Genomic DNA, 72089 nt, shown 5'->3' on the forward strand with positions numbered 1-72089 from the left:
GTGGTATCCCACACTTTTCACACTTGATAAATAACTTTTTATTTGACAACCTATGGCTTCTGGGAGAGGTATAATCCTCAATGTAGGGTAATTCCAATTAAGTCCTATTATATTAGTATACATTCATATGATCATATAACTATATGCATATAAATATTTATATTCATGTATTAATATAAATATATATTCATAGTCAAACATCCTTAGTGTTAGCTATTCCTCCCCCAACAACTACATGCTCACAAATTCTAGGTTGGAGTGGACTTGGGGACCAGTATGAGTGACCATTTATTAAGCAATCCGATTCTCACCATCTGCCCCTAGTCCTTCCCCTGCCATGAATGGACAACGTTGCATCATGGTTCTCCCCGGCACAAACAGCACACTAAGTGTTCCCTATATTTAGCCAACATGAAGTCACTGCAACCCTACACCCGCACCATGCAGTCGCTGCTTTGTTTTGTGCCTCACATGACTGATGCCCCGACTGTTTTACACGGTGTAAATTTAAGAGGACCGAACATCTTGTTACTAGAAAAGCTGTCCTTGGTGAGTAACAGCTGAAATCCTAAGTCAAGAGTCCCCCGGAGAGGACCCTAAAGTGAATCTTTGACATCTTCCGTCACCAGGAAGACCTTGATTATTTTCTCCTTGGGTAAAGGGGGAGATGCCCTGAGCGGGCAGACTCGGAAGGGACTTACTACACATAGTCCCTGTTCAACCAGGAAAAGCAAGATATCTGTGGTTCCCAACTATGGATTCAACTCTGTTTTTCCAGCAACCTGCAGTGACAGGCAGGCCCAAAAAACAGAGGAGCCAGGCAGTTAGACAACCCAACTGGACAAAGGCCAGGGAGGGGGTGCTGCTCACAAGGCTTCAGAAGTTCCACAGCTGTCTTGTCGACTGAGTCTTGGTGTCTGCTTTATTTAATGTGAAGAGTGGTGTGTGTGTGTGTGTGTGTGTGTGTGTGTGTGTGTGTAGATAAGTATTGACAATAACAATAACAATTTGAAGTCTCTCCCCCCCCACCGGTGTTTTGAGACAGTGTCTCAACTATATAGCCCTGGTCTGGAACTCACTGTGTAAACCAGGCTAACTTCAAACCCACCTCTGCCTTCAGAGCACTGGGGTTGAAGGGGTGCCCCAACCATACCCCACTGCAATTTGCAGTCTTAAATCCCAACTTTGCTTTTCTCACTTGGATCACAGGAATGACTGGCTCCTACCAGAGGACCTCGTTTTGTCTTGCTTCACCAATAACTTCAAGGGTAGGGCCATCAAAAGAAGACAGCGCTATGAAAGGTAATTTCACCTGACAAAATTTCTGAAGCCTGCAATTTGATGCAAACTTTGGAGAGGCCTGGTGAAAACATTGTTGGTCCTTCCAGGGCTTTCCTACACCCTGTTCTGTCACTTAGAGATTGTCTTTGCTCTGCTCTTAATAATAATTTATGATACAGATACATTTTTAAGGGATATTGAATTTTATTTAGGAAGAAAACCAGAGGTTAGGGATATAGCTCAGTAAAGTGTTTCCCTGGCACGCACAGAACCCTTTCCTTAACCCTCTTGTAACTACAAAATTGGCTGGTGGTAAGTGCTTGGAATCTAAGTACTTTGGAGGAGGCAGGGCAGTCAGAAGTTCAAGGTCATGCATGGCTATTGCAAGCCTGAGAGCAGTGTTATAAAAAGCACAGCTTATCCTAAAGGGAATAAGAGAGTTTATACTGGAGCCACAGTTGAGTGCCCACGGCCAGGGAACACAGGTTTAGGATTTACCCCAAATTCCATGTTCTATCCTGGGAGCGGTATCATGAAGTTCTATAGTTTTACAGAACAAAGGAAGTTATAAATCAAAGCAAGTTTACAATACATTGGTGAGTACAATTGCAGAGAGGCAATCCCAGAAAGATGGGGTCCTAAGATGCTATCTGAGGACATTCTTAGCCTGCGAGTCTGCTAAGGTAGATTCCAAAGGTTTTTATCTTAGTCATAGAATGCTAGCTAGCCACACAGATGGAGAAGGAATGGCTGCTCAGAGGGCCAAAGCTAGCCCAGGATCAGGTCCTTAGCCTCTGGACCAGCAACATTCCAACCCTCCCACCTCCCTGTCCTTCTGTCAGTCAATCATTCACTATAAAAGCCTCTTCCCAGGAATTTCCATTGATACCATTTTGGGACTCTTATTTCAAAGATATTTTTCAAATGGCTGTTATACAGCAAAGAGTACATAAGAATGAATAAACGACCCAGAAAATCTTAAACCTGGTTTCATTACTTTTATATTAGTTGTGTATTAGTACATAAGAATGATCCATTCAGAAAAGCACAAACCTGATTTCATTAGTTTCATAAATACAGAATTTATAGTTTTAAATGTCCATGTACCCATTCATTCAATATTTATTGAGCGCTCAATGTAAATAATATTAGTGTACATTTCATTTGTTATCACTATATGTCATTAAATAATTCTTAGTTGTTCATTTTTATATTTTACTTTAATTTGCCAAGTTTTCATCATATGTATTTACAGGGTACAAGGTAAATTTAAATTTACAAATACAGTGTGGGATAATTAAGCAAACTAACATATCCATTACTTTAAATATTTTTGTGCAGAGAACACTTGAATATTCTCTAGAAATTATGAGTTAATCAGAGTTTTTGTTGTTTTATCAAAATATGTTTCCATCATCACTTTACTTCAGTTGCAATATAGATTTTCACTACATTTTTTTTTCTTTAGGCAACATTTAAAAGAAAATGAGGCTGAGTATGGTGACACACACCTATAATCCCAGCACTCAGGAGGCAGATGCAGGCAGAGCTCTGTGAAGTGGAGGCCAACCTGGCCTACATAGCAAGGTCTAGGCTAGCGAGGGTTACATTGTAAGACCCCATCTGGAGGAAGAAGGAGGAGGAGGAGGAGGAGAAGGAGGAGGAGGAGAAAAAAGAAGGAGAAAATGAAAGCAATCGGAAGATCTCACGTCTGTGGCAATCCAAGATGGCCTTGGCTTTAACGGTACCCATGCTTCAGTACCCATGTAGGCTACCACTTAAAGTGGCATGACCTATGACCTATGGACAATTACCACTTGATTCCTCCTGTAAAAGAAATAGGCAGGTGAAGTGGCCTCACACCTGAATTCGGTCCCTGGGACCCACATGGTAAAAGGTGAGAACCAACTCCTGTGAAAGTTGTCCCTCTGCCCTCCACACGTGTGTCCTGGCGTGCACGCCTCACACACACACACCTGAGGAAAGAAAGAGAGAGATGGGGAGGGAAGGGAGGGAGGGAGAAGGAGGGAGGAAGAAGGAAGGAGAGAGGGAGGGAAGAAAATGCACCTTTTAAATAAAAGAAGCTTGGAAAGGAAGGCTGGGTGAACGAATTTCAAAAGAAGAAGCGAGTAAGCCCAGACTGCCTCAATTCTTTCAAACTTGGGCAGTTATTATTAGTAACGAGTTAATTTCCACATAGCCCGCACTCTAATGAAAATGGCTATGCCGGCTGGTCTCCAGTCATCAACACCTCAGTGTGAACGGAGAGCTGGGGGGAGATTCTAAGAGGCAAGGAGGTGGGGAGAAGGCCAGAGCAGCAGGCATTTGGAGCAAGGCGTGGGCATCCCAGGGAGACGGGTCTCTAGAGGTCCAGTGCTGCTCAAGGACACCTCTCTCAGGGAGGGAGGAGAGTCCCACAGGTCCTAGTTCCGCTTGCTTCAAAAATCCCAGAAGCCAATTTCTTAATGGTTGTGACTCAGATTTTACTTGCCAGCCCTAGTAATTATCATGACGGGGGAGAGAAGTTGCTTCTTTCCAGATCCATACACGGCAGTCTTTGCGGTCACCCTGAAAACGGTGGGAGTAAAATTGGGAGCAAATGTGTTAGTTATCGTCTTAAAAAAATGAATCTACAGAAATGAATGTTTTATGATAGTTGAAATACGCCATATGAGGCCAGGAGATGGTGATGCACATCTTTAAACCCAGCACCTGGAAGACAGAGGCAGGCAAGTGGGTCTCTGTGAGTTCAAGGAGAGCCTGGGCTGCAAAGCGAGTTCTGGGACAGCCAGGGCTACACAGGGAAGCCCTGTCTTAAACACACACACACACACACATACACGTTATATATATAATGACAATTGTCAATAGTTTTTACTACTATATGTTAGGTCTCACAGGGAGTCCAGATACCCAGAAATGAACTCAATCTGGATTATGGGAAGATTTCTGAAAGATAAAAGCCAGCATTGCTCAGAAACTTGGGAAACTAGTTTCCATCTTCCAGAAGGAGGGCATTTCCCTCGCCTCGGGCTGAAGGGACGTGTGGCTACCTATGGGTGTATATCAAAGCCCACGCAGGCCTCCAGGCTCCCTCGGTCCCTACTCACCAGTGCTTCTTAGACATTTCAAAGTCCCTACCCTAGCACCCTGGCCCTTATCACATCCCCAGGCTCTCTTCTTCCTGATACCCATGGGTTCTCTTTCTAAAGGCTCTGTCTGCCAGTCCGCCTGTCCTTCATCTCCTCCCCCACCCCCACCCTGTGTATCCTTCCTTTACTCACAGATGGCTTTGGCCATACTCAGTCTGCTCTCTTTTCTCTCTGCTCTGGACCCTTCCAGAACCATCTGTATAATGGTAAAAGTAAAATGCTGCAGGTCCCCGAGTAGCTGCAGCAGGCAGTGGTCCCGAGACCACGGTGGGTCACAAGATGCAAGGTCCCAGGCAGGGAGCCAGGTGGTGGGTGGGTAAGAGACCAAGATATACAGGACTGGTCTCCGAGTAGCTACAGCGGGCAGTGGGTAGTGGGGTCCCGAGACCACGCTCAGAAGACAACTGGTTACAGGCAGGGAGCCACGCACTAAAGTGGGTATTTATTTAGTGGGTTATGGAGGGGAAAGAGAAAGGGAAGAACAGAGAGAGAGGGAGGGAGGGAGAGGGGGGAAAGGGAGAAGTGGGGAGAAGGGAGCAAGGCAGAATCTCCCTCAGAGAGAAGGAAGATCTGCCTGTCTCTGCTTCCTGGTGGGCCAGTGGGGCTTGTCTCTTAAAGGGACAGGACAGACCATTACAATCTGGTTGCTCTCTCATTCACAATAAAAACCTTCCCCCTAATAATGGAATGGTCATGTTGGCGGTTTCTTCACTGTGCCCCCTCAAATACACTACACATATCAAAATCATAATTTACTCTTTTTCATAAAGATGATGTAGTTCAAATCTATATGGAAATGATAGAGCACTCATTAAGTGGGGTACCCATTTGACAAAATTGTGAATCTCCACCTCTCTCCTTTATATAGAATTTCTTTTCTCCTGGCAGCCCTGAGGATGGAAGCTAGGTGAGTGACATGCCCAGCTGGAGTCACTGTGCCATCACAGGAGGGAACCGTAAGTAATGTGCAGAAGTGTTCAGTAATGTGCCCCCTGTCACCCTTGTATGTCAGATGTGAACAAGAGAGAGGAGGTTGCAGACCTCCCTGCCAGTACCCGAGTAAGCCTCGGATGATGAGGGAGAGAAACTTGAGAAAGTGGAGAGTCCCAGACCTGCCTACTCAGGAGCTCCCAGGGACTGTGGTTGGACAACAACTCCCAGCCCACCTCTGCAAAAGGTCATTACCTGCAGGGCAAAATTTGTTTCCAATGGATGCAAAAACCTGGCCTTCCTTCAGGTCTAGGTATTAATGGAATCCGAATGGAAACTGAGAGGAAAGCCAGATAAATAGAATTCTAATGGCCTTAGAGATCACCCATGTCGGGGCTCCCCAAATGTTCCCTACACAAAACTGAAAACATTGGAGCAGTCATCTTAGGGGTCTTCGCCTCTGTTTCAGAGTTTAGCAACACCTGGCACATCAAGGCCATCGGTTCACACAAAAGAGCATTTGGTTTGAGGAAAGCCTGCAGTAAGTATTTAAGTTTAAAAAGCAACTTCATTAAAAAAAAAAGTATTGAGGGGGGTAACAAGATGGCTGAGCAGATAAGGCCCTTGTGGCCAAGCCTGAAGGTAGGAGAGAACAGACTCCTGGAAGTTGTCTTCTGACCTCCAGTGCATGCTGTGCCATCCACAAATAAAAAAATAAACAAAACAAAAAAAACCCCACAAAACAATATTAAGGCCTGCAGGACATGGCAGTAACCTGCCTGCAACCCCAGCACTTGGGAGGTGGAGGCAGGAAGATCAGGAGTTCAAAGCCATCCTCAGCTATGTCTTGAGTTTGAACCCTGAAGCAATCAATAAAAAAAAATTACAAATGACACTTGTTCAGTATACAATGAGCTAAATTTAGGAAATCTTGATAGAATCTATTTTGTATGTGTTTCCTGTCAGGCCTGGAAGGAGCTGTTTTATTATGCCCGCCTTCCACACGGACACACCTCTAGTTGTGTGAGGCTCTCTGGGCCTCCACGTACCTGTCTCTCTCCCTTTCTCTTCTCTCCCCGTTTCCCTATTTAGTTCCCTCTGGAGCCTTCCTGTCGGTTATGCGTCCAAAGTCCTTTATTTGTCCTCCCACCGTCTCCAGGGCCTCTGCCCCTATCCCCTTTCACCTGGACCAAATCCTAATACGTCTTCTTACTTCCAATCCAAGTCTTTGCCTTCAATCCACCCTCACACTGCTGCCAAAAACCCCAGGCTGACCCTGCCATGCCCCAGCGCACAGGATAAAGTCCAAGACACTCACTCGACAAGGCTCTAAAGGCGTTTGGCAGCTAGTCTATGCCAAAGGTTCCAAACTCAATCACCGGCCGGGGCGGGATGCAGACGTCCTTAGTTCTCAAGCCCAGAGTCTTCATGCATCTACTGCCTCAGCACAGGCGATTTCAGCCTACACATGGGGCCTGCAGAACCAAGTCCCACCTCTCCAGCACACGCGTGTGAATAAACCACCTCAGGGTGTAACCGACCTGGCATAGAGGAAGAGGTTTTAGAGGTACTTACGTGCCTCAGTTCGACAATCAGCCAGTTGAAACAAAGGACCCCCAGAGACTGGAATTCCCCCAGAAGTCTCCTGATGGGAGAAGGAAAACCTGAGGCTTGAACTCACCAGGAGAGGACATTTCCACACAAAGGGATTTACAGCGTTTTAGAAAAGAAGATGGTGGGCCTACAGTGGGAAATCACCCCTTGACTAGGACTAGTTAGATACCTGTAACTGCACCATCTACTTAAACCTTAACCTCACTCCAGGATCCCAAGAATGACTTGAGAGAGCTCACTGGACCCCTTGTTCCACTTTCCAACATGGGCAAATAGAATAATCTCTTTTTTCCTATTAGCTTGGCTGTTTTAGCTGACTTGTGGAGGGTGGGTGACTAAACTTGTTGAGCACAGGCTGTGACCCCAAGGACACAGAATGTCATCAGTCAAATCAGACCTGCATCAGGATTTGTGTTCTTGGGCGCACGATGTAGAAGGTCATAGCTTGAGCCAGGGAATACAGAAAAAACGGCGGTGTTTATTAGGCACCAATAATACCACGTAGCCATGGCCTACGCTGTCTTCACTTTGCTTCTCTCTTGCAAGAAGCAGGTGATGTACTGAGTAGCTGATGACTCATCAGTTCAGCTCCTGTCTGAGCTGTCACCTCCAGTTTAACCTTCTGTAAGGAGCGATACATCCCCTTGCCAGGGACACGGGATGATTCCTGAGATCCCTCTGGCCCTGGCTATTTCTGGTTCAAAGGTGAGTGTCAGAACCTTTCAATCTTACATGCTAGACACCAGATTAATTGCAGATATGCAGAGATAAACCAGTGAGCAAGACAGCTGGGTCGGTTTCCTGTACTTTTAAATATGTACCTGGTCTCATGTGGTTCAGGCTGTCCTCAAACTCACTATGTAGCTGAGGATGACTTACATTTCTGAGTCTCAGCCTCCATCTCTCAAGTGTGGGGTTTGCACATGCTCACCACCTCACCTAGCTTATGAGTCAAACCCAGAACTTCAAGCGTGCTGGGCCAGCACTCCACCCGCTGAACTCCAGACACAGCCCTGTTCGGAGGTCTTTATGTGTGTCTCTTTGGTTTTTTTAAAGATTCATTTTCACTTATGTGCACATCTATTTGCTTACGTTAGTTTGTGTGCACCACGTGCATGCACGAGCTAGAGAGTTTCAGGGACTTTGATCTGCCTGATTGTGTGTGAACCCTGGTCCTCTGGAAGAGCAAATGAACATTATTAGACTCGAGGCTCCTCTCTACCCCAATTCGGAGTTTCTCATTGGCATCTCTCCTCCTACTTGAATTCTCCTCCATCAAACACTGCTTCAGGAGATGGAGGTGGCTTTGCTTTCCATGGTGTGTTCCACACCTGGCACCACAGGGCTTGGCACACGGATATCTTCTGTTCAGTAGCCAAATCGGTGAACAAAGGAAAAGGATTCTATCTAAATTTATTACGAATTTATCTGAGGAAGAGGTGTAGGGCTTTGAGGAAGGGAATGAAGAGCCTCTTAGAGAAGATAAACTGCTTTGAGGACCATGAGAAGTCACTGAAGAGTTTCAGCGAAGGAAAAGTACATTTTTGAAATAAGAAATTGTGCAAGGTGGCAGAGGGAGGAGGATCTCTGTGAGTTCGAGGTCAGCCTGGTCTACGAGAGCTAGTTCCAGGACAGGCTCCAAAGCCACAGAGAAACCTTGTCTCCGAAAAAAAAAACATAAAAATAAAAAAACCTGCTTCATTTTAGAATTCTTGTGCTTTGCAAGTCGAATCTCCCCATGCCCTGCATTTGGCTATTAGATACTCCAATCTTTATATATGACCTTCACAGAAGGAAATGGGGGGACCTCCAAAACAAACATAAAAACTGGCAAATACACTAAAAAATTGCCAATTATCTTCTTTTATTTGTTTGCCTTAGAGACTTTCTTGTAGCCCAGGCTAGCCTCCAGCTCATAATCCTCCTGCTCAGCCTCCTGAGTTCGGGGATAATAGGTGTGCACCCCCACACCCTGTTAGATGGACTGCCCACGGTCCGTGACTTTCTAGTAATATGAATTTGGCATAAGAAGCCCCTTAGTGCTTCCTTCTAGTCTCCCTGTATCTCCCAGCTTAGAAAGAGGGCCTATGAGAAAGGACACAGCCCCCTTCTGGGTTGTTGTAGCCACACCACCAGACTCCGGTGGCACATGTGAGCTCCTGGTGGAACAGTAAGAAGATGGTGATTCCTTTGGTTAACTCTGGTCCTGTCAGTCCCTTGATGGTGATGCATATTGGACTTTGGTTTGGATGCAAATTATCCACTGTTGTGATCAGTTACTGAGACTAGGGAATGTAATTTAGATCCTGATAAATGCATACTTGTGTGTCCTGTGAAAACAATGATGTAACTATATGATCATGTGATCCATTCAAGCTTGGAAGGAAAACACTGTATACCGAGGGATTAACGTTGCTTATTGAGGAGCTGGAGAAAGCACGTGCGCACACCGCACACATCCAGGCCTGTTTATCTCACTCTGGAAGAGCTCACCAAGTTGCTCAGGCTAGCCTAAATGGCTGGGAATTAAAAGCATGTACTGTCATGTCTGGCTTAAGGTTTTTCTTTGAAAAACGAAAGAAAAAAGAGAAAAGAAAAAAGCTGAGTGTAGTGGCTGGAGCCCCCCCCCCCCTTAGAAGAGGAGGTTGGGGTAAGTGTTTAAGGCCAAGCTGGGATGCCGGTTAGCTTGAGCAACAGAGTAAAACTCTTAAAACAAGTAGGAAAGAAGGGAGGGAGGGAGGGAGGGAGGGAATGAGGGAGGGAATGAGGGAGGGAGGGAGGGAGGGAGGGAGGGAGGGAGGGAGGGAGGGAGAAGGGCCTCTGAGATGGGACTAACTTCCTTTCTGGTTCCTTTGCAGGAATGGAGGAACTTGAGGTCAGACTGTGAAGGACCTTGAGCCCGGAATCCTGCCTAGCTGCTCAGGCAGGTCTGACTTTCATGCCCACTAGCAAGAAAAGCACAGATATTTGCTGTCCTCAGCCACTGAGATTTTTGAGAGGGTTTGTAACACTTCAAGCAAATGAATTAGTTTGAAAGTAAAGCGGGTCTTGCTTTTGTTTTCGTTAAGTTAAAATGCACCCTTCGTCCTCTTTTCGCGGGTAGGTCTCCTCGGGTAAACAGTAATGGGCCTCTGACCTTCCCCCACGCCGGCACTTTTCCGGGGCATCTCCCAGCATGCCAGCTGTGTAACGCAGAAAGCTGGGCAGCCTCTCTCTCACATACGCCTGACAGGAAAGTAAATTAGGACTATGATACTCCTTCCCCCCCACCGAAGTCCCAGGGAAGCCAGAAGCTGCACCGAATATCGGGTTGCCTTTGTCATTAGACAAGCCAGACCGCTGCTACTGCCTGTAGAGTCCCAGAATTTTTAATTTGTATTTATTTATTCATTTATTTATTTTATCAAGGTTGCCCAACCATAAAGACCGGGTCCCCACACATTTTAGCCTGAATGTTTTCTAGCGAAGTTCATGCGACGTTGCTTACACTGACGTCCAGGTGGCAGTAGAGAGCCACTGCCTGCCCAGCTCACTGACGTCACCTTGTTTACCCGGTTCCGGGTCATTTTTAGATCTAAGATCACAGGATGTTAATCGGGCCAATGATTTCCCATTCGTTTGGCCAAAGGCCCTTCTCATGGGCATCGGGACAAGTTTGGTGTCCTTTTTGACAAAGAAATTTTGCTGCGGGGCGTACTTATTTGCAAACACTTGGAATCTCATTTTTAGGAGATGGAAAAACTGTATGGGTCGGTGCTGTGAGCACTTGGGGTCACTTTCATTTTGGGGCCAGAATGTGAGTGGCCTTAACTGAGGAGAAGGAAAACTTTTTGCTTCATTTCCCCCTTTACTTATATAGTATTCAGCAAGAAAGCGTCTGGACTTTAGAGCTTGTAGGGAAAAGAAAACGAGCCAATTTAGTTTATCTGTGGCTTGCTTGCCTGGGAGACAGCCTGGAGTTTAGGGGCTGGGAGGCCCCTACCTCACTTGCTGCACCCAGGTGCCTCCAACCATCCATTTCCTACAGCGGAGCTTCTCATCCAAACACCAGCACTCACCGAGTCTTCCTTGTTATAACTAGTCAGCTCCGCCAGAGACTAGGTGAGCCACAGTAGCTAACTGGTCTAGCTCACTGGCTCATCTTCCAGTCTCACGCGGACATAACGAAAGTGAAAAAATAGCAAAAGCAGAGAAGACTTTTGCTCTTTCAGTGTCAAGTGGTGCGCGGGAGACAAAGGAGCCAAGAGTTCACCTGTGACGGTTCAAGAAGCAAAATGAACAAAATTCTTCAGATGCTGGGTATGGGGTGCCAGCCAGCAACCTATGTTAGAGGCTAAAATCCGGCCACAAAATCAAGGCTTATCTGGATAACAAGAGGAGCTCAAAACTGGCCTGGTCAACTCAGCAAGACTCTGTTGAAAAATCAAAAGTTTAAAAAAATGAGGTGGAGTCGGGCAGTGGTGGCTCACACCTTTAATTCCAGCTCTCTTGCCCCCGAGGAACTTGGAGCCTAAAGGAATTCATAGACACGGGCCGTTTTGTGGCTCCTTTTTTATGCATAGAATGAAAGAAGGGTTGAGAGGGGTATAAATAGAAGGGTGGACTGTGGGGCACTCGCCTGGAAAAGCATTCCTCCCCTTTGCTCTGCTCTGCTTAAGAGCGGCTTTGGGATTGGGGTCCTGGGAACAATTGCAGAGCCCGGTCGTTGATGTTCTGGGGCTCCCAGGAGGTTTAGAGAGGCTGGGAGGAGAAGCTTCTTGCTTAAGGGCCAAAGTGTGATTTGGGAACTGGTCAGCAAGAGCCATGGGACTCTGCCAAGAAATGGTAGGAGTCTGGTGCAGCCTCTGCACGTCCTAGGTGCAGAAAAGCATCTCGACCCCACTGGAGTGTCTTACACCCTCGTAAATGGGGTGGCAGGGCACAGGTCCACTCATTACTGATAACATGATTCTTTCTCTCTCTATTTCTCTCTTTTGGTTTTTCGAGACAGGGTTTTTCTGTGGCTTTGGAGCCTGTCCTGGAACTAGCTCTTGTAGACCAGGCTGGTCTTGAACTCACAGAGATCCGCCTACCTCTGCCTCCTGAGTGCTAGGATTAAAAGCGTGTGCCACCACCACCAGGCTCTTCTTTCTCTCTTTTTTAACGGCTACAATTAAAATTACGTTTGAAAGACTTTTGTTTGCACTCTGTGGTAGAGTGTATGCTTAACCAGTGCAAAGCCCTGAGTTTGAAAGAAAAACTTTTTAATTGTTTAATAAAAAGTGAACACAAGCCGGGCGGTGGTGGCGCACACCTTTAATCCCAGCACTCGGGAGGCAGAGGCAGGCGGATCTCTGTGAGGTCGAGGCCTCCCTGGTCTACAAGAGCTAGTTCCAGGACAAGCACCAAAACTACAGAGAAACCCTGTCTCGAAAAACCAAAAAAAAAAGTGAATATTAATAACAAGAGCCAAATGCACACAGTCATAAGGCAAAGGCGAAGGCTCTCGTACTGTTGCTAGTTGGCAGCCATGAGCAATGCCACCACTCAGCAAGAACTTTTAAAGCCACAGGAGCAGGCACACTCTCCAGTGATAAGTTAGGAATCATTTATCAGATGTTTTGAGGTCTCCAAGGAAAGCAAAGGCATTTTAGCCACCAGCCAAGCAATACAGACGGTCATGTACAGAGTGTAACAGGGTCCTATCCCCGACATTTATTTGCCTGAAAGAGATAGGAAAGGAAGGAAAGAAAGAATCTAACATTTACCACATGCTTTCTGTTTTTTACTGAAAGATAACAAAGCAGCTCCACTGGGGGCTGGAGAAATAGCTCAGTAGTTAAGAGCACTAGCTGCTCTTGCAAGAGACCCAGGTTCAGTTCCCAATAGCCATGTGGTGGTTCACAACCTTCTCTAACTCCAGTTCTAAGGGAATCTGATACCCTTTTCTGACCTCCAAGGGCCCAGGCATGCATGGGGCGCACATACATATATGCAGGCAAACACTCATCCAAAATAAACAATAAGTGAAAAGCACTATTACTTCAAGGTTTATATCATCCCCACTTTCATTTATTTGTTAATTAATTAATTAATTACTTTTACAGAGCTAGAAGTTGAACCCAGAACCCTGTGCATGCTAGGCAAGCTCTCCTACAGCTGGGTCACACACTCAATCTTTTTATTAGCCCACTTTACACACAAGGAAATAAATTCACGGAGGGGTTAATTAATTTCCCAGAGGAACATGCCACGTAAGAGAAAGGCTCCTGAGTCTAGGTAGCCAGACATGGTGGCACACAACAGCTGTAATCCCAAGGCTTGGACGGCAGAGGCAGGGGAACTAAGATCATCTAAAACTGTATTGCAAATCTGAGGCTAGCCCGGTCACCTGGGCTACAAGAGACTCTAGCTACAAACAAACAGAAATTAAAAATAAATCAATAAAAATCGCGAAGTGAGTAGTCTGTTGGCTACTTCTGTTTTCTCTTCTAGATCCACCCTCTCTCTCCTCCACTCCAAGTGAGGCCTCCTAGTCCAGTGACTCTGGCTTCGGATTGGGTGTATTCAGTGGGAATCCTATCTCAGAGGGGGGCGGGGGGGAAGCTCAGAAGCAGAACTGAGGTGTCACTGCCTCAGGCTGCCTCTGTGGCTTGTGGTCACAACTGTTGTGAGGTGGCCCCTAACATGCAGGACACACTCCGTAGGTTCTGGTGACCGCACCTCCCCTCACCCCTGCAGGGCCAAGGGTGGTCAAGTAGCTGCGGTTTCCCCCACATCCTGCCCACACCTTTGTAAATGGCCACTTTATTCAGCTCTCTTCACATTACCCAATTCGAGTGTGCATCTGTTTCCTGCCCAGCTCTGGCTTGGGACAAATAGGAAGTCAGGAGAGCGGGAGGGAAGAGGTATTCGGTGTAGATCCAGTACTAGTCACAAGCGGACCAAGGTGACTTCTCATTTGGAGGACTTCAGGACAGTCACGGTGTGTGTGAGTCACTGCAGAATGAGGTTATCCCTTAAACCTGGGGCGTCCTGGGTCAAGAGAGTCTATTGTTTAACACATCTTGGTCTCCTCCAAGGACTATCCGAGGAAGAAAGAAGCAGAATGTGCAGAGGTTAAAGAGGTGGGCTCTGCTATCATATTGCTGCATCCAAACCCCAGTGCTTCCACTTACCCAGCATGCAGAAGAACGACTTACCTGTGTTGCATGAATCTGGACAGTTACTTGGCCTCTGACAGGCTACTTAAACGTATTTTTGCCTCAGTCTCCTCACTCCTAAGGAGGAAGGACGCCAGCATTTGCAGTTCCTAGCTTGTGCTGAGGGCTCTGTTAAGGGAGATCAGACTTGAAATTTGTAACTATTGCTGATGAATCATGCATAATCAGGGGGCTTGGGAAAGCCAGGTAATACATCCAGAGCAGACCATCACAGCTTCCTGGTCCAGAAGAAGAAGACTCAAAGCATGGAAGGAAAGAATCCTTCCAAGAGCTCTTGTCCTTGTCTTGAACGAGACAGCTACTTAAGGGTACATGAACCAGATGTGTGCCAGAGGAACAGAGCAAATCCAGCTGTGTAGGAGCCCACACTAAAGACATGTAACCCAATGGTAGAACACTTTGCCTAGCATGCAGTGGCTCTATGTGGGACCCTCCCCTCATGCACCAAATGAGTTAGAAAGCATGTAAACACACATGAACAAAAAAATAAAAATAAAACAAAAACAATGATAATCCTCTCCCATCCCCCTGCCCAAGGCTTCCCTTTTTGGGTATACTGTCTACCTCCTGCATTACACCCTTGCTTATTCTTCATGGGAATAGTATCCGTATCCAAGGATGCTTCAGTATTTTAAGTTCTCCTTTCCTTGTCCATCCCTCTCCACTTCTGCGGTTCCCTTCACACTGAGCCTTCTGTTCAGAACCACCAGTAGATGCTGTTTCCTTCTGTTACTGCCTCAACACGACTCATTAGTGTGTCAGTCCCGGCCACTCCACCAGTCTCGGCTCACCGTCTCTGAAACGCTCCACACGTGGCATTATCTGTCCCAGCTTCTCAGCCGCCTTTGGCAAAGTGGGACCCTCTTCACATCGGCATATCTCCCCTCTGTGGCGTCTGTAGATCTCCTGGACCAAAAATCTGTGGACTGTCATGAATCTCCACCCTTGGATCTTCTCCCACCACGGACTGAGAGATGATCTCACTTAGCCATTCTTCACAGTGCCTCAGAAAATGGGAAGAAAATTCAGTCATTAGGTGACCAGGCATTGTATGAAGTGGGTGGAAGAGGGAGGAAAGAGGGGCGTATATGACAGGGAGTCACGGGGGCTGGTCTCCAGCGGTCCTGAGACTCCTGCGTCAGCAGCCTCAAGCTCTCACCATTGCCAGATGGTAACATTCACCTACAGGTTTTTATGGCGTGGGATTATTAATTTCCCCAGCCAGGGGCACACAAGGAGAGACAATAAATAGCCTGATGGACACTTTCCCCATCAGTGTACTGAAGAAGCTCTGGAAAAGAAAGCTCAGTCCCCAACACCTTCCAGTGCCTTCACCTGGATCAATCCTCTCTTGAGCAGCCAGGGTCAGAATGGGACCTGAGCTTTGCCCCACTATCCTTCCTCATTTCTACCGGGCACCATGCTTTGTCATTGGCAGAGAAATGGCAGGGGTATCGTAGGAGTGAGGAAGAGTCAGGCAAACACAGGAAGCAAAGCTGGTTTGGATCTTGTCTACAGAGGCTTTGCTGCTCAAGTGAGAGTCGGGATGTCCTACGGTGGAGCTCCTGGGAGGGTACCTCAGATTGGTGTTCCGACTTTATGAATCTGACATTCCGTGGCACCACTCCCAGGAGCCCCAAAGGGAAAACATTTGAAGGTGTTTCTATCCCTTCTTCCTGCCCTCTGAAGCAGCATCCAAGACCTCTGCTGAAGACCACTTTGGCGGGGGATGGTGCCTTTGCTACCCATCCAGGCAGTTTCCAAAAGTGAAAATTCTGTTTCTTCATTCCTCCTATCCCATGCCATCAACCAATTACAGAAGCAACTTGAGGGGCTAGGTACTGAACAGCTCACTGTAAGCTGAAAATATCATACAGTGGGAATGCACTCGATTTATCTAACCAATTATTGTTCTTCCTTAGCGACAGAGTGCACTGCGGAATAAGTGTCTGTTGCCACTCTCAAGCATGTCGCTGTATGGGAGCTCACAATCACTGCCCTGTGCCGGGGAGAGACGATCCTACTGCATATCATCAGCCTACGGAAAGATGAAACTGTATTTGAACTGTGTTGCACACAACTAGGGGATTTATACAAATGTATTTACGCTCTTAATTTCCCCAACTGTAAAATATAAGCAATAAGCATCATTTTATTAAATGTTTGGGTCTATTATTTATTTACTTATTTATTTTAGACAGGTTTTCTCCGTAGCTTTAGAGCCTGTCCTGGAACTAGCTCTTTGTAGACCAGGCTGGCCTCAAACTCACAGAGATCCACCTGTCTCTTTCTCCGGAGTGCTGAGATTAAAGGTGTGCGCCACCACCACCCGGCCTGTCTTTTGTTTCATTTTTGAGACAGGATTTCTCCATGTAGCTCTGGCTGTCCTGAAACTCACTCCACAGACTAGGCTGGCCTCGAGCTCTCAGAGATCCATCTGCCTCTGCCCCTGAGTGCTAGGATTAAAGACAAGCACCGCCAATGCTCAGCTTTTATTAAATGTTTTAAGTCAATGTTTCTAGCATCCTAGTACACATGATAGATGCTTTGTAAGCAATGTTACACTGTGGTTCCTACTAGGGAGGATTGCCACACAAACTTCTCTTAAACAGAAATCCCTTCTGTCTGTTAGAATGCTTTCAGGTATGAGAAAGAGAAAATAGCGTGGACTCGGGTGGCATACACCTCTAGTTTCAGCTTTTGGAAGTCTGAGACAAGAGGGTCCTTAATTCAAGGCCAGCCTGGGCTATGGATTGAGATCTTGTCTCTCAAAAGCAACCACAAAACAAAAAAGCAACAACAAAACAAAGGCAAAGCCAAAACAACCTATGAAAATAAATGAATAATAAACGAACAAAATATGAAAGGAAATCGTGCTGAGATCCCCCAACCATGAGAAAGCATCCAGGATGTCTACAGATGACCACACCTACTTTGTTAGAAACCTGGCGTTGCCACAGCTACAGGACCAGCTGGTACGTCCTTGCCAATGTCACAGGAGTTACCCGTTTTCATCTTCCTGTTCCCGATCTTCAGTCTGTCTACGTTATCCCCAGGTAGTCGTGAGTTCATACTGGGCACAGCGTAAATGTCGTGTGGAAATACAATGTCCAGTTGCAGAAGGTTCTTCCATGTTTGCCTTTTGTTTTCCTTTGAGATTTATTTATTTTATTCAGTGTGTATAAATGTTTGGTCTGCATGTAGGTATGCATATTGCGTATGTGTCTGGTGCCTTGGAGGTCAGAAAAGGGCATCAGATCCCCTGGAACCAGGTTGCAGAAGGCTGTGATTGGCCATGTGGATGTTGGAAGAGCAGCTAGTGCTCTTAACCACTGAGACATCTGGTCAGCCTGCAGGTTTGCCTTCATAAGTAAGGGAGGTTTTAGAAACTCACATCAGACTCAGTCCTTACCTCAATAAGCAGAATTACTCCATGTACCTGTGTCTAAGAAGGAGAAATGTAATCACTTAAATTTGTTGTTTCAATTAGGTGTGATTCCTGAAGAGGGGAGGATCATTATCACTCTACTCTTTTATTTATTAATTAAAGATTTCTGCCTCCTCCCCTCCAACGCCTCCCATTTCCCTCTCCCTCCCCCAATCAAGTCCCCCTCCCTCATCAGCCCGAAGAGCAATCAGGGTTCCCTGCCCTGTGGAAAGTTCAAGGACCACCCACCTCCATCCAGGTCTAATAAGGTGAGCATCCAAACTGCCTAAGCTCCCACAAAGCCAGTACGTGCAGTAGGATCAAAACCAAGTGCCATTGTTCTTGAGTTCTCAGTAGTCCTCATTGTCCGCTATGTTCAGCAAGTCCGGTTTTATTCCATGCTTTTTCAGACCCAGGCCAGCTGACCTTGGTGAGTTCCCGATAGAACATCCCCATTGTCTCAGTGTGTGGGTGCACCCCTCGTGGTCCTGAGTTCCTTGCTCGTGCTCTCTCTCCTTCTGTTCCTGATTTGGACCCCATCATACAACAAAAGTATATGCTCAACTATGTTCATACCAGCATTGTTTGTAATAGCCAGAACCTGGAAACAACCTAGATGCCCTTCAATGGAAGAATGGATGAAGAAGTATGGAATATATACATATTAGAGTACTACTCAGCAGTAAAAAACAATGACTTCTTGAATTTTGCATGCAAATGGGCGGAAATAGAAAACACTATCCTGAGTGAGGTAAGCCAGACCCAAAAAGAGGAACATGGGATGTACTCACTCATAATTGGCTTCTAGCCATAAATAAAGGACATTGAGCCTATAATTCGTGATCCTAGAGAAGCTAAATAAGAAGGTGAACCCAAAGAAAAACATATAGGCATCCTCCTGGATATTAACCTTCATCAGGCAATGAAAGGAGACAGAGACCCACATTGGAGCACCAGACTGAAATCCCAAGATCCAAATCACTCTGCTCTTTAACAACATCTAAAACACACAGAGTCAGCACCTGTGCTCAAGGCCAGGAGGTTTCATGTCAAACACTACACATAGAGAAACTGAATACTGAGGACCTTGACTCATAGAGAAAAGACACCAGAAAACCATCCTCTGAAGCTAGGACCCGGGAGCATGACCGAGGTGCCTGGGCCAGGTTCACAAGCATGTATGGTCAGGAAGCAACAGTCTTAGAAGCAGGGTTTGGCAAAGAGGCGAGGAACTCCCCATGTTTCGCTGGCACTCAGCCCCCAATTACGATTCCAGAATTCTTAGCTTTGATTCTGTGAGAAAGGAACACATCAAAGCCACACTCCTATGAATTAAAACGTTGACTAACCGAGCTAATTATAGTTCAGTCATCTGAATTTTCACACAAGGAACTGAGTTCTCATGAAAGCCTTTTTCTTGAGTAGGAAGCTTTGATGATGTAGCAGCTGTTTATGTCTTAGACCCAATCCTCCTCATTCTGGCCAGGGATTCCTCCGTGGGGTGCCTTTTGTCCACTCAAACTCCTCATGGATTCAGCCCTAGTTTCTTGGAAGCTAAGGCAAGTGCCGTAGAGGCAGAGCTGATAAATATGCTGGGTGCTAGATTCCCTTCCTTGGGGAAATATCTAACCAACATTCCGGAATGTCACGATGGCATTCTCGTTTTCGCTTGTATTCCAGATTTTCAAATACTTAGGTAATTTCCATAGCCTAATTCTACTCCAGGGAGAGCCTTTCCTCTTAGTGTGTCTTAGTTATCAGATACAGAGTACTATAATAAATTTTAATCACAGTTTAGATGTTCCTTGCTGAAGAGTTAGTGATGTAGACTAAGCTTAAGTATTTGATGGACTAACATGGTGAACTATTGGTATAAGAAACCCTTTTCAAGAGAGAATTCATTTGTTCTGAATACTGGTTGGGTACCAGGAAAAATGATGTGTTGAGGCATACCCTCTCCCCCTGCCCTGCCAGGGACATTTGTCATGTCGGGATAGGGGTGGAGGAAGCATTGCTGGCAGCCTGTCATGTGCTACTGAACATCTCGCAACATGCAATCCACATTCCCACAGCAAAGCTGGGTGTGGTGGCACATATCTGACACCTCCAGTCTCAGAAGGCTGAGGCTGGGGGATTGTTTGGACTTCAAGGCTAGCCTGAGCTACACAGTAAGACTGACTCACAAAACAAAACAACCAACAACGACAAAGAATCACCTGCCCCAAGCCGGGCGGTGGTGGCGCACGCCTTTAATTCCAGCACTTGGGAGGCAGAGGCAGGTGGATCTCTGTGAGTTCGAGACCAGCCTGGTCTACAGAGCTAGTTCCAGGACAGGCTCCCAAACCACAGAGAAACCCTGTCTCGAAAAACCAAAAAAAAAAAAAAAAAAGAATCACCTGCCCCAAATGTTGCCAATGTCAGGACTGAGAATCCCTGTTGTATTACTTCACCATCCTACTGCAATCATGAAACAGTATGGCCAAGGAAGCTTTTAGAACAAAGGGTTTATTTGGGGCATTTGGCTGCAGAGGGAGAAGAACTCATCACCATCACAACGGGGAAGCATGGCAGCAAGCAGGCATGGTGACTGGAGTAATTGAGAACTCATATCTCAAACCACAGGCAGCAGAAACCATGATCTGGGGACGGCAGGAGGATTGAAGCTTCAAAGCCCAGTGACACACTTCTTCCTGCAAGGCTGCGCCTTCAAATCCTCCCGGAACAGTGTCGCCAACTGCAGACTAATAATTCAAATGCTTGAGAGTGTGAAAGAATATCTCATTCAAATCACCACACTCTTGTAAAAAGGGAGGGTTTTCATTTATATTCATATATATATTCACTTATATTCCTATTTCTAGTCACGTGTATTCAAAAGGGCGGCGTCTTTACTTACAAGGTGTTACCAGCCACCAAGACCCATATTTGTGCAGGCTGCTTTATCCTTGGCGTTTCTGAAAGAACATCAGCGGTAAGAAGTCAAATCCCAGTCTCAAATCTTATGGAGGATAATTAATTCTTCTTCGTCAATATGCTTATTTTTGGGGTCCTTGGCACTTGAATGCAATGACATCTGGTTACAAATCCCAGTCTCTCTGGGAACTATTGAAGAAGTAGTCATAAAGACTGGGGAGAGGCCGCACAAACATGAGGACCTCTGTTCGGGTCTTCAAAATCCATACAAAAGCCAGGCACAGGAATGTGTGTCTGTAATTCCAGCCCTGGCGGGGGCAAAGGCAAGTAAAAATCCATGGAACTCACTTGCCAGGCCACCTTGCCAAACCAACACCCTCCAGTCTAGTGAGAGACCCTGTTGCTAAAAAGAAAACCAAAGTGAATGAACGAATCGATACAAATAAAGGGGAAAAGGATGAGGGAGACAACTGGTGTCAACCTCTGGGCTCCTCACACTTGTGTGCACACACTCAAACATATGCTGCACATAACCACATGAATATATACACACACCCCATAATACTTAGTTTTTTGGGTTTTTGTTTGTTTGTTTGTTTTGTTTTTGTCAGCTTGACACAAGCTAGGGTCGTCTGAGAAGAGGGAACCACAATCTAGAAAATACCTCCATCAGACTGGCCCGTAGGCATGTCTGTGGGGCACTTTTCTTCATTAATGGTTGAGGTGGGAGGGCTTAGCCTTGTGCTCACTGATAAGCTCTAAGGGAACTGCGAATGTTAAACACACAGGGTTGTTCCTTCAAAGGAAGGGATGCGTAGCTTGTTATCCACCCAGAAGGCTGGGAGCAGATATGGTTAATTGCCTGGTGACCTTTGTGCTCTAAGTGTGGACAAAACCGTACGAATCCCTTCCCCCAGGCACTTATCATGTGATTATTTTTCTCAGTCAATCTATAGAACCTATCTTTATGGAAGATGCCACATGTATTTCACAGAGTTTTGATGGAGTTATGTCTGACCTTTATGTAGTTTTCTTTGTTCCTCAAGGAGATTTATGTAGGCTTTGTTGTGTCCATGGGATTGAGTTAATTATCACTAGGAAATTCTCCACCAAAGTGTGCTGTGCTAAATATGCCTAAAATAAATTGCTTGGAGTCAGACTCCAGAAGTTTGAACCAACACCAGTTACTTAGTGGTATTGAATGGAACTACCTTCTTGCCTCGCCTGGACTGTTACTGTGCTGGTTGGGGTGGTTGCAGAGATCCCTGCAATTAGCCCACCATGAATGGATGGTGTCACCACTGGGCAGATGGTTCTGGATATTATAAAAAAAACAAAAACAAAAACAAGCTGAGCAGGCAGAAGAAAGACAGCCAGAAAGCAGCACTCCTCCATAGCCTTTGCTTCGGTTCCTGCCTCTGGATTCCTGCCCATTTGGGTCCTGCCTTTGATTCCCTCAGTGACGGACTGTGACCTGGGACTTGTAGCCAAATAAACCCTGTTCTCTCCAAACTGCTTTCAGTTATGGTGTTTATCTCAGCAACAAAACTAACACACACACACATACACACACACACACACACACACAGAGATTTGCAGAACATGATTAATTAGGAATATTTTGGTCTCAGTTTATTTAAAAAGTTTTGGCTAAATTTTTGTTTTCCCTTTTTGATTTTGAGATAAAATCTCCTATAGCTAAAGTTGGCCTTGAATTCCTGATCCCTCTGTCTCTGCCTCCCAAGGGCAAGGACTGCAAGCACCTGCAAGAATGCCTGGTTTGGATAGAATAATTTTTTTAGCTTTTGTTTTTGGTGCTAAATCTGGAACCCAGAGTCTTGCACACACTAGAAAGTCATTTGCCACTGAATGACATTCGCAGTTTTAATTCCTACTATAATGTATTATATAGCAATGAGAAATTCTAAAACCTTTCAATACACAAGTATAAATTAAATATTCTTTTTATTTTATTTATTTTTATCTATTTACTTATTTATTTGGTTTTTCAAGACAGAGTTTCTCTGTATAGCTTTGGTTCCTGTCATGAAACTAGCTCTTATAGACCAGGCTGGTATTGAACTCACAGAGATCTGCCTCCCAAGTGCTGGGATTAAAACCACTCCCGGCCTGTTTTTATTTTTTAAAAGATTTATTTATTTATTATGTATAGTGTTCTGACTGCATGTATGCCTACATTCCAGAAGAGGGTACTACTGTTAGGAATAATCTTAAGGCGAGCCTCTCCCCCAATGCAAATAATTCCAATCAAACCAAATAAGAGCGAATCAATGCCCATGTTTACTGCAGTGTTCCCCTGGTAGTTGTGAAAGCATGGCGGAGGGAAGAGAGAGAGAGAGACAGTAGACGGAAGCACTCAAAACTGAAAGAAAACATGTTCTTTTTCTTGTTGGCAACCTAAGTAGCCTGTGGGAGTGGTCCTGACCCTCCCTGGGGAGGGGTCAGTGCTTGGTGGGCTTCCTGGGGTTGGAGTCTAGGCCAAGGCAACTGGGTGGGGGAGCTTGAAATGGTGCTTTCTGCTCTATTCCTGTTCTAAGGGTGGGTGCCAAACCACAGAAAGACATTACTAAGAAAGAGAATTACAGACCAATCTCACACATGAACGTTGATGCAAAAATACTAAATAAAATACTAGCAAATCGAATCCAAGAACATATCAGAACCATCATCCACCATGACCAAGTTGGCGTCATCCCACAGATGCTGGGATGGTTCAACATATGAAAATTTGTCAACATAATCCACCATATAAACAAGCTGAAAAATAAAAACCACGTGGTCATCTCATTTGATGCCGAAAAAGCATTTGACAAAATACAACATCCATTCATGATAAAGGTCTTGGAGAGAGCAGGGATACAAGGAACATACCTAAACATAATTAAGGCAATATACAGCAAGCCAACAGCCAAAATCAAACTAAATGGAGAGAAACTCCAAGCGATTCCACTGAAATTAGAAATAAGACAAGGTTGTTGACTCTCTCCATATCTATTCAATATAGTTCCTGAGCTCCTAGCTAGAGCAATAAGACACCAAAAGGAGATCAAGGGGATACAAAGTGGAAAAGAAGAAGTCAAACTCTCATTCTTTGCTGATGATATGATAGTTTACATAAGTGATCCCAAAAATTCTACCAGGAAACTTCTACAACTCATAAACACTTTCAGCAATGTAGCAGGATACAAGATTAACTAAAAAAAATAAAAAATCAGTAGTCCTCCAGTACACAGATGATAAAAGGGCTGGGGAAGACATCAGAGAATCAACACCCTTCACAATAACCACAAATAGCATAAAATATCTCAGAGTAAATCTGTCCAAACAGGTGGAAGACTTGTATGACAAGAACTTTAAATCTTTGAAGAAATTGAAGAAGACACCAGAAAGTGGAAAGATCTCCCATGCTCTAGGGTAGGCAGAATTAACATAGTACAAATGACAATCTTACCAAAAGCAATCTACAGATTCAACGCAATGCCTATAAAAGTCCCAGCAAAATTCTTCAAAGACCTCAAAAGAACAGTACTCAACTTCATACAGAAAAGCAAAAAACCCAGGATAGCCAAAACAATCCTGTGCAATAAAAGAACTTCTAGAGGCATCACAATCCCTGACTTCAAACTCTACTACAGAGCTACAGTACTGAAAACAGCCTGGTATTGACATAAGAACAATAAGAACAGACAGGAGGACCAATGGAACCAAATAGAAGACCCCGATATCAATCCACTCATCTTTGAAAATCTGATTTTTGGCAAGGAAGCAAAAAAATATCAAATGGAAAAAAGAAAGCATATTTAACAAGTGGTGCTAGCATAACTGGATATCAACATGTAGAAGAATGAAAATAGACCCATATCTATCACCATGCACAAAACTCAAGTCCAAATGGAGCAAACACCTCAACATAAAGCCAGCCATACTGAACTTTATAGAAGAGAAAGTGGGAAGTACACTTGAACACATTGACACAGTGAACCACTTCCTAAATATAACCCCAGCAGCACAGACACTGAGAGAAACAATTAATAAATAGGACCTCCTGAAACTGAAAAGCTTCTGTAAAACAAAGGACATGGTGAACAAGACAAAATGACAGCCTACAGAATAGGAAAAGATCTTCACTAACCCTACATCAGACAGAGATCTGATCTCCAAAATATACAAAGAACTCAAGAAATTGGACACCAAAAGATCACACAATCCAATAAAAAAAAAATGGAGTACACACCTAAACAGAGAACTCTCAACAGAGGAGTCTAAAATGGCTGAAAGACACTTAAGGAAATGTTCAACATTCTTAGTCATCAGGGAAATGCAATTCAAAACAACTCTGAGATTCCATCTTACACCTGTAAGAACAGCCAAGATCAAAACTACTGATGACAACTTATGCTGGAGAGGTTGTGGGGGAAAGGAAACACTTCTGCATTGCTGGTGGGAATACAAGCTGGTACAACCCCTTTGGATGTCAGTGTGGCGATTTCTCAGAAAATTAGGAAACAACCTTCCTCAAGACCCAGTAATACCACTTTTGGTACTAGGAAAATTAGGAAACAACCTAAATGCCTCTCAATCAAAGAATGGATAAGAAAAATGTGGTACATTTACACAGTGGAGCACTACACAGCAGAAAAAAATAATGACATCTTGAATTTTGCAGGAAAATGGATGGAACTAGAAAACATTATTTTGAGTGAGGTAACCCAGACACAGAAAGACAATTATCACATGTACTCACTCATAGGTAAGTTTTTAAACGTAAGTCAAAGAAAGCCAGCCTACAAACCACAATCCCAGAGAATTTAGACAACAATGCGGACACTAAGAGAGAATTACCTATGTCTAATCTACATGGGAAGTAGAAAGTAGAAAAAGACAAGATCTCCTGAGTAAATTGGGAGCATGAGGACCTCGGGGGAAGGTTGAAAGGGGAGAAGCAGGGAGAGGAGCTATGAAAAATGTAGAGCTCAATAAATATCAATTAAAAAAAAAAGATACACCTAAAACCTGTTAATCCTGTGCTATGAAGCCTGTGAAAGAGCCTATTTTAACCCCAGCCAGTTTTAAGCATATTTTACAGGTCACTCCTGCTGTCTGAGCCAAGACAAAGCGCTCTTCAAACAATGCCAACACCTGCACCAGTTCCTGGGACTTCACCATCGGTACCACCTCTCCTGGATCAAGAACATTTACCAACTAAAATCTGGTTTTATCTGCTATTGTGTCCCAATTATACACCCGAGCCTCACCTGTACAATCGGGGCACCTCCCTGTCCCATTCTTTCTGGCGGTTAATGCATAGGACCAATAATAACAATATTTTTTTTCTCCTAGCCACCTGCCTTCTCATCTCCCTCAAAAAGCGGCTGTCTGAGGACTCCGGGATGACTGTGAACAAATGCCCTTCCAGCCACTCCTTGGTAAGCATGAGTCCACCTCCCAGCTTTTCCCTCGCCCTGGTATCATGCTCACCGGAAGTAGCCAGACTTGAGCCGAGGCCCCTATATCCAAGGACTCTGGGATGTTTGATTGAAAGTGAGACCTCAGCCCTCTAACACCCCTATATCCGAGGACTCTGGGATGTTTGGTCAAAAGTGAGACACCAGCCCCCTGACATCCCTATAGCCAAGGATTCTGGGGTATTTGGGTTGGAAGCGTCACCCCAGCCCCTGGCGTTCATCCTTTGGGCCCAAAACTCCATCTCAAGCCCCCTCCCCTGGCGAGTTGCCTTGGTCCAGACTCCACCTCTGGGAAGCCCGCCAAGCGCTGACCCCTCTCCAGGGAGGGTCAGGACCACTCTCATAGGCTGTTTAGGTTGCCACCAAGAAAAAGAACACGTGGTCTTCGGGTTTTGCGTGGTTCCCCCCTCTATCTCTCTCTCTTCCCTCCACCATGCTTTCACAGCTACCCGGGAACACTGCAGTAAACACGGGCATTGATTTGATCTTATTTGGTCTGACTGGAATTATTTGCATTGGCGGAGAGGCTCCTCTTAAGATCTTTCCTAACAACTATATCCTATTATACATGGTTGGCAGCCCCCATATAGGTCCTGGGAATTGACTTCTGGATTCCTGGAAGAGCAGCCAGTGCTCTTAACCTCTGAACCATTATTCCAGCCCATTATTTTTATTAAATATTTTATTTTTATTTTATAGGCATTGTTGTTTTGCCTGCATGTATATCTGTGTGATGGTGTTGGATTCCTGAAACTGGAGTTACAGAGAGTTGTGAGCCATGTGGGTTCTGGGTTTTGAACCTGGGTCCTCTGGAAGAGCAGTCAGTGCTCTTGACCTCTGAGCCATCTCCCCAGTCTAAGTCCTCTTGTTATTAAACTTAGTAGTTACCAATCCACTGTCAAGTCCTTAGGTCTCCTTGGTTTTCACTCTTTCTCATGTTTCCTGACGTATTTGGAATTTGAAATTAATTTTGCCTTTTCAACACTCTCTTAACTGTAAAGACCTTCTGTTCCATTTTGCCCATTAGAAGAAAGATCATTTTTCAAATTAAAAAAAAAGTGCATGTACATAATTTGAAAAGCCCCATAATAGTATTAAAAGGCTAACGAAGCTGGAGACAGGGGGTGGGAACCCAGACTCGAGTTCCCAGCATTCAGAAACCAAAGCAGGAGAAATATCAAGTCAGTGGGGGTTTAGGAGAGAGAAGGGGGAGGGAATTCAACAGTCCCGTTCCTGCAGTTCTTCTTCAGGCATTGCCGTAGTTTGAACCTTGTGCGTGTGCAGATTATTCCCTTCACCCCTTCAACCTTTAGGGCTGACAGAAAGGTAACGCGGGGCAACAGCTCCACGGCGCTGCCCTCGACCTCCACACTCGCGCAGCTGGCACGCGCTCTTCCTGCCCTCACATGATGCACACACACAATAGTAAGTAAACAAAGACAGATGTGCTGTCTCTCCCAGAGCAGTGAGGGAGACTTCCAGCACTCCTCAGCCCTCCCTCTCATTTTTTTTCTCAATAATTCTTTCAATAAAAATCCATAGCTTTTGCTAAATCAGCACCCGGTGTTTACACATGTAAACTGCATAGCTCATTCGTAGGGTGCTGTGATTAAATGCGTGACTTCTTGTATTCCCTGAAGCTAATGATTGGCTCGCTTTTCTTTAGTGACTGCTTTAAACTTCCTCCCTCGTAGTCATATTTGGCCCAAAATACTGTACTTGTGACCTGATTTCTCTTTGCAAAGGCCAAATTTAGCTGACATTCTGAGATTTTAGCCCTGGATGCCATCTACGTCACAGAAAATGCTGTAGCCTGGAGGCATAGCCCATTTCCCACGATTAGCTGCAGTTCCTGCAAATGGGTCATTATTCCGTCAGAGGCCGCATTTTACTTGAACACTGCAGTCAGGCATGCCCATGTGCACCTGTAGTCCCAGCTGCTTACCAGGTGGAGGCAGGAGGATTGCTTGATCCTGGGAGGTCAGTGCGAGACTGGGCAACACAACAAGAAAAAAGCATAACAAACAAACTTAAGAATAAAAACATATCCAGTCAATAGAGCCCCTCCACAGAAGAACTACTCTCTAGGAGCAGGCGGACTCCTGGAGTGCTGACCAAGGCACCCTGCCTGAGCTGATTTAAATGCTGTGCTTTGGGGGTGGAGGCTAATCACAGAATCTTCCGGTGGTAACTGGTGTTAGCCTGTTAATCCTGTGTCTATCTGCCGCCTCACCCACTTTTAGGCTGGGTAGGGTAGGATTTCTCTTCACCCTAAATTGAGGCATTAAGGATAGAAGTTAAGCAGTCTACTTAGTAAAGTCATGAAGCATTTAGACCCTTCCCCGAACCTAAGGACTTCTCTTTGAGCAAACCAGAGGGGTGCCCACAGAGACAGAAACTACCTTGTTACCATTTCCTCAAGTTCAGCCTTAACTTTCTGGGCATTTCTGCCCACTTCTCAACATGGAATGAGGGGGTTTTGTGACACAGACACACCCCACATTCCAAAATAACAGAATTCAGTTTTATAGTTAGAAATACATGAATCACTTCGATAATAGGAATAGGAGGTGTGTTTATCTGTCCGTCTTCCCAGGAATGCAAGTCTCATGTTAATATTAAAATGGTTCTCTTGTTCTCTGAGCACACAGACTGTCTGCTGAGGGGAAGAGGTACAGGGGAAGACAGGCAGGTGGTACGAGAAAAGCTGACCTAGGATTAAAAATTAATTGTGCTCAGTTTTCAAATTAGATCATTGTAGGCAGATGGCTATGAATTTTAATGTGATTTCATATTTAAATTTTTGAGGAGTCTGAAACTCTATTATTCACCAACTGGGCGATTTATGAAGTCCCATTTCATCTTTAATTCTCACTCATCACAAGTGGAATTACAAGGCTATAAAAACTCCACCAACCATCTTCAGTTGTAAAGGCCACACCCAAAGCCAGCCAAAGCAATAGGGATCCCTAATACACTTTTAAGGCTTCTAATTTAAGGTATTCATTCTGCCACCATCTTCCTTGGAAGTGAATTCTGCTGTTCCGCTTTTCCATTCAGTTGGTCTCTGCTCTAATTTCTCTTTGTCATCTGCCCTCCATGCAGCTGGACAGACAGAGATGCCTCCCACCTTCCGGCCCACAGCCCCATCAGTGTCAGGCCTTGGCATGTGCATGGGGCTGCCACCCTGTCCTATAAGCTGTGACGTTAGACATGCTAGAAGAGGCCACAACTGCTGGGAGGCACGTGAGACAGAAAGGGAACTCAGGGGAGGGGTGCCCACTTTAGGAGTTGGAGTCTAGGCAGGAAGGAACTAACTCAATTCTGGCAGCTGTTCCTACAGGAGTGCTCAGTTTATTCAAAACCAGCAGTCAGGGGGAAAAAAAGTTTGGGACAAGCTGGGACACCAAGCGTACTGCATGGATGGTATTATGTGGCAGGGAGAGATTCCAAACAGCAGACATGATGCAAGGAGTAAGGGCACAGAGTCCTGGTCCTGGACAACTTGAGCATCTATGGAATGTGTCTGCATATGAATGAGTGCACAGAGGGTTTTTTTGGGAAAAAAAAATGGGTACTAGTAAGTGTCCTAGTCATTGTTGAATTGTTGTGAGGAGACACTATGACCAAGACAAGTCATAAAAGAAAGCATTTTATGGGGGGCTCGCTTACAACTTCAGAAGTTTAGTTTCTTATCACTATGGTGGGGAACATGTTGGCATACATGGTGCTGGAGCAGTAGCTGAGAGCTTTACATCCTGATCTGCAGGAAGTGGGGGGAGGCTTGCCATGGACTTCTGAAACCTCAAAGCCCACCTACAGTGACACACTTCCTCCAACAAGCTCGCACCTTCAAATCCTTCTAATCCTTTCAAATAGTGCCATTACCTGGTAACTAAGCTTTCAAATATATGAGCCTATGGGGCCCATTCTTATTCAAACCACCTCAGTAAGGTAAAATATCAGTGCCCTGGATAAACTGAGGGTCAGAGACCCCTCAATTACAGGAGGAAAAATGGGACTCCTTCTATTGGTTACAACAGATGTGGATCTGAAGTATTCAGATTTGTAATTCTCTTGCCTTGGTTCCCTAAGTGCTGGGGTATAGCATGCATCAGCATCCTAGCCATACTTACTGTGCTTTTGAAGCTGATGACCACCTTGACTTCTATTTCTAAAATGACTTGGTCAACTTCCATTTTTAGGTATTCAGTCTAGGACTTTTTCCTAGGCTCCAGACTTTTATACCCAGCTGCTGCTACATAAAGAAACTCAACTGTTTGGCCCACCAACACTTCTTTCTATATTCTTTACCTCTAAGTGGGGAGTGGAGCCATCTTGACTCTTCCTTCTTCTCACTGACCACATTTAGCCTTCCATCAAGTCCAGCTTCATCAGCAGCTATTGCTCCAGAATCTCTCCCCTCCTTGCAGGTTCTTGTAATTATAATTCTGCTGGCCTGTCCTGTTACCTGGTAACCTGTCCCTTTAGGAGACAATCTCTGGCCACCCCTAATCACCCCGTTCCTGAGTCAAGCTGGTCTCGTGCCTCCTCTTCACCTCTTTCTCTTTCTGTCTATCCTTCTTCTGAAGAGGCAACCTCTATCTCTTCTTCCCCCTTCTCCCCTCTCCCTCTCTCCCCTTCGTAATACCCTTATCCTTATACCATTCCCAATACCACTAAATAAACTATATACCCCAGCTCTCTCTGGGTATCTGTCTGTCTCCCACCTGTCGCGGTCTCCCACCCACCAGGGGACCTGCCAGGGTGGTGCCACCATAAATCATAACAGTTCTCTCCTCATGTCCTACTTCCAATCACCATTAGCATTCACTAGAATTTGTGTCATGACTGGTTAACCCTTTTCCCGTCCATTAGGCCTGCTTTTCCTTTGTCAACCCTTCCTCCTCAATGTGACTTTAATTTTATCTCTCTTTGCTTTCATTGTAATCCCCTGTAAAATAAAAAAGCAGATCACAGTGTAATCCAGGTTTCACCTACAGCTTCACATGAGACTCCCCCACCACACCCTGGCCTCCTTGACTTTCCTTAACTGTGGAGGGAGATTCTACAACTCCTTTATTCCTACATCTCTCTTGACTCTAAAGCCAGAGCCACATGTCTGAAAGTGTCAATTTTTTCTGATTGGTGGGACTGGAAACTGGTCCCCATCTCCATTTGCGTAAGTTTCTCTTGTTGTTTATGCCTAGGAAACCCCTCAGACCTTACCTTTCACCGGCTGAAAGGTTAGCTAGGTGGGGTCTTACCCTGAAGTGACTACTTACTTTATTCCATGTTGAATCAGACCTTTCTTTAAGCTTCTCATCTGCTTGTGCACAGAACTTGGCTCCAGCGTTACATTTCCTGGTGTTTTTTTTCTCCTCAAATTGTACACGTTGTATTTCTCTTTGCCCTCCTTTCTCCTTTACGCTGTAGCTCTGCATAAGCATGTAGTAATCACAGGACACGGTCAATACTAGCCTGCCTTGAAATTGTCTCTGCCACTGACATTAACCCAAAACTCTTCAATTTAGCTCCAGGCAGATTCAAGGGCAAAAAAAAAAAAAAAAAAAAAAAAAACCAGCGACATCCTTTGCCAAAATACCACAAGAATGGTCTCTAGGCCACTGGCTAATATTCTTCCCCTGTGAGACCTCTCGAGCAGGACTTCAAGTCCAAATCTCCCTCAGCAGTATTGTCTTCCATGATCCTACTAGGCTGGCCCATCAAAGCATTCAGCTGTGTTCTAGTCCAAAATCCCAACGTCATCCATATTCCTTCAAACAGCAACAGGCCTGCCACAACTGATACCCCAAATCCTGGTAGCAACTTCTGATTTAGCTACCGTTCATTCGCTGTGAAGAGACAGACTTGTTTCTGTCTAGCCACGCCCACATATGCACTTATAAACTATTTACACTATTTTTTACATTTATTAATCTCAGACATGGTTGTGAAGAGACACCATGACCACAGCAACCCTTTTTTTTGTTGTTGTTTGTTTCTTTCTCGAGATAGGATTTCTCTATGTAACAGCCCTAACTGTCCTGGAACTTGCTCTGTTTACCAGGCTGGCCTTGAACTCACAGAAAAGTGCCTGCCTCTGCCTCCTGAGTGCTGGGATTAAAGGTGTGCACTGCCACCGCCTGGCTCCAAAACAAAGCATTTAACTGAGGGCTTACTTATGCTTTAGGGAGTTAGTTCGTTGTCATCATGACAGGAAGTATTGCAGCAGGCAGGTGTGGACTGGAGAAGTAGCTGAGCACCAGGAGAGAGGGAGAGAGAGAGAGAGAGAGAGAGAGAGAGAGAGAGAGAGAGAGAGAGACTGAACCTGCAGTGGGTGTTTGAAGGCCACATCTCCTAATCCTTCCCAAACAGTTCCATTTTCTGGTGACTAAACATTGAACTACATGAGCCTATGGGGAACATTCTCATTCAAACCACCACGGCTTTCCCAGGAATCCTTCCCAATGTAGGTATCTTTTTTAGCTGTTCCCAAGAGCCTGGGTCTTCTCTGGACCTCACTCTTAACTCCCATATCAGTCTTCCTAACGGGTCTGTCAACATGTCAAAGTAGAAAACAGCTCCTGTTTGCTAAGGAGCAACCTTGCAATGGGGAGACCATGGACTTTCAATTCACCCAGCCTGTGGCTGAAGCCAGACCTGGGGTGATACACTTGGACAAGATCCTCGTCTTCAGGTCTCTGCCTCATCAGCTATAAAGCTCACACTTCCTCGTAAGCTATTCTGAGCAAAAGTCTGAAGCACCTGGCAGCGAACCTGACCATTTCTGATGCATAAAAGTGGCAGATAAAGAAAGAGCAGGAAGAAAGGCACACATAGGCTGATGGGCTTGTGATCAATCATGAGCAGGGTGGGATTTGGGTCACCATGGCCTTGGCAGAGAGATGACAGAGCGAGGTGGAGACAGGGTTGGATTGTTGCTCTAGAGAAGAAATGTTTTCTCTGAGCAGGAGCCAGACCACTTGTTAATATTCTAGCTAGTGGTCCTGGGTGCTATAAGAAATAGGTTTAGCAAGCAAGCCATGGAGTGTAAACCAGCAAACAGTGTCCCTCCACGGCCTTGGCTTAGTTCCTGCCTCCTTGCTCCTGCCCTAACTTCACTCCATCATAGATTGTGACTGGGACATGTAAAATGAAATAGACCCCCCGCCAAGTTACTTCTAGTCCTGGTATTTTGTCACAGCAATGAAATCCCTAAGACAAGGACTAAATTAAAGATGTCAAGTAATAGCCATAATACGGAAAGAGAAAATGTGGGCATACAGCTCAGTGGTAAAGGCTGCGTCTGGCATGTATGAAACCCTGGTTCCTTCCACAGAAAGCTAACAGCAAGTCAGAGGACATATATCTGAAAACTGCTTGGATTTTACTCTGTGGATTTCCTGTTAAAAATACGCTAGCATATATTAACTGAGCAAAGGGACTTCATATTTCCCTTCTATACATGCTCACAAATGGACTTTGACCGCATTCTCCCTCCCATTACTCCTTGGTTTACCACATACTCTGTGAATTTCTAGAACCTGCATATGTGTTCTTTAACGATCATTTCACAAAGAATGGGTCCTCCAAGGAGTGACTGTATGATGTGGCTCTCAGTAAAAGCTGACATTCTTTTCTATGTCCCCGTCTCTCACTTGGTCCTGAAATGTCTGATCAAGAAAACATGATAAAAAAATTATTGATATGGAGGGACTTGGGGTATGTTCAGTTGGTAGAGTGCTTGCCCTAGCATGCAGTAAGCCCTGGGTTCAACTCCTAATACTAATAAAACTGCATGGTGGTGCAAGCTTGTAGTCTTACTATCTGGGAGGTGGAGGCAGGAGGAATAAAAGCTGAAGGACATCCTTGGCTGCCCATTGAGCTTCAGCCCATCCTGGGCTGCAAGAGACGCTGCTCTAAAGATACAACAGCAACAACAACAGGAAGAGTTGTTGGTAGTGAGTCTGTACAATGCAAGCAGCATCTTTTCAGCTCCAGCTGAAAGGGATTTTAAAAAATGATTGCCATTAAGTCTATAAAATGTATGGAATTAATATCATCAGTGTATAGGTCTGCAAGCTAAACGACAAACCAATGAAATATACGACAGAAGTCTATGAATTCCTGACCACTGTGTGTCCCTACACACATGCTTTCCTACCACCTTCCACCAAAAACAGTTCTTTACAAAAAATGAAACCTTTGGAGCTGGAGAGATGGCTCAGTAGTTAAGAGCTCTTCCAGAGGACCCGGGTTCGATTCCCAGCACTCACACATCAGCTTCACCACTGTCTGTAACTCCAGCCCCAGAAGATCCAACACCCTTCTCCGGCCTCTGTGAGCACGACACATACACATGATACACAGGCATACGTGCAGGCAAAACACCCATACACATAAAAGTAAAACTAAAAAAGAAAAGGAAAGAAAGCTTTGTGTCAGCGGAATATTTTCCTTTCCGAAAACTGGGAAATTTTAAAAAGTGGTTCATGAACTTCCTGGAAATTACCTAATTGTAAAAAGACTCAAGACCAAAGGGACTTCCATTCCCTCTGGACAAAGAGTGACAACTAATTTAATTCAATCTTCTCTTCCTTGGAAATTAACAGTTCATGTCTCTGCTGATTTAACACCCTGTTCCTGTGATTCAGTGGGGGGTTCACACAAATAATGAGGACAGGGTGCCCCAGGATTATTTAACCCTGTCAGTCCTCGGCTCTAGTAGGTTTCCCTAAACAGTAGCAACCCCATTACAAGGAAAACTCCAGTATAGAGAGAAAGCATCATCTATACTTCCTCCTGTAGCTTAAACACATGGTGGCAGAGGTGTGGGGGGGGGGCTAGGGGGTAGGGGATGGAGGATGGGGGGAGCGGCTCAGTGGTGGAACACTAGCACCAGCTGTGTGAGGCTCTAAATTCAATCCCCACAACCACAAAAACAAGGACCACTGACAATCTCCTTCAAACAGAGGATTTTAGACTATATTGTGGCCTGTGCTTCTGAAACCTCAGCTATTCTTAAAACAACAATGACAACAACAAAAACCCACAATGTATTAGGACAGTAAGCAAGAGCCAGGGCAGGGATGAGAAAGAAGGAAAATTGCTGCAGGCCCTGATTTTCTTTCCCGAGCCCTTGACTCTGCCTCAGGAGTGGCTAGAGCTGTGCTTACTCAAGGAGATACCATCTTGCTGTGGGTAGAGATTGTGACAGTGGCCTAAATTAGGCACCATGATTTCAGCATTAGGACAAGGAGGAGAAAGGGAGGGAGGGAGGGAGGGAGGGAGGGAGGGAGGGAGGGAGGGAGGGAAGGAGGAAGGGAGGAAAGGAGGGAGGGAGACTGAAGTGTTTGTTTAAAGAACAGTAAATGGAGCGTGGAATTGATCAATACATTAATTTGAGGATTCTTCCTCTCTCCCAGAGTGAGGAAGCCGCTGTGGCCTTTATCTTCTGACATTTTAAGAACAAGGAGAAATCTTCTAAGCTGTGGAAAGAGAAGAAAGTTTTCTATGAGCATGTGGGGGTCTGGGGGCTGGAACTGACGAAACAGAAGGTGACTAGGCAGGAGTGTGGATGCTGAGGGAACAGGGCCCCCTGACCCATACCGTACTGAGATAGTGTTTCCGTGTCATCAGAGAGCACAGGCAACTGAAGTGTCTCTGGAATCCTCCTTGCCACTCCTATACTCTCTGGAGAGCATCCCTGTGTGAGTTGCTGGCTCCCCACCTGGGCCTTGCCTTCTATATTTTTAGTTCCTTCTCTCATTTAAATTCTGCATGGGGTAAAGGAAAAGAACATTGTTCTACCCCCATGGTATAATTTTGAGGACTCGTTTTTGTTTGTGTCGGGTAGGGAGTGGGTAGGGTTTGAGATGATATCTCAGGTAGCCCAGGTTGGTCTCAAACTCTGTGGCTGAGGTTAGCCTTGAACTTCTTGGTCCTCCTGACTCCACCTCCCAAGAGCTAGGAAACAGGTATACACTGCCACACCCAGCTCATTTTATTTCTTAGAGTCTCAGTTTTTCCCTTTAATTCACGCAGTGATCCTGACGAGCATGACACGTATGGCTGGGACGAGCGTGAACGCATTAGAACCCATTTTACTAGGAGCACAGCCCATGCGGATGCCCTGATGGACCAACGAGTAATGCAGGCATCCAAAGCCCCGCGTGGAGTGAGGAAGCAGACTAAACATATGTGTAACTTTCTGGAGACACACGGACAGTTCATGGCTGCATAAGGATTTCAATTCTGCCTTCTCTCACGTGGCAGGGGGTGGATTTCAGAGCAGCACACGGCTTCTCTGGAAATGTGGGTCAGCAGAAGAGAGTTCTATCAGGCTTGGACTAAAGCACAGTGCCCTCTGCTCTCAGACAGATTAGAATGTGCCAAGAACCATAATTTACAGATTGAAAAACTCTGGACAGTCAATGTGCACAGAACTGCAATTCTTTCTAGGCCAAAGGCACTTTGATAGGACCTAGATTTTCAAAGCTCACTTCTCAGAGGCCCCACCCCAAGCTCCGCTTCCATCTGCTTTATGCTTTCTTTCCCCTAATCTCAGATGATGACAAAGACTTATTATTTTGTCATATTGTATGAATGCATGTTTCTACCTCTGTTTAAGACATTTTGTATATTGATAAAATTTTCAGATATATCTATCATATTACACTATACATTTCTACCTCTGATCAAGATACTTATACATTGTTTATATTTTGAGGTCATTGTCCTCATTTGCTGCACAGTTATTTAAAGATTGTTTAATATTCTAATATGAAGCCTTAGTCTTTAAGATATACAGGTATTAATTAAGAATTATAGGTCAATACGCATCCATGTTTGTCATACTTCTAGTATCATCTAAGATTTTGTTTAGGGCTGGAGATATGGCTCAGTGGTTAAGAGCACTGGCTGCTCTTCCGGAGGTCCTGAGTTCAATTCCCAGAAACCACATGGTGGCTCACAACCATCTGTAATGATATCTAGTACCCTCTTCTGGCATGCGGGATCTGAGAGAGGCCCCCCAAGGAGTTTCCCGATGATATCTAGTTGCCTTGTCTGTCTTTTGTTGAGCTAAATTCATTGGTCAAATGTTAGCCTTTGCCACATTTTGTATATAATCCAGAAGATTGAGATCTTCTATTTTTTGCCATTCCCAGAGGAGACATTATTCCTAGGAATTCTTTGTCTATAATCTCTTCTTAGATGTCCTATTCTACCACAATTATAACATTTAGCATTTTGATGTCTTCTCATACCTTTGGAGATTTCTTCTCCAACTCAAGCCGCAGCATTATAGTCAAATGTCTCAATGTTCACTGTATGCTGGATCCATTCATCCACTGGTGTTGATCTGACCTTTAAAGACCCAAGTATCTTTATGCATTCTAAGTTGGTATTTTCAATAGCCAGAGATTCAATAAGTACTCATCTGGCTTCTGGATCTATTACTCCTATTTGCACAACCTTAGTTAATCTTTGTAAAAAGTCACTGAAGGGTTCTCTTTGACCTTGTTTAACCCTGGCATATGATTCAATTCTTGTTCTTAGTTCTGAATCCTGTCCCGAACATTTAAGGCTGCTGTGTGGCATAGGGACAAGTTTGGTTCTTCATAAAGTGCTTTATCCCGTCGATCAGCATAAGTGCCCTCTCCAAGATTGATCTTGGAAGCCTCAAATCCTTTGGCTCTTCTCTGTTATTCTAAAATTTTTGCCTCTTCTCACCAATAGCATTTTAATAGTAATTGTGGTCTGTCTTCAAGGACAGCTGAGACTAATTGAAGCCAATTGTATGGAGTAGCCTTATTGCTTGAAGCCCATGCCTTTACCATCTCTTTTACAAATGGTAAATACAAGCTATGAGATACTACTGCTTGCTTAATTTCCTTTGGATAATTCATACCTATAGGTTTCCATTACATTCTTTGAATTCTTTTGGGTATTTAGCACTTCATGGTTTGTCAGAGGTGATTACAAGGTAAGTAGCTAAAACTCTTGGTAAGTCTTTTCTGACTCTGAGAAGCATGGGCAATGTTAAATTCTTTCCTTGTACCTTCTCTCCCTGCTCATCAGTTCTCATAATTTCCTTAATTATTTCAAATCTTTTTACCACTATTTTTTGTAAAACCTGAACCTCTTGACCTGTGACTATTTCTAATGATTTCATTGACTCAAATAACCTCTGATCCTCATTCTCACATATGATTCTGAGGTATGAAATTTTCCCATTAAGAATAATTTCTCATTCTTGGATATTATTTGGATGGCATGTAGAGTGCCTTCCTGGAGAGATACTCTCTCTGCTAACTTATCATAACTTTTTAACAGATTTTGATTGTCAATCTCAACAGTATGGATTTTTTCAGATATTTTCTCAACACCCTTTTTAAGGTTTCATGACCCATTGACAAGGACTGAATTTTGTCTGTCAAGTTGTTCTTATCTTCTTCAATGGTACTATTTTTTTCAGCTAACTTCTAATTTTTCAATGGTAGAAATCCTGTCAGCTATTAATTATTAGTCTGTAAAGACTGTATCATTTCTAAAAGTGCCTCATTCTTGACTCTGGTATCAAGACATCTTTTTAAGGATATAATATGGAGGAGAAACTAAGTCCCAATACGAAGAAAATGGATGTATCAGAAAAATCACATAAGCCTTGCAGAATACCATCCATAGTGTATGCAAAAACGTTATGAAATTCCTGGGTGGTGATATTGACTGTCATTATATAACTTTCAAATTTATTGATTTACTTATTAATCAAATGAATGTACCTCTTTATGGGTTTTCAGTAAATTGTTGTAGGTGTAATATCTTTATTGGCCAGTAGGTGTTGCGGTTGTGGGTGCACGTTGTCAGTAGTGGAAAGGCAAGTTTTAGTACCTGAACTATCTGGGACTTAATTAATTAATTAAAAACAGTACGGAGAATTGAGTTGGCCAGAATATCAAGGAACCCAAAACTTGCTGGCAGCTGTGAGCCCTGAGTGGGTCGTCTGCAGGTAGGATGTGGCAGAAATGACGGTGGGAGAAAAGCTTGGGTGGGTGGGTGAGCCTCAGGGCCTAGGCACCTGCTGGAGAGGCTGCAGTATGCCGCAGGTGAAGAGTGTGTCTGGGTGGGCTGGGGAGAACAGCAGGGGGGAGGGGTGGAGTGTGTGTGGACCCTTTTGGGCTGGTTCCGGTAGGCGTGGACTCATGCCTCACGTGGGCGGGCATCAGGTATAGATGAATATGATAAAGTAGTCCCACACTAGCTCAGAATTGAATATAATAAAGTGTTCTTTATTTAGGGGTAGACTCACAGATCAACAGTCCTCTGCACGAGCAAGGAACAGGAACCTAATCTAGCAGCTAAGAGAAAGAGAGAGGGCGGGAGGGGAAGAGCAGGCACGTTTCTACATCTTGTTTTTATAGTACCTCAAGGCCATGCCCAAAGTGGTCCAGCATCTCAAAGGTCATTGGTTGAAGGAGTTCCCCCAGAATACAATAAATAAATAAATGTAGTAAACATGCAAAACACTTTCAAACACTATTTTAAAAGTTATATTGATCATTTATTAAAAGTACTTGACTTAGCCAGGCATGGTGACACATACCTTTAATCACAACACTAGGGAGGCAGAGGCAGGCAGATCTCTGTGAGTTTGAGGCTAGCCTGGTGTACAAGAGCTAGTTCCAGGACAGGATCCAAAGTTACAGAGAAACCCTGTTTCAAAAACAAAACAAACAAACAAACAAAAAAGTACTTGACTTTTTTTGTTTGTTTGTTTTTGGTCTGGAGTAGGCTGCAAATTTTTGGGGACCTCAACCATCTTTCAGACTAAAGAAAGATTCCATACAGCATAGATATGACTGGTATGATATGTTCAGTAAGTGGCCAATAGGTAATTATTATTTAACTGATGAACTGATTGACAAATTTCATAAGATAGATTCACCAATTAACTATACAATGGGCAGAATCTTAAAATAGTCACTATGATTTCTATCCCCTCATTTGACAACCAGACATGACTAGCAAATGCTACAATGAGATTTTGCATGTAATTATAATCTCACATTAGTTAGCCTTAAGGTGTGGGCAGCCCTTTAAAGGTAGACAGTTTTCTGCTTATACCCAAAGAAGATACAGGCTAAAAAGGTGCAGAAGTCTCCGTGGACTCAGGCTAGCTCTGGGGATGGAGGAGAGCACCTGATATATAGGTGACTTGTAGAACAGAGGACTGTCTTCAAATGATAGTCAGCTAATGGGAATTAGAACATCAACCGGGGGCTGGAGAGATGGCTCAGAGGTTAAGAGCACTGGCTGCTCTTCCAGAGGTCCTGAGTTCAATTCCCAGCAACCACATGGTGGCTCACAACCATCTGTACTGAGATCTGGCACCCTGCTCTGGCGTGCGGGCATACATAGAGGCAGAATGTTGTATGCATAATAAATAAATAAATATTAAAAAAATAGAACATCAACCTCAGTGAGTTAGATTTTAGTAACAACCTAAATAAAATGGGAAGAACTCTTTTTCCCCTGCATGCTTCCAAATAAGAACTCAGTCTGGTCCATACTTTGCTTATAGTCCTGAGAGATTCTCTGCAGAGAGACTGGATGAGCTCAGACTCTGCTTCATGGAATCTTGAGCTAAGAGGTAACAGCCATTCAGAACCATAAGTCTGTGGCGATTTGTGATGTACAGCCATAACCAGTTGTCTGTAGTTGTGACAGATCACCTGACATTAACCAGTCCCCTGCAGCTGTGACAGATCACCCAACACTAACTAGTCCTCTGTAGCTGTGCTGTGACCGATCACCTGACATTAACCAGTCCCCTGCAGCTGTGACAGATCACCCAACACTAACAATTTAAAAGAAGGAAAGTTTATTTCGGCTCATGGCTCCAAAGGTCTCAGTCCATGGCAGATGTGACTCCATCGCTGTGGGCCTGGGGTGAGGCAGCACCTTATGATGGGGGGCAATGGTGAAGTCAAGCTACTCTCATCACAGTAACAGGAAACAGAGATACAGAGAACTGGGGGGTAGAGACCACCACGGACAATATATACCCTTCAAAATACTCCCTATATAACAACCTACTTTCTCCATAAAGCACCAGCTTCATTTCCACCATAATACCACAAGTTATGAATTTGTATTGTTTCATTGATAATGTCAAAGCCTTTATTTTGTGGGGGAATGTCACTTCCCCACAGCCTGCATCCCAGCACTTGGGAGGCAGAAGCAGGCAGATCTTTGAGTTCGAGGTCAGCCTGATCTACAGGGTGAGTTCCAGAATAGCCAGGGCTACACAGAGAAATGATGTCTTGAAAAACCAAAGAGAGAGAGAGAGAAAGGAAAACAACAAACAAAAACAAGCAAACTAATTACCTAACTAACAATTATACTGAACCAACACATAAAAGACTGAGTTGTATGTGTTAAGTTATTGTATCCTCAAATGTTAATACTATTAACTGATGATATCAATATCCACTTTAGAGCTGAGGAGAGAGCTGGCTTACAAATTCTCCCAAGAGTACAGAGGTGGTGTGTGGTGGGTTCCTCAGTGCTTTTGGAGTGTACGACTTTTGCCAATTTCAAAACATAACAGAGCAAACAAAAAAAAGGCAAAAATAAAAAAGGTGGAAATTTGGGGAAGACTAAAGGCCCAGGGAGCCATGTAAAAGTCAGCCACCCTCAGCTGGGGCAACCACTCAACCCCCTGCAGACTGGTTCTCACCCAACACAGCAACAATGGCAAAACAATGCCCCTTTCACGTCTGAGGAGGAAACTCCAATCCGGAATCTATTCAAGCTGGAGTAGCCTGCCTGAAAGGTGAAAGCTAAGTTTCTCAACGAAAAGTACTCTTTCTCCCATTCTACTCAGAACAGCGTCAAACTGTGGAAAGACACGGGAAACTGTGGAAAAGCTGAGCAGAATAAAAGAACAGAAATGGAATCCACCTTCATGCCTAACCACTGCAGGCGCAGGAACACATCCCACCAGCGAGCTGCGTGGGCTCTCGCAGACTCCTTTTAAAACAGCCATCCAGAGCCGCAGAAGGTGAAACACGGCACCGACATTTGCACAGCTTCAGAGGCTAGGCTGTATCACACCATTCATGGTCAAAGATGCGTCCTGGACAGTGTGCTGCTTAGCTCAGTGCCGGCTGGCGAGAACTCTGGTAAGAGCTCTGATTTGCGTCATCCTTTGGGGGTCAGCCCGATCTGATTCTCAAACAGCCCTGTGAAACCAATAGGACTGGTATTATTAGCCCCATTCTGCAGATAGGAAACTATTTTTAGGTAAGTAGGCAAAGTATCGTTGCCATCCTCATTTTATGAATGAGGAGACTCATCTTAGACAAGCAGTGCGCTGTAAATAGCGACGGAAGGAATGTAGACCCGTAGAAGGTGCGCGAAAATTCGGAAACTGTTTAAAACTGGGAAGCAAAGGGGCACGGTTTCTATAGCTGGGACGTTCATGGAAAGAGCAGGTTTATCACTGCTTTATATTTTATCACGCTTTCATAAACTGTGTTTAGGCTATTGAGACACGAGCCATCCAAGCCTTGGTATGTAAGGGAATGATTGACAGGTCTGACCCTTACACACAGCTCCAGGCGACATCATTCACATGGAGATGATGTCATTCCTGGAGCGTTGGTTAAGAGTGGCAGGTGTTCCTTAGACTTGGCAGAGTCCTGACCCTAAATCAGAGGTGTTGCGTAATGAGCAGGCGTCAACCACATAGATCTCAGGCTTTGTCCCAAGGTCCCCTCATCCGTGTCACCTGTCACCTTCTCCTGTAACTTCTGCCCGAATCGCCCTTTCTGTGTGTTCTAGATTTTGATATTTGTTTATATTCTATTTTAACTGTGTCTTTTTATTTTTCTAAGATAGGGTCTTTCTGGTCTCAAACTCCCAGTGATCCTCCTGCCCCAGCCTTCCCAGTGCTGTACCTGGTCTTATAATTCATCTTTCTACATTTGCCTTCTGCGTTTCACCTTTGAAGTTTGATACTTTTATATCCTTGCAAAGACTGTAACTCTGGGACAGAAACCATTTCTACATCTCCAATCTTCAAATTTCAAATCTTTCAAACCAGGAGGCAAACACAGTAGCTAAAATTCAATTTCGATTTGCCTCCAAAAATTCGTGTCATTTAGCAGGACATGGTAGCACAGGCCTTTGACTCCAGCACTCGGGAGGCAGAGGCAAGCAGATCTCTGGACCTTTGAGGCCAGCCTGGTCTACAGAGCAAGTCCTAGGACAGCAAGGGCTACATAGAGAGACCCTGTCTCAAAAACCAAAACAAAACAAAAATTGGAGCCATTTGGTCTAAATATGTAGTAGTAGGAGCAGCGGGCTGAGTCCCCACACCCGGCCACCTGAACGGCTAGCTTTACCCGAAATAATTACACGGAAACTGTATTCTTTTAAACACTGCCTGACCCATTAGTTTCAGTTTCTTATTGGCTAGCTTTTACATATTGATCTAACCCATTTCTATTAATCTGTGTAGCCCACAAGCTGGCTTACCAGGAATGATCTTAACCTGCGTCTGTCTGGAGTGGGAGAACCATGGCGACTCTTCGACTCAGCTTCTTTCTCCCAGCATTCCATTCTATTTACTCCGCCTACCTAAGGGTTGGCCTATCAAATGGGTCTAGGCAGTTTCTTTATTAATAAGAAATCACTCCCACATCATAAATATAGTTAAAAGATCCTAAATACTTCTAGAAATACATCAGCTAGTCCATGAAAAAGTCTTCCTTTTAACGTTACTAATATACTTATTTTTCTTCTCTCTCCCTCCATGTTCCCTTCTGTCCTTCCCATTTTTCCTTCCTCAGACAGGGACTTATGTTTCCCAGTCTGGCCTCCAATGTCCTGCGTAGCTGAGAATGACTGGAACTTCTGATCTTCTTACCTTCCATCTCTCCAGTGCTGGGATTACAGGAACGCATCACATTAGGGGTTTACGTGGTACTACGGATCAAACCCCAGGGCCTTATGCATCCTGAAAAAGCCCTATACCAACCGACCTACTTCCTTGGCTTCACTCTGTATATAGTTTCCTGATGTTAGGGCTATTGTTTTAAACTTTTTGCCGAACATCTGAATTCTGTTTGGTGTCATTGTTTCAAGAACTAATTCAAGAACAATGGTCATTCCAAGTTATAACTGAATTGCATTTTCTAAGAGAGAAAGTGTCATGTGGTTTATCAAACTTAGATAAATATTTTACCTAAATGTAAGAACTCTAGGGGAAACCTAACTTAATTTAAAATAAATTTTAAGAAGTTTGTCCAGGGAATTAGAAAACACTATCCTGAGAGAGGTAACCCAGACCCAAAAAGACGAATATTATAAGTGGATACTAGCTATAAACAAAGGATATTGAGCCTATAGTTCATGATCCTAGAGAAGCTAAGTAATAAGTTGAACCTCCCCCCTCCCAAAAAAATATATATAGATCCACCTAGAAACTGGAAACAGATAAGATTGCCTGTCAAATTGGAAGCATGGCGTTGGGGGGAGAAGGGAGGGTGAAAGAGGAAGATGAGAGGAGAAGGGGAGGGGTGAGGAGAACTTGAGGGAATGGGATAGTTGTGATGGAGGAAGGACAGAGATGAGAGCAAGGAAAGAGATATGTTGATTGAGGGAGCCATTATAGGGTTAGCAAAAACCTGGCTCTAAAGAAATTCCCAGGGATCCACAAGGATGACCCCAACTAAGACCCAAAGCAATTAAGGAGAGGGGACCCCATCTTGACTTGCCCTGTAATAAGACTGATGAATATCTTAAATATCACCATAGAACCTTCATCTAGCAACTGATGGAAACAGAGGCAGAGACACACATCAGAGCACTGGACTGAGCCCCCAAAGTTCAGTTGAAGAGTGGAAGGAATGAGAATATGAGCAAAGAGGTCAAGACCATAATGGGTTCACCCACTAACAGTCTACCTGAGCTGGTGGGAGCTCACCAACTCCAGCCTGACTGGGAAGGAACAAGCATAGGTTCAAACTAATCCCTCTGAATGTGGTTGACTGTTGTATGGTTGGGGCAGACTGCAGGGCCACTGGCAGTGGCATCAGGATTTATCCCTACTGCATGTACTGGCTTTTGGGGAATCTATTGTCTTTGGAGGAAGACCTTGTTCATCCTAGATATAGTAAGGAGGGCCTTGGACCTTCCATAAAGCAATGTGCTTTATCCTCTCTGCGGATTGGATAAGGGTGGAGTGGGAGGGTATGTAGAGGGGATGGGAGGAGGGAAGGGAGTGGGAACTGGGATTGGTATGTATAATGAAAAAAGATAGTTTGGTTTCTTTAAAAAAATAAGAAAAAGTTTGTCCGAGGTCGGCTTCATTTCTTATGTCTTAGTTACCTGTATGCCTTTGTTAAGGTTATATTTATTTGATCTTTGGTAAAATAAAAAGTTCATGTCTAACTGGATAAGCAGCACAATTATTTTTGTCAGAGTAATGAAAATGAATGGGTTTCTCTATTTGGGGAAGTGGTGCAGTTTTTAGAAGCTCTCAGAAGAAATCATTCGGATAAGGTCACACCAAATAGAAGTTTGGCTCACTGATTAAAAATAGACCAGCTTAGTGACTCAGCAGGTAGCTTGCTGCCATTGCCCACGAATAACATCCTAATTCTCCCTTGTGCTACATCAGAGGAGTGTGGCTTTGTGGGGATTAGCTCATTTGACTACTAGAAATAAGATCATAGTATATCTGGGGCATCCTGTGAGATGCGGTGACAAGGAGACTATTGCGGGTCAGGTCCTACATAAACACGCATTCCACATACCTAGCTGAGTCCCCTTCTCCGAGGGTGTACATTCTGTGTCAATTCTGGTAGAAGTGCAATTAATATTCAGAATAATGATTTGCTTCTTTTAGCACATTGACAACGGCATTACGCTTAAGTCAAAAGTGAGCAGAGGAATCAGGTTACAGAGAGAGCCGAGCTCTGATTTCTAGAGCAAAGCCTGCGCTGTTTTCCCTACGTGACTTTCTCTACTACACTGCAAAGCTCATTGGAGCACTTGGGACAGAACTTTCCACTTGTAAAAGTGCCCCAGTCTTACACCAAGGAGAGGAGAGTGACGTCCAAGCCACGTCTCCTGAAACAACCCTGCCAATGTGAGGCCCCAGCTCACTGTGGGTGGTGCCACCTTCGCCGAGGTGATCCTGGGGTGTAGAAGAAAGCAGGATGAGCAAGTGTCCTGAGGAGCAAGCCAATAGGAGGCAGCAGGCTGAGCAGAGACTGGAATTCTGCTTTGATTTTGACCTAATAATCTCTTAAGGTTCCACCTCGGGGCTGGTGACACCTGTCAAACCCAGCATTTGAGAATCTAGAGGCAGGAGAATAGGAAATCCAAAGCCAGCCAGGGCTACATCGCGAGACCCTGTCTCAAAATAAAACCAACCAATCAACCAACCAATAAAACAAAACAAAGGCTCCCCCTCTCAGCATTGTGGCATTAACAATAAGCTTCTGACACATAATTTAAAGAGACAATTTAAAATCATAGTACCAGGCCTGGCAAGATGGCTCAGTGGGTTAAGCTTCTTGCTACCAAGCTGGTGTTTGGTTCCTGCTGAGCTTCATATGGTGGAAGTAGAGTAGTGACTCCTGCAAGTTGTCCTTTACATGAGAAACCACAAACACACACATGGACACACACACACACACTCATACAGATATATACATGCCTGTATAGTGCATATACCTACACACAAACACATACAAACATAAATGCATGTACGAAAGCATGCATGTGCACGAACATACACACTCAAATAAATACATAAAATGTAAAAAAAAGTCCCATAACTGTAACAATAAACATAAAAAATATATTGGGTTTAGCCGGGCGATGGTGGCACACGCCTTTAATCCCAGCACTCGGGAGGCAGAGGTAGGCCGATCTCTGTGAGTTCGAGAACAGCCTGGTCTACAGAGCTAGTTCCAGGACAGGCTCCAAAGCCACAGAAAAACCCTGTCTAGCAAAAAAAAATAAAAATAAAAAATAAAAAAATATTGGGTTTTAGTTTATTTTGTTTGGCTTCATCTTATGAAACAAGGTCTCACTATAGAGTCCTGGCTGGTCTGGAAGTAGACGAGGCTTGCTTAGAAGTCAGAGAACTGCCTGTTTCTGCCTTCGAGTACACCATCATGAGTAGAGGAAAAAAAGCATAGAGTTAAATCCGTCTATGTAAACGTAAACATATGGGGCGAGACAATGAAACCCAGCTCTGCACACACCATCGGGCATGCTAGGAGGTTACACCCCAGTGCTCAAAATAAGTAAATGAAGAGAGAAACGGTTGGTGTAAGTCTGAGACTACTGGATGATCTTAAGGCCACAATTAGGGTAAAAGCAAGTGTAACCCTTCCACTTATTGCAAGGACAGAAACTCTTCATTTCTCTCTCTTCCTGCGTGATTTATGGCTCTGTCCTTTTCAAAGGGCTGTAAATCCTTTTAATGGCTCCCCAAGCCTCTGGCCAGTGTCTCTACTCAGGATTGTTTTCTGAGGACCTGGGAGTTCTCTCTGAACCGCAATGATGACTCTCCATCCCTCTCACCAGGTCCTGCCGGATGTTTGGGGCTACCTGCTTTGCCATCTGACTCTGAACTGCAGAACCTACCTAACTCTGACCTTGGATTGGATCCATTTAGCCATAAAAAGCATCAGATTGTTTTCTGCCTTTGCAAACCTCTCAGAGAGTTGCCAGCTTGTGTCTCACATTCTTCTGGTTTAATGCTCATTTAGTAATAGGATAGTTTTCTTTCTCTTCCTCTTTGGAGTGAGATATTCGTGGGTTGGAAGATTTTGTTTTTAATTGTGTTTTTCCAACACTGCTATGGGCTGACCTTCTTTACAGCTGACACAATCGTGCTAAACAGTTTCAACAAAACCGCTAATCCTCTTCGCTTCAAGAAATAACTGAGAATGAATGTGTGCGGTGTGGGGGTGTCTGAGCCAGTGTTCTAGCACTCTGAAGAGAGACTATGACCACAGCTCTTCTAAAACAAAGCCTTTAATTGGGACCAGAGATTTAATCCATTGTCGCCGTGATGGGGAGCCTGGCAGTGCACAGGCAGACAAGGTGCTGGAGAAGGAGCTGAGCGTTTTACCTCCAGATCCACACAGCAGCAAGAAGAGAGGGACACTGGGCCCAGCTTGGGCTTTTGAAACCTCAAAGCCCACCCTCAGGGACACACTTCCTCCAACAAGGCCACACCCACACGACTATGCATTCAAATAGATGAGCCTATGGGGTCCACTCTTCTTCAAGCCCGTGGGTTCACAGTTTAAACCTCTGCCTTGAAATCTGGGCAGTGGCTCAGCAGAGCGACCTTGAGCTAACCGATAGAAAATGACACTGGGCTTTCTTCAGCCAAAATGTCCTCCTCACCAGCTTTTCTTGTCTTCAGTTTCTCAACTCTAAAATGGTGGGTTGCTGTGGGAACTCCTTCAGCCAATAGCCTTTAAGACACTAACCCACTTTGGGCGTGGTCTCATGTACTAGCAGATGTAAAGCGTGTGTGTGTGTGTGTGTGTGTGTGTGTGTGTGTGTGTGTGTGTGTCTGTGGTGGGAGAGGACGTGGAGGGAGGACGGAGAACGGCTGCAGTTTACCCCCTAATAAACCTTTGTTATACTCCATTCTGGGCTAGTGTGGAACTCTTTTGTACAACAATAGTTTGGCACCACATGGGGTTATGGGTAGTAGTCACTGTAGAGTTGTAAAAATCTAATGATTTTCATACTTATCTAGTACAGAGTAAGTTCTTTTAAATATTATATATCAGGAAGTTGAGGCAACAGGGTCTGGAATTCAAGACCAGCCTGGGTTATTCTTCCAATTTTAATTAATTTTGTTTTTTCAAGACAGGGTCTCACTGTGCAGCCCTGGCTGTCCTGGAACTCACTCTGTAGACGAGGCTGGCCTCCAACTCAGAGATCTGCCTGCCTCTGCCTCCCAAGTGCTGGGATTAAAGGCGTGCACCAGCATGCTGGGCCTTCAGTTTTAATTTTTAAAATTATGTGTGTATGTGTATATGTGAATGGTTTGTACACTTGAGTACAGTATTCAAAAGAGGCCAGAAGACAGAGTGTCAGGTGCCCTGGATTGGGAGCCAACTGAAGTGCATGCTGGGAACTAACTGAGTTAGGAGCCTCTGCAAGAACAGTCTATTGCTCTTTTTTGCTGAGCCATCTCTCCAGCACCAGCCTAGGTTACGTAGTGAGACCTTACCTTAAAGGAAAACTTTCTTAAGAAGCTGTATTTTAAACGCGATAAAGGAACTCTTATTAACCAACAAGATTATTCTGAAAAAACATTATTTTTATTCCTAAGAAAGTATTTAAATTTCAATTTATTCCTTTGAAATTTAAACTTTCATCGTTAGGAAACGTTGTAGTTCATAACACTGAGTTTCATAAAAGGTATAATCAATCACAGAGGGCTTGGTGGTACTCATCTGTAAGGCCAGAATTTGGGAGGTGGAGGCAGGAGGATCAGGAGTTTGAGAAAATCCCCAGGTATATACAAAATTTGAGACTAGCCTGGGGTACATGAGATCCTGCCTCAAAAAACAGCAAGAAGTGTCATCATTTTATCTAAACAAAGATATAATTAGAAATAGAAACAAATTTTTCATTTTCCTTCCTTTGTACTTTATTACTGAAGAGCACTCGGGGGGTGGGGGGGATCCTTCTACCTTATTACTAAAAGAGGGAGAGATCCTTTTGTTAACTCAGCACTACTGTCTCCTCCCAAACAAGTAAGCTTAGCTTTTCTCCCATTAGGATCTCATCCCACACAGGTTTCTCTGTTGACTGCCTCTGAGCTACCAAGACATATCATGTCAGACGATATGATTTTATTTCATTTTTTTCATGGTTATATGGTATCTAGGAACACAAACGCTCCCCTGATTTACTTAACCACTTTCCATTGATGGTTGGATTACTTCCATACTTGGCCTTGTTTTTACACCAGCTGCTGCGTGCCCTTGTAGTGTCCGAGGAGGGGCGCTGGAGAATGGCTGCCCAGTCCACACACCCACAAAGAGCGGATGAACAGGCAGCAGTTTATAACATCACCACTACTCAGTGTCACTTAATGGAATTGCTGCCAATTGGGAAGGCCAATAAGTTACTGTTTTTTTTTTAATTTGCATTTATTTTTCTTCATGACTCGGGATCTTTTCATATTTTATATTTTATGAGCACTGGTATTTATCTTGTTACTTATCTATTTGCACCTTTTCATTTGCTGTCCTAGGCTCCCGCTTTCTCCCCATCCCTCTTTGTCTGTCCATCTTCCTTTCCCTCCTCCTTCTTTTCCTTTTTGGAGACACTACAGTCTCCAGAGTTAGCTTAGGACTCTCTTTGTAGCAGAGGCTGGCTTTCAGCTCATGATCTTCTGTCTCCAGAGTATGAGTATTGAGTATTTGTGCCACAATACCTGGCTTGTTTCTGCATTTCCTATCATGTATAGCGTAGATCATCGTTTATATTTTCACTACACTTCAGCTCTACTCATGGAGACTTCTGTTTCCCAGTGTTCTCTTCATACCTGTATAACCCCGTCTGGTTCCCCGACCTTCATCTCTCTCTTTTTTTAATATTTTATTATTTATTATGTATACAATATTCTGTTTGTGTGTATGCCTGCAAGCCAGAAGACTCCATTACAGATAGTTGTGAGCCACCATGTGGTTGCTGGGAATTGAACTCAGGACCTTTGGAAGAGCAGGCAAAGCTCTTAACCTCTGAGCCATCTCTCCAGCCCGACCTTCATCTCTTAGCCTATTTGGGATGCTCCTTATAGATTTCTGCATTCTGCTCCCCTGATTTTTTTTTCTAGGCAAGAGCTCTCAACCAGTGAGCCACACTTTCAGCCCCTATGCAAATATAAATCTTAGTTATGAAAAATACTGTGATTGAGACGCTAAGAAAAGTCTAGAGGATGTAGAAAGCCATTTATTTACTAACCCTACGATACCTGTTGAAAATCAACTTAGAAATGATGCTGAGAAGTTCAGAGCCCATTTCTCAGCTTCTAAGTGAGAGTCCATATTAGCTCAATGGTAATGTGCGGACCTGAGATCAGGGAGTTGATGGTCCCATGAATGAGCCATCTTGGCTGAGATTCAGGGCATCGGTAAGTCTTTTGTAGATGCTGTGATAAACCGTGGGGCCACACTCAGTGACTAACATAGCCAAAGTCCGAGGGAGATTACATTCTAATGGAGATGGAAGACAGCTCTCACCAACAGATAACACATACTTTCAGTCAAGAAAAGAGTTGACAGGAAACAGAGAGAGAGAGAGAGAGAGAGAGAGAGAGAGAGAGAGAGAGAGAGAGAGAGAGAGGTGGTCTTTTAGGTAGGGTAGTCAGTGAAGGCTTCAGTGAGAAGGTGGTGTTTAATGACCTATCTGGGAGAAAATGAGATATAAACCTTATCTGAGAGAAAGTGTGAGGAACAGTCCTCTAGGAGAAGGAAAGAGAAAGCCATCAGGACACCGGAGAGTGACCTGGACAGTCAAGGGATGGGGAAGGGTAGAGTGGGAAAAGGTCAACCGAACACTGGGTGGAAATGGAAAGCTCTTGTTGTCATGGAAATTAACCCATCTATTGTAGGGTCTGGGTGTCTCCAATTGCTTCTATTGGTCTTTGTAATCCTTCCTTCTTCTGATGGCACGCTGGCCTGTGACAACAGATGTGATGTTGAAGGTCCAGATCCCACCAGCCACTGTTTCCACATAGGACTCACCGTGTTGGATGCCAGTGGCCCGTCTCTTCAGCTTGGCTTTGCCACAGAAGGAGCAAGGATAGTTGGAATGCTGACTGATTCGATTTTCTTCACCATTTTCTACAGAGAGGCATTGTACGGGTCTCATATTTACGATGGTCCTGTCCTTATTACAGCACTGAGTCACATGTATGTGAAAACTTTCTAACCAAACACCGTGGGACAAGGAGAAGCTCCATGCTACTCTCCCTTGGCATGCATGGGTTCTCTAGTAGAAGAGAGAGTGAGAGACCAGAGCTCTCCAGTCCAGGTATCTGATTTTGTCCCCTGGCAACAACTGGTAATGTCTGGACACACTTGATTTTCACAATGGAGGGACTGACTTAGGGCTTAGTTATAAATAAATGGCCCCTGTCCCCAGACTCTTGCATTTGAATACCTGATCCCTATCTTGTGTTGCTCTTCTGGGACACAAAGACTAGCCTGAAGAAGTGGAGGGTGGGCCTTGATTTTCCCAATCCTGCTTCTAGTCCCAGTTTCTTTGCTTCCTGGCCTGCACAGATGTGATGTGTATCAGACACACAGTCCAACACCAGGAGACTCTAGCATACCTTCCCTGCCCTGAAGAACTCTCACCTCTCAAATTCCGAGAATCAAAAATAAGCCCTTTTCCCCTTACGTTGCTTCTGTATGATATTTGGCCACCAGGCAAAAATAGGTAAAGAAATTGGGGTACAACTAAATAGTGGGTAGAGGCCAAAGACCCTGGAAAATATCTTACAATGTACAGGACAGCCCCATCACGAAGAAGTATCTCATTTCAGATGGCAGCGTGGCTGATGGAGCAACCTTGGGTTTGAGGTAACATGGAAAGAGGGCAAGCAGGACAGATGGTCAGACAGCAGTAGCACTGGGGAAGGAGAACACACGATTGTAAGCACAGGCAGGCGGGGGGGGGATGGGGCTAAAAATGGAGCCATCCCAAGGTGTGAGGGTGAAGGCCAGAGATGTCAGAGGGCACGTGGTGACTTCTTTCTGAGTCTGGAGTGTGAACTGGACACCTCAGTACAGAAGCGAGTGAAAATGAGCTTGTAGGTGTGTGTGTATGTGTGTGTGTGTGTGTGTGTGTGTGTGTGTGTGTGTGTGTGTGTGTGCGTTCAGTCCTTAACCTAAGCACTCAAGGGCCTAAGAGAGAAAGATTAGGAGTTTGGTCCTGGGCTACAAGATTCTGCATTAAAAATGAATAATATGTAAAAAAAAAATGCTTGTAGGGGTTGGGAAGACAGAAAGTACAGGGACCTTTGCACTGAGTGACGGGCTAAGGATGGGAACCTGGGCACTGAGTGACACTAAGGATGGGAACCTGGGCACTGAGTGACAGCCCCAGGATGGGAACCTGTGCACTGAGTGGCGGGCTAAGGATGGGACAAGCATGAGGGTGCTGGAGAAGAGCAGCTGAGGACTGTGAGAATTTTTCATAGGCTGGGAGAGACTGCAGGCCCACCTCTCTAAGACATTGACTTTTGTAAAATCATATGATTTTTTATAGTATCCCTGCATTTTTGGCATTGATTTTCCCCCCAGAACCGTCCAATTAACCGGAGCACTGCAAAGTCTCCCCCACCTGCTTAAACGCTCGATAAACCCATCTCAAAGATGCTCTTATTCGCGTGTTTTTAAATTGCTGCTTCATCAAATCCTTAAATCCTATAAATCCCAAACACATTCTCAAACTCGACTCCAGAGAACAGTGTTCTTTTCTTTTCTTCCTGAGACAACCTCCAGCACCTCGGAACGATTTTGAAATTATTGCCAAGGTCTGCCCTCTGTGAAATCAGGAAGTAGGTTATTGAATTCCAGAGCACAGCAAGCCTGGGGCTGTTTTTCTCTCCACAGAAGCAAGGAGAGTGTGCCTGAGAGTTTTTGTCTCTGCTCCATCACTACCCAGTAAGCAGCAAGACCTTCTCTCATTTATATTTATATAAAATATGTATTTAATATATAATATAAGGCAAATAAATATATAAACACATAATATATTACTTATATGTAAATATAAATAAATAACTTATTTATTTTTTAGTTTGGGCTAGGGGTGGAACACAAGGGTAAAATACTCCCTTAGAATAATTATACAACATCTACAAAATGACTGCCTGAATTTTGTCGGAAACTAACATGAACATTTAGCATAGTGATTGACCCACTGTGCTATAATTTTTTTTACATTTAGGTATTGTATTTTACCTGTATCTATGTATGTGTGTGTGACCTGCGGAGGTCAGCAAAGGTTGTTGGTTCTCTGGCACTGGAGTTACAGATGTTTGGGAGCCACCATATGAGCCCTGGGAGTGGAAATCAGGATATCCGAAGGAGCAACACGTGCTCTAAACTGCTGAGCCATCTCTCCAGTCCGGTCGTTATTGCCTGTGTAACTTGGTGTGAATTCCCAGAACTGTAGAACTATTACAGATTTCTGAAACTTCTTCGTGTGTGAGTGTGTGTGTGTGTGTGAGAGAGAGAGAGAGAGAGAGAGAGAGAGAGAGAGAGAGAGAGAGAGAGAGGTTGCGGATTGAGCTCAGGGCCTTTTCATGCCAAGCTACAATTTCCCGTGTCCCAACTTTTTCTAAGTCTTTTACCTTGAATTTTCCAACTTAAGTGGGCAGGGTGTGGCACATCTGCAGTCTCCACACTTGGGAGGCAGAGGCAGGGGATCAAAAGTTCAAGGTCATTCTTGCCTTGTGAGTTCTGAGGCCAGCTTGGGCTAAGTGAAACCTTGCCTCAGAACTCACAAGTTGCCTCAGGGTTGAGGGGGGAAACCGAATCTACAATACTTTGAACAAGAAGTACAACACAGCTACACCCTCTAACCTAATTTCCTATCTTTAACTTCTACAACTTTGCTTCCTCTTCTTGTCTGCTTCTATCTTTATTTATTTATTTATTATTTATTTGAGACAGGGTTTCTCTGTATAGCATTAGAGTCTGTCCTGGAACTCACACTGTAGATCAGGCTGGTCTCGAACTCACAGAGATCTGCCTGCCTCTGCCCCCTAAGTGTTGGAATTAAAGGCGTGCGCCACCACCATCCGGCCCTATCTTATTTTTTTTTAACTAAACCACCTAAAGAGCAACTTGTATAACTTTATCCTTCAACACTTAATATGCATCTCCCAAGACCAAGGATATGCTGATAAAAAAACAAAAATTGATCTCCTACAGAGGAAATCTAAAGTTAGAATGACTTTTTGAATTTCTAACGCATACCCAAACTTTAAAAATTATTCCCCTGATGATCTTTAAAGCTATTTTCCCTCTAAATTAGAGTTTAATTGAATTTATGTCTGTCTAAACTTATTTAATTTATAAAAGTCATTTGCTTTACCCCCTTTGTGTTTTTATTGTTTTTCTTTTTTTTTTATGTTATCATACAGAATAGCAGGTTTCATTGTGGTATTTTCATAGAAAACCAATATTTTTAAAGCTTCTAAGCAATTCAGTTGTAGAATGGTCCAGAATCTAAAGTCAGTTTGTTTAAGTTACAAGAAGGCTTGATGTGGTGGCTCATGCCTGCAGCCCTAGCACTCAGAAAGCAGCAACAGATCTTGAGAAGCTCAAGGCCTACGCAGGCACTGGAGATGGCTCGGCAGTTAAGAACTCTAAATCCTCTTCCAGGGGACATAGATTTGATTGCAAGCACCCAGATTGTGACTCACAACAGTCTTCCCCAGAGGATCTAGTGCCCTCCCTCTTCTGGCCCCCACCAGAACTGCATGCTTGCACATGGCGCTCATACATAAATGCAAGCCAAGCACCCTTACACATTAAACTGTTAGGAAAAAGTCCTAAGACAAGCAGCTCTGCCAGTGCAAAGAAATCCAATTAGGTCGGAACAAACCAAATTAAAATGCCCATTGTTTTGTTAAATATGGCGCTCTCGGGTGGCTGAGTGCATGGTGGGGAGTCAGGAAAACGGGGAGCCCATGTAGACCCGGAACCACATGTTTCTCCTCTGGGAGCCCACTTAAATACCCTGTGGGAGTGGTCCTGACCCTCCCCGGGGAGGGGTCAAGACCTGACATGCTGGAATTTGGAGTCCAGACCAATGCAACTCCCAGGCCAGGGGGGCTGGGGTGGATTCTGGGGGCTGGGGTTACACTCCAGACTTAACAAAACAAAACAAAAACCCCATAAAACTTGACGTGGTGGAATGTGCCTGTAATCCCAGCACTCAGGAGGCGGAGGCTGGAGGATGAGGAGTTAGGGGCCATCCATGGTTACCCGAAACCCTGCCCCAATGAACAAACAACATTATCAATAAACTATACAGGTAAAGTGTATGGAGAGTCCTGGTTTCAAGCCCAGCAAACACACACACACACACACACACACACACCCTGCAGGAAGTTTTTAATGATCCAGGCTAAACATCTAACAAGGTCGGTTGGGTCTATTCTACCTTGACTAAAGGTCAGAGAATTGAAACTTACTTCCGTTCCTTCAAGGTTATTGTCAACAGTTCAAAATGCAGGTCTGAGAGTTCTGCTCACTCAAGATTATTGTCAACAGGTGTGGCTAATATCCAGACCTGGTATTTCAGGTATTGAAGAAGTAGATCTGTTTCTACCTCAAATAAAAGTCTAAGGATCCAACTAGGTTCCTACTCTCTTAGGGAAATAACAATGGATTCCACCCAGGGAGTGGTGTACCTACAGAATGCTGTAGTCTAGGGTATGAGCGTTACTTGTCTTGTCTGGCAACAGAATATTTAACTAAGAATGTAGTCTGTAATCCATCAACTGGTCTATTCATTCCTTGAATTGTGTGATCTTATTCCTTTTGGGGTCGGGGTATTTAAGCAAATGGAAATTAAATGTGGGTGACCTTCAGTATTCTCTGGATGTCCCTCCCAATACTACCCTATGTTTCTGTCTCATTTCTCCTATATCTGTGTTCATTTTGCCTAATAACTCTAATTCTCATGCTCCTACCCTGGAACATTTGAACCTGCCATGGCCAAGAGTCCATCAGAAATCACCCCAAAAGGGTAGCCTAAGACAAACTTATTACTACTTTGGTTCCCATTCCATTTGCTAAAATCATACTATCTAGCTGTAGGGCAAACTGCCAATGAAGGGCCATAGCCACAGTGAACAGCCAGTGATTCTCATGGGGCTGGGAGTAGATTGACAAAGCCCTACTGTGGGCACTGTGTTGTGAGTGACTGTAGACCTGTTAGCTTCCAAGTCTCTCACAGCTCCGGCCTCCACTGAGACGTTGTCTTTGGCATCCCTGCTGCCAACTCGCACTTATTTTTGACTATATGTTGCTGAGAATAACAATTCGCTGTGGCCCCAAAAACACCTCTGCTGGGTTTCTTCATTCATGTGTGTTCTTGGGGTTGGGGGAACAGCTAAGTGGTAGAGCCTTGTCTAGTGTGAGCAAGACCTTGAATCCATCCCTAGCATGATGTGGGATTTTCCTCTGTGTGCTGTGATTACTACTGGTTAATAAAGGAACTGCTTTGGGCATATAGCTACAGAGCTAGGCGGGGAAAACTAAACTGAATGCTGGGAAGAAGAAGGACAGAGTCAGAGAGAAGCCATGTAGCCTTAGCTGTAGACAAACGCCAGAACTTTCGCTGGTCAGCCACAGCCACATGGTGACACACAGATTACTTGAAATGGGTTAAGTTAATATGTAAGTGTTAGCCAATAAAAAGCTAGAGCTAATGGGCCAAGCAGTGATTTAATTAATACAGTTTCTGTGTGATTATTTTGGTTCTGGGCGGCCAGGACAAACTAGTGGCCTCCTCACTACACTAGCATTGAAAAAAACAGAACAAAGAATGGAACATTGCTGCTACACTGGTGAGTGACTCTTTAGAAATGTTGTGGCATCTGCGGCCAGTCCCCTGATTGTGGAGGATGTGTGAGGAGCCTTTGAAGAAGGTGAGCTCAGGGATGCGCAAGGACAAAGTAACCATATTCACACTGGATTCGATTCAATGTTCTGCTCGTGTGGAAATCAACCATTATAGATGCTGGAGAGATACCTCAACGTGCAGAGGACACATGGTCCCCAGCATCCATATGGTTCCTCACAACTGCCTGTGACTTCAATACCAGGGGATCTAATGTATTTTTCTGGCCACCATGGGTTCTTGCATGTATGTGGTGCACATACATACACTCAGGGGCACACACATGCACATAAAATTTCGTGTGTGTGTGTGTGTTGCAGGATGTGGTGATGCACGCCTTTAAACCCAGCACAGGAAAGACAGAAGCAGGCAGATCCTGTGAGTTGGAGGCCAATTAGGGCTACATGGTAAAACCCTGTCAAAAATAAACAAATAAAAGACTCTCCAGGTGATGATGGCACGCGCCTTTAATCCCAGCACTTGGGAGGGAGAGGCAGGTGGATCTCTGAGTTTGAGGCCAACCTGGTCTACAAAGTGAGTTCCAATATAGTCGGGACTGTTATACAGAGAAGCCCTGTCTCAAAAAGCCAAAACAAGCAAACAAACAAACAAAAACAAAACAAAACAAAAAACCCAAAGACTCTAGCCTCTACTCCTTTCCAGGAATGGAGTCCATATTTTCTGAGGTGTATGTGCCTGGGAGAAAAGAGACAGAGTTCTGAGGAGCAGCCAAAAGGCAGTAAGAGTTTTAGCAAGGGGGCTGGAGAGATGGCTCAGAGGTTAAGGGCACTGACTGCTCTTCCTGAGGTCCTGAGTTCAATTCCCAGCAACCACATGGTGGCTCACAACCATCTGTAATGAGATCTGGTGCCCCTTCTGGCGAGTAGGCATATATGAAGACAGAACACTGTATACATAATAAATAAAAATATTTTTAAAAAAAGAGTTTTAGCAACCTTCTATTGGGGAGTCATGGCAAAAACATCTGTGGCTGTCCTGCTGACTGGCATGTTTCAAAGAGACCAACAAGAGCTCAGATGAAGGGAAAGCAGAATCCTAAAATGTATTCTAAAGATAGTCTGAGGCTGAGGGCACTCAAGAACCTAGGGCACCTCAAGCTTCCACTTGGATGACAGACTGAAGGGAGATGAAACAAAACGTAAGGCCCACCCAAGTAGACTCCCTGGGGCTCCTACTGCGTGAGACTGCCAAGTCCCCAGAGAGGAGTAAACTCATCACTGGGAATAGAAAAACAAACAAAACAGCAGCAACAAAAACTTGCATGTCTTGAACCTGACCCAGAGTAACAAGAATAAGATTTAAAAAAAAAAAAAAAAAGCTCCCTGAAGGCTTGTTACACAAACTGGCCCTGGAAAGCATACTCCCTGTAGGTCTGAAACCTCAGCTGATCAGAGAACTTGAAGTCCTCCCAGATTAGCAACTCCCTTAGGCAACAGACAAGGCCTTACAGCACCAACCTGGACCTCAAGGAAATTCCGTGGATCAAATACCAAGGCTGGCCATTCAATTCTGTCTGTCTGTCTCTCTGTCTCTGTCTCTCTGTCACACACACACAGAAAGAGAGAACAAAAAACTAACAACACAAAATAAATGAGGCACTCAAGACAAGGACTAGCAAAAACAAAAACAGCATAATCAGATCACAAAGACTGCAGACGGTGCTGCTGTCAGAATCGTCCAAGTTTAGGGCTAGAGCAAGAGCTCAAGGCAGAAAGCTTGCCTGCCTGTCACGTGTCCAAACCAATGAAGAATGGGAGGAGGGAGGAAGAAAGAAAAAAACTTGCTGTGTCTGACATACTGAAAGAAAAAGAAAACAGGCTTTAAAATAGGCACAGAGAGCAGAAAGGCTATAAAAATGTGTTACAATATGATAAGAGGATTGGGAGACAGCTCACTGGCTGTCTTCAGTTTGGGTTACTAGCACCCATGTAAAAGCCAGCTGGGACAGGGAAGTGCTTGGAAGAGACCTGAGGATTCTGGGGACTTACTGGCCGATCGGTCTAGCCAAATAGGCTGAGTTCCAGGTTCAGTGAGAGGCCCCATCTCAAAAACTAAAGTAAAAAAGTAACTGAGGAAGACACCCAAGGTTGACCTCAGGCCTCCGCACACAAGCATGCTCGCCTGTTTGCACACATCTACACACACACTTACCAACAAAGTATGAAGAGCCAAATAGATTTCTAGAGATAAAAATGTCTAATCTACATGGGAAGTAGAAAAAGACAGGATCTCTTGAGTAAATTTGGAGCGTGGGGACCATTGGATGGGGTTAGAACGGGAGAGGGTAGGAAGAGAGGGGAGTAGAGAAAAATATATAGCTCAATTAAAACAAGAAAAAATGTTAAACACCATAGTTAAAGCCTTAGTAGTTAGCTGGGTGGTAGTGGTGCATGGAATGTCTTTAATCCCAGCAGTTGGGAGGCAAAGACAGGTGGATCTCTGTGAGTTCGAGGCCAGCTTGGTCTGCTGAGCGAGTTCTAGGACAGGCTCCAAAGCTACTCTCAAAAAAACAAAAAGATTTAGTAGAAAGTCCCAGCTCTTCTAAGCACGTCGCTACAGTTTTAGTAAGGCAGTTTTAAAATTCCAAGCATGCTTGGAGCCCAGCCTTCTCTCCCTACATCAGGCCTGCTTTGATCTAGGAGCCCTAAGTAGAGGGGTCAGCTACTCCTCTCTGCTCCGGGACTTCTGATCCTTGCTCCACGAGCTGTAGCGAAAGAGGACCAGAGGGGTCGGGAAACAGCCATGCATACCTGCTTCTGGATCATCCGGCATGAGTGTGTCCTGGGCATGGAGAATGTCCAAAGCTGACCTTTTTCAAAGATGTTTTCACAGATGTTGCCTTTCTCACTTCATCTGCTCTGATGACAGCTGTCACATAGATCTCGCTTCTCTGGACCTCTGCTCTTTATGGGTCTTCCACCCTGGATTGTTGGTGGTTCTTTTATCCACAAGATTCTGTTCTAGCCGGTTGTGGTGGCGCACGCCGGTAGGATTTGCTGAAGGAGGCAGAGGCAGGAGGATCACGAGTTCGAGGCCAGCAAAAAAAAAAAAAAAAAAAAAAAAAAAAGATTCTGTTCTAGATGACCCCAGGGGAATATTTTGTATGGACTCTACCTTATCCCTTGGGAGTGGTCACCTTTGCGTTTGTCGTGAAAGTTTTGTTCCTGCTCACTGCTCCTGGGCATGCAGGGGATGCTTTAGCACACGCCCACACTTCGGATTCAGTGAGGCTAAGACTCAAACTCCTCAAACTCCTGAGGACATTTTCTAGGCTCTCTTCCCCCTGATTCCCAGGAATCCAACTCAGCACCCTGTGCTAGGCGAACACTCAGCCACCTGAGCTGCGTCTCACGGAACTTTCATTTTGCTTGAGGCAATGAGGGGAGCCCTCTCCAGCCGCTTAATCGTGAACCTGAGGGAATGCATTTTCCCAGGAATCCCCACTCCCTTTCTCCCTCCCTCAGACTCCTTTTATTCTGAAGTCGATCTAGGGTTCATCTTTGCTTCAAGCACACTTGGTGGATCCAGGGGGACTGACCACCCACTGTGTCAGTTTCACTTTGGGGTCCCCCTAAAAACAGACACAGAGTAGCAACATTTGGAATGTTTTTGTGTCTTGTTTCATTGGATTTTATCCCAAATCACTGAAATCATTATATTTTTGAGAGAAGCATGGAGGTGAAAATTATACTCTACAATTTCTCCTGCATGAAAATTTTGAGGATGAAAACGCTAAACATGTGGATAGGGAGAGAAGAAACTCGGAGAGCACAAAGGGCTTATGTTCAGAATCTATAAGGAATTTTTAAAAGTCAGAAAAATGTGGGGGAGTGTTAGACAGGGCCCTCATAAAAGAAGATGTTCAAATGATCAATGAAAATGTTTATATTCATGTTTTATCAGGGAAAAGCACATTAAGACGGCCATGAGATATCCATTACACATAGCACACTGGCTGATGGCGTGAGATAGCCATTGCACGCACAGCAGACTGGCTAAAACTGATAAGATTATGAAGAGGCTAGAATTTTCTGTCTCCATGGGGTAGAAGTCTAAGTTATTAAACAAGCATGCTGGAATACTGCCTAGCAGTGTTGAATGAAAGACTATGTATAAATGCCTTGACAACATACGGTACAGCAGCAAACATGCTAGATGACAAACAATAAAGCTAAGGCTGATTTCATTGCATAAATTGTTGTTTTTTCAGGAAATCAATAGATGAGGATATAACTCAGTGGTAGAGGCCCTGGTACTTCCCATGTAGCTGGTATTACAAGCATGAATTCTAGCATGACTCTTCGTATAGATTTTTTTTTTGTGCGGGGGTGGGAGTTGGGGGATAAGAGGTAATGATGAGCTAGTCTTACTCTGTAACCCTGGCTGACCTGGAACTCACTAGGTAGATCAAGGTGTATTGTAGAAAGAACTAAAAGAAGAGAGAGACCCGGGCGGTGGTGGCGCACGCCTTTAATCCCAGCACTAGGGAGGCAGAGGCAGGCAGATCTCTGTGAGTTTGAGGCCAGCCTGGTCTACAAGAGCTAGTTCCCAAGACAGGCGCCAAAGCCACAGAGAAACACTGTCTCAAAAAAAAAAAAGAAGAAAGGGAAGAAAGAAAAGAAAGGAAGGAAGGAAGGAAGGAAGAAAGAAAGAAAGAAAGAATGAAAGAAAGAAAGAGAAAAGAAAAAACAAGAAGAGAGAGACCCAACTTTCAAGTGATTGTCAGGAAACAGAGGCCTCTCATACTATTTAATCCTCATGAGTCACCAACAGATGTACTCTATAGCCACACAGATATGTGAGTCTACAAGATAAATTTAGAAACCTTTCATGGCAATGAAATATTGGCATCTCAGAACAACCGCTGTGGCTCAATGGACAATTATAGGAAGGCTCTTTTCTTGCTTTTAATCTGGATGTCTCAGTCACAACTATTTTTGTTACAAATAGAAACCAACACAAACTAATTTTGGCAAAAAAAAGAATGCAGGGATGGCTTACAGGACTCAAGGCAATAAAGTGGCCAGGCTCTTGGAATCAGAGCCAGCTCAGCCCTGAAGCATCCAGAACATCTTCCTTCTCTTCTGCTCCTCCCTGCACGTCCCAGGGGTTGGCTCCCTGTCTTTCCCTGGCCACAGTATGGGACCCCGTGGTTCTGGAAACAGATCTGACTTGCAGCTGTTCCTCTCAAAAGACTAGTCCAGTCTGATGGGCATTTTGTCTGCCTTGAGTCAAATATTCAAGGAACAAAACAATTTGGCCTGACTTGGGGGAGAATGCCAGTCACGTTAGCCTGGTCAAAGGCGCAGAACAAGAAAGTGGGTTATGATGGCTAAGTCAGTCTCTGGCACAAGAAAAATAAATAAATAAATGGGTTATGAACTAGGAGGACATTCATAAAGGCTTCATTCCAACTTTACACACATACACACATATATTCTAAATTTAAATTATTCTTTTATTCTCCTCTTCCCCCTTTCCTCATCTTTTTTATTATTATTTTTTAATTTATTTTTATTTTTTAGGTAGGATCTTATGATATGAGCTGGATTTGTAGTTTAGGATGATCTCACATTCTCAGTCCTCCTCTCTCTGCTCCTTGCCTGCCGGTAGAACAGGCATGTCATGCACCACTGCATCAAGTTGATGAGGGCCTTGGGAGCAAACCCAGGACTTCGCACATGTTAGCCAAGCACGTTATCAACTGAGCTACAACCACATATCCTTTCCCCTTCTCTTTGAGACAGTTTCTCCATGCAGCCCAGGCTAGCCTAGAACTCTTGAGCTCAGGTGATATTTCTGTCTCAACTTCCCATGTAGCTGGTATTACAAGCATGAATTCTAGCATGACTCTTCGTATAGATTTTTTTTTTTTGTGTGGGGGTGGGAGTTGGGGGATAAGAGGTAATGATGAGCTAGTCTTTACTCTGTAACCCACTAGGTAGATCAAGGTGTCCTTGGGCTTGTAGTGACTTTCCTGCTTTTGCGTCTCCCTTTGCTAGGATTCCGACAGAACTTGTATCAGTCCAGGCGCTTGCCTTCTGTGTCCACAACCTTGTGCAGAACGGTACCACGGTACATTATTCTTGCTATCCAAGTGACAGCCAACTGGGCCAGGGATTGATCGGTAACCCATATAGACCAACGATGTTTCCTCCAGAAGTTTGGAAGGGGGAGGTGAAGGCTGGGTCAGTTTCCCACAGCGGTGTATCTCAGGCCGTGGAAGGTTGTTGCTGGAATAGCCGTGAAAAGGGGTGAACAGCTACGAGAAACTCACCTCCATCAACACAGCGGAGATGAAACAGCAGAACAGAGGTTAAAACAACAACAACAACAACAAAAAAAAAACCATGCCACCTTCTGAAGGGACAGGCTGGTTTCTAGTCTTCCAGTTCCCGGTTTTTGTCTCATGTGGTTTGAATTGCAAACCTGCATTTGGGTGCCAGGAATGTCTCCCATCTGCTGATTAAGGATGCCCATCTAGCTAACCCGACTTAAGTGGATTTATGCTCACTGTAGCCAGAGGATCAGAGTGAATTAAAAAACAAGGTGAGAATCCCTCACCCTCCTCCCACTACACAAAGCCATTGACCTTGAATTCTGGCCACCGTTGTAAAAAACAAAACAAAACAAAACAAAAAACCATGGTTGTTCTTTTTGGATTTTCCTATAAATAATCAAGAAGATAAGACACTGACTTGATGCTGACATAAAATAACACCAGATATATTGCACATCTGACTTGATGCTGACATAAGAATAACACCAGATATATTGCACATGGGTTTAGCCTTTAGAACTGTAGTCCTACCGAGAAGAAAATATATAACATACCTAAACAATTAAAGAACAGTATAAAACAGTGTATAGCAATGCATTAAACTTCACAGAACAAGGGGCTGGGTGATGGCTAAATGGGTAACGCACTTGCTGAAATGTGGTTCAGATCCCTAGGACCCACACAAGAGCCAAGTGGCACCAGCCTGTACTCCCAGATAAAGGCGGACAGAGCCAGGGAGTCCTTGAAACAGCCAGGGAGTCCTTGAAACAATTGACAGATTACCCAAAACAGCAAGTTCCTGGGCCAGGGAGAGCTCTTGCCTTAATTGATAAGATGGAGATTTATGGAGGGAGACACCTGATGTCAATCTCAGCGCAGTCTCTACACGTACATCCACACACATGTGAACACATATGCACCATTACCACACATGCAATCTGCAATAAAGCCGAAGCACACCTTTATTAACTGCACAGCACAGAATCAGGAAGAGCATTAGATCTCCCAGGCTGCAATGGGCAGAGAGACTGAACAAAGAGGAAGAGAAATGCAGGTAGCTAAAAGCTAGTTGATAGGAATTTCCTTAAAAGGTTTTTTTTTTTTTTTTTTTGTCTGTGATTACTTCTCTAGTTAGTTTTGGGTCCTATTGTAAGGGAGAGAAATGAGAAATGTTTTAATTCAAAGTGTTCCTCTCTGTAATCTTATGGATTTTCCATGAAGTCTGCTTCCACAGTAGCAGCTGGATGCTGGGAGAATAGAGCATCCCGGGTCCAATCAGCTATTTGTCCAACTCAATGAAGTACTTTGAAGCAGACATTAACCATCATCACATCTAATATCTCCTGCTGACCATTCTAGGCTTTCCTGCAAAGTGTCCTGATTGATAGCAAACGCAAGACAATCACTAGGACCATTTGCACAAAGGTGCAAATTCGTAAACAAATGAAATTTACAAGTGTGCTTGCCTTTTAACTTTATGATGCAAATAGAGGCAATCTAAAGTTGTAAAAGAAAGTTATCTAAGTCTCTAATCCTCTAACACACACACACACACACACACACACACACACACAACCAACTACAGCCAAGAGAAGGAAACAAGAATATGTCTTTGTTTGTTTTTCAAGCTGGATTTTTTTTTTGTGTGTGTAGCCATGGTTGCCCTAGAACTTGCTCTGTAGACCAGGCTGGCCTCCAACTCAGAGCTCGATCCACCTGCCTCTGCTTCCTGAGTGTTGGGGTTAAAGGTGTGCACTCCCACCGCCACTGGGCACAAATATGCATTCTTTTACAGCTTATTAGTCTGTAATTACGTAACTGTGGAATTGATCTGTATAATTATTAGCAAGGGCCTTTATTTGGTGTTTTCAGATCATGGGTCCTATAAAGTTGTATTAGAAACCATGAAGTGGGGGCTGGAGAGATGGCTCAGAAGTTAAGAGCATTGCCTGCTTTTCCAAAGGTCCTGAGTTCAATTCCCAGCAACCACATGGTGGCTCACAACCATCTGTAATGGGGTCTGGTGCCCTCTTCTGGCCTGCAGACATACACACAGACAGAATATTGTATACATAATAAATAAATAAAATGTTAAAAAAAAAGACGGGGGCTGGAGAGATGGCTCAGTGGTTAAGAGCATTGCCTGTTCTTCCAAAGGTTCTGAGTTCAACTCCCAGCAACCACATGGTGGCTCACAACCATCTGGAATGAGGTCTGGTGCCCTCTTCTGGCCTGCAGGCATACACACAGACAGAATATTGTATACACAGTAAATAAATAAATAAATAAGTAAAAAGAAACCATGAAGTGGTTGTTTTTTGTGGATGCATGGTATGGTTACTGTAATAGAGTTAGGTCATCAATTGTGTGTTAGAAAAAATACAGTGAAAATGAGGCTTTTCAGGATGTTTATCCCTTTCCCTGATTCAGCTATTTCCTGTACCAAAATCAGGCTTAACGTGCAGTGAAGAATAAAGGAAGCCCGACTGGAGGATCGTCACACGAATCCTACCAATTTTACATGCCTTTTAGCACGGTGCTCCAAAAAGGATAATTTCCTTTTAATCTTTAGTGTCTTTGATCTTTTCACTGCAAAGATAATCAATTAGCTTTTAATTACTTTTTCAGAAATTAGAATGTTAAATAGTATATATCTCTTCAATTTCTTTTTAAGAATTAAAATATACCAAAGACATCTTATTAGTTAATGGAAGCAACAAATAGTAAAGTTTGTTCAAAGTTTATATTCTTATCTGTCTGTCTGTCTATCTATCAATCTATCATCTATCTATCTATCTATCTATCTATCTATCTATCTATCTATCATCTATATATATTTATCTATCAATATCTGTCATCTATCTATCCGTCTATCTATCTATCTATCTATCTATCTATCTATCTATCTATATCTATCTATCTGTTTGTCTGTCTATCTATCATATCTATATATATTTATCTATCAATATCTATCTATCTATCTATCTATCTATCTATCTATCTATCTATCTGACAAAGGGTTTCATTCTGTAGCCCCAGCAGGCCTGGCACACCTTATGTAGCCCAGGCTAATACAGAGCACATATCCGAGAAAGAGAGGACTAGAGATGGAGCCTTGGAAACCCTGGTTTGGAGAGAGGATTGGGGTGATATAACAGACATGTTGAGGAGTGCACACCCCCTGTGACAGAAGCCTGGGGTCCATTATACACTGTTACTGTGTCTTTTTTTGTGCATTTAAAAGTTTCTTAATAAAGCTGGGAAGGTGGTGGCGCACGCCTTTAATCCCAGCACTTAGGAGACAGAGGCAGGCAGATCTCTGTGAGTTTGAGGCCAGCCTGGTCTACAAGAGCTAATTCCAGAACAGGATCTAAAACTACAGCGAAACCTTGTCTCGAAAAACCAAATAAATAAATAAAAAAAGTTTCCTAATAAAGAAGTTTGAGCCCAGCCCAGTGGTGTGATCTTAACCATTTCAGCTGCTCAGTGACTGAAGCTGGAGAGTAGCGTGCAGGAGTCTAGGACCTGTTGGGCAACATAGCCCAACCTGTTCACCTCGAAATCAAAAGGGAGTTTTAAACAGACAGAGAACAACTTAAAAGCCTTTGGAAAAATCTCACCAAGAAACGTCTTTGAATACTTTCTTACTTATTTCTATTATTGTGATAAAATAACCCTGACAAAGCAATGCAGGGGCAAAAGGGGCAAAAGGGGCAAAGGGGGCAAAAGTGTTTGACTTAGCTCGCCATTTCAGGTAACAATCCACCACGTGAGGAGCCAAGGCAGAGGGAACTGAAGTAGCTGGAAACATAGCCTGGGGGGTGGGGGCGGGAAGGGGGGGGGAGAGAGAGAGAGAGAGAGAGAGAGAGAGAGAGAGAGAGAGAGAGAGCAGAGAGAAGGGGAGAGAGATGGGAGGGGAAAGAGGGGAGAGGAGTAAATAGGGGAAAGAGAGGAAGGAAAGTGGAGGGAGGCAGAGAGAGAGTTGAAAGAGAAAAAAGAGGGGAGAGAAAGGAGAGAGAGAATGTATGTGTGTGTGTGAGAGAGAGAGAGAGAGAGAGAGAGAGAAAGAGAGACAGAAACAGAGAAAGGGAGAGGGAGAGAGAGAGAAAAAGAGAGAGAGAACCAATGCATGTATGCTAGAGCTTAGCCCTCTCTCTCTCTCTCTCTCATATATATATGTTATATATGAGACCCAAATCTAGAGAATGTTGCTGCCCATTTTTGGTCAGGTCTCCCCCTCAATTAATGTAACCAAGACTACATTGAATATCTCAGATATGCCCTCAGGAGGCAGAGGCAGAGGCAGGCAGATCTCTGTGAGTTTGAGGCCACCCTGGTCTACATAATAAGTTCCAGGACAGTCAGGGTTACACAGTGAAAGCCTATCTTGAAAACCAAAAGCAAAATAAAACAAAACCAAACCCACATGAACTCACCCCTCACCCTCCAACATGGCTCATGAATTGGTCTGTGGTAAGGAGGATGTGAGAATTCTTAGCTGCCATGGCTTCATTTTCTAATATGCCTAGCACCTGTCTTCTCTGGCTGTTGATCTGGGAATCTTCCAGCAGATCTACTTCAGCTCAGAGCCTCAATTTGTCACCTTGATGTCTATTTTTCCTGTGACCAGGTCCTGCTGAGACACTGCCTTTTGACCCGTTACCTACCTGCTACCTGCCAGAAACATGAGGCTTTTGTCTAGAGGACCAGAGAGTCCCTTATTATTAAGAACATCTTTTAGACTAATAGCATTCCAGCCCTGCATTTCTCTTTCGGCATGAATTTTTTATTGGTGAATTTTCTTACAACCCTTTTCCTTCATGTTTGTTTGTAGAAGGATCTCCTGGGACCTGATGTCCATGTTCATCATCTTGTATCTGTCTGGTCCTTGGTCTGCTTAGATTCTCAAAATCAAGACTCAAGTCCAGCTTCGATTTTAGGAGAAAAAGACAAGTGAAGAGGAAAAGGGGGTTGCAGATAAACATGAAGAAGAGAAAGTAGGGTTAGGTAAAAGAACTGGAGCATACATGTTAAACTGTTTACTCAAATGGCTATTAGAATTTCCCACTGCCACGCACACTTAAACACTTTGCAGCATTTACAGTTGGGCACTATGTGGGACATCTTTCTGATACCCGCCTACGGTGTTGTAATCACGATCTCGATCATCTCATACACGCGACATAAACTTGAAAATACAAGGAGGGGCTGGCCCTGGGCCTCTCAGGCTCTGTGGATTGCATACAGGATGGAGATAGCTTGATCAACTTCCTGTCTTAGGAGGAAGTGGGATGGTGTGGGGAGGAGGGACACCCAGACCTGGATGGTAGCTTGGAGGAAAGGGAAAACGTCCAAGCGAGCTCCTTGAAATTCTCCCAGTGCAACTCAATCCGCAGTTACTGTGCGCCTACTGTGTGCCCTGCACAAGAGAAGCAGCTGTGTGGGGATTGACCTGGACCTTCCTGCGCACAGCAGGGGCGTTACCTTGCCTGGGTCCTTTTGGTTTGGCTTTGCTCCAGAGTCTCAGCGGATTCCTTCTCAGAACTGCTGTGAGATGACCAAGGGAACTCATGACTGTGCACGAAACAAACACATTTGTGATATAACGATACATAGGCTTGCCCCTCTGTGGTGGTGGTGGTACTTTTCTCCAGGGCTGGGGATGCAACCCATAGCCTTGGACATGCTAGGCAAATGGCCTACCACTGAGCCACACTCCTAGCCCACCCTTCTCTATTAACACAGTAAATAAAAAGATCTGGTAATGGATCTAACCGATCCTACAATTTCAAAGTAGTTTAAACTGAAGTTTGGGGCGAGGGAGCACCTTTGTTAAAGACTCTAGAAGGTGGGTCAACTGCTTAAAACTTGGTGTCGTGGAGAATTAAATTCCCCCTGGCTCTGAACTATATTTTATATAAGAGGGGGGAAAAACAGTAGTGAGGAAAGAGACATTTCAAATCTCGAAAATCTCTTTGACAGCTGGCTTAATAGAAAACACTCGGGTATGCTTCTGCATTCATTATATTACAGTGCCCATGGAAGCCCGCGGGTACTTTTGTAGTGCATACTTGGGTGATAGGGGTTTGAAAACCTTGTGGCCCCAGGCTATCAGACCATTTGCTATGATTTTTGATTTAGAAGATTTTTCCAAATCCTTGTTGCTGTTACAACTTGCATGTTTTCCACTGGAGAAAAAAAACCAGTGTGATAGCTAGGAATAAATAGTTTAATATGTGCTGGCCATTTCTTGTCCCTTCCAGATGCCTGCGGCCCTCCCATCCTGCTCTGGGATCTGTAAGAGTACTAGCAAGAGGCTTCCTGGTTGTGCTAGTGACCGCATTGCTGTGACCTCCTGACAGAGTGACACAGGAAGTGTTCATTTCGGCTCACAGTTCCCTCGTGGCAGGGACAGTGTGGTGACTGGAAGAGGAGGCAACTGTCACATTGAGTCCCCAGCCGGGAACCAGAGAGCCGTGGACACTGGTGCTCACCCAGCTTTCTCCTCTCCATGCGGCTGAGCACCTCAGCCCAAAGAATGGTGCTGCCCACATTTCACGTGGGTTTTCTCACCTCCCTTGACTTGGTCCAGATACTCTCTCACAGACATGTGCAGAGATCTGATCCCGGCAAGCTGATACTTCACAGAAAGCATGGTACTGGCCCTCTGGTTTCCAGTGGGTAATTCTAGCAGGAGAAGATAGAGAAGGAAGACAGGAGACCGGGGAACTTACTTCCCAGCTGAAGAGGGTTTGTTTTGTCTCTGCACAAATCAGAGTTCTGTACTCGTACCCCCTCTCCCGTGTTTACTCTTTGAACTTACAATGAATCCTCCTGTCTTGGCCTTCCAAATAAATGCCGGGAGACATGAGCCACTGATACTGGCTATACAAGTCCCTGCTGTCGGTGTGTTTCTGTTATGTCTTTTTTCCCTCTCATCCCTTTGGACATATGAATGCTAACAGGGAGCTCTGCAGCTATCACTAGGGTCAGACTTGATGACTGACCTCTACCTAGCTTAGAAATAGTCCATTGTTAAAACCTGCCTAAAATTTCAAATCTGACTGTACTGCTCATTTCCTGCTGGGCTCGAATGCATTTGGTGGGACAATGAGTTACATGCCTTTTAGTGAAAGCATTATCTGCAGTATTGGGTTCTCTTGATCGTAATGGAAGCTAGAGGGCATGAAGCCTTGGTATTTCGGAGCCTGACGTTGATAATGGCTCTGGAAAGAAAGGGCTGGGAATACTGAAGACATACTGATGTTCGTATAGTCAGTCATATTGATTTTGCCTCCATTTGGGTTTGTTTTCATTTATGCACAGATAAAACAGAAGACAGCTGTAAAGATGCCTATAAATGCCAATGGGGCCATGTTCCTGGTACTGACATATTGATAGCAGGCCATGGATTCTGACAGCCCAAGCCAGGGTGGTGATGGAGACGAACTCGTGGCCTCATGCATACTAGACACATTTTCTACCACTGAACTACATCTTTAGCCGAAGCAGAAATGCCTAAAATGTGGCCCCATATGATGGCATCAGGGTTCTCTAGAGGAAAAGAACTTATTGGATGAAAAAAGTACATATACATATGTATCTATATATCCATGTGTATGTATGTATACGTATGTATGGGATTTACTAGAATGATTTACAGGCTGTGGCCCACCTAGTCCAACAATGGCTATCTACCAATAGAAGGTCCAAGAACCTAGTATTGTCAGTCCATGAGGCTGGATGTCTTAGCTGGTCTTCAGTATACACCAGGATCCTGAGGAAGTAGGCTCTAATGCTAATAAGGAAATGAACTTGCCATTTCTTTGAGAAATGAGAGAGTTGGGGGGGGGAGTGTTGAAGCAGGCCCCTTGTTGGTTCCTGGTTGCTTAGCCCTGAAATAATCACACAGAAACCATATTATTTGCAATACTGTTTGGTCAATAGCTTAAGCGTATTTCTGGCTAACTCATATCCTAAACTAACCCATCTCTATTCATCTGTGTATTACCACATGACTGTGGCTTACCCAGTAAAGTACAGCATCTGTCTCTGGCAGGCTATATG

Source organism: Microtus pennsylvanicus, chromosome 21, assembly GCF_037038515.1.
Source record: "Microtus pennsylvanicus isolate mMicPen1 chromosome 21, mMicPen1.hap1, whole genome shotgun sequence".
Classification (NCBI taxonomy): domain Eukaryota; kingdom Metazoa; phylum Chordata; class Mammalia; order Rodentia; family Cricetidae; genus Microtus; species Microtus pennsylvanicus.